Here is a 72089-nt window from a genome sequence, read left to right as displayed (position 1 = left end):
AAAATAGAGAATTGAGGTAAAGGCTTATTTATTATTCAGGCTGAGTACGAATCTTACATCCTCTCCCACTTGAAAAACGCGAGATATCCTCATCTTGCAAAGTGGGGGTAATCTTTTGCCAACTCTTCTTCTTTCTCCTAGAAGGCGTCTTCGAGAGGGAAGAACTTCCACTTTACTAAAAATTCTCTGAGCACTTTGCTCCTGAGAATGTTCTCCCAAACGTCAAGGATTTCTTCAGGTTGGAGTACCATCTGGCCTTGAGTTGGAGAGATTGATTGTTCAAGTACGTGACTCGGGCTGGGTACATATTTCTTAAGCAAACTGACATGGAATACATCATGTACCTTGAGATAGATAGGGAGGTAGAAGAAGTTTATAGGCTAGATCGCCCACTTTCTTTATGACAGCATATGGCCCACAGTATCTGGGAGAGAGCTTCTTGTACTTCCCTAAGGATAAGGAACTTCTTTTTGGTCGTACTCAAATGAAGACCATATCTAATTCTTCAAACTCTCTCTCTTATCTCTTTTTATCTGCATACTGCTTTTACCTATCTTGGGCTGCCTTTATATCTTTATGGATTGACTGCTTCTGCCTGCTGGTCCATGTCATCAAGCATTTGTCTGGACATTTTGACTCTGATCAATGGGTCAGACCAAGTCAACGGTGTAAGGCAATCTTGTCCATAATACAAAGCTTTGAAAGGACTCATCCCAATGCTTCGATGATAAGAAGCATTGTAAGCAAATTCGACCAGATACAAATGGCTTAACCACTTTTTGGGTTCCCTGCTGCTGCAGCATGATCGAAGGAATCTTCTATTACTTGGTTCACTCTCTAAGTCTGGCCATTTGTTTCGGGGTCATAGACTGTGCTGAGATCCAAGAAAGTTTCTACTGCTTCGAAGAATGCAGTCCAAAATTTTGATGTGAATTTGGGATCTCTGTCACTTACTATCCTGCTGGTGGGTAAGCTATGTAATCTAAAGATCTCTTTAAGGAAAACTCTGGCAACATCCACTACAGTGTATGTTTCTTTCACTAGAATCAGATGGGCAACTTTGGTTAGCCTATCACAACTACCACAAAAATGGAGTTGTAACGTGATTGCACTGAAGGTAATCTAGTGACAAAGTCCATACTGATACATTACCACTTCATTTGTGGAATGTCTAGAGGCTGTAGTTTCCCTGGCATCTTGCTTTGACTCTCTGACACATTAAGCATTTTTGCACATGATCAAGTACATCCTTTTTGAATCGTGGCCAGAAGAAGCTTTTCTTTATAGACCATACACTCTATGCATAAACCTTTATGCATAGGTTCTTATGCATACACTTTATGCGTAGAGCCAATGTGGAACTCCACCAAAAAATGCACAAGTGGTGGACAGCCACTTAATGTTACCATATTATAGTAGTGATGTGTGTGAACACACTTAGGACCGTCGGGGCACTTTTTCCCTCACTAGGAGGTTTTTTCCCCCGTGCATTGTATATACGCCCATTATCTTCTAGGGCTTGTTATCTTTCTTTTTTGGCACTCATAATACACTACTGTGTTGTGCTCAAGCTTCCTCATCTTCTTGAAGTTGTGTGTGCATTCCTGCAACCCTAATTCCAACAATTGGTATCAGAGCAGGCTTCCTCCTCCCGGGCAGCATCACCGGCACCTGCCGCTTCATCTCCTCCGATTGCGACGAGGTTTCACGAGCGTCTGCAGGTTAGTATATGCCGTGGGAGAGCCCGTAGGGCATGTTCGTTTCAGAATTTTGATCTGAAGTCATTTCGCCCTCCGTTTTTGCATTCCAAGTACTGCGCAGGCAAAATCGTCCTACTGTGCAGATTTTCTGTCAAGATTAAAATCTGCAGGACAGGTGCCCATTCGTCTGTTTTGGGCTGTGCTACATAGCACAGGTCGATTTTATACAGGTTTACCTCTTGCAGACAGCATTTACATCTAGTAGTACAGTCATTGGCCATGGCTGACAACAATGATGTATTCCGCATGTTGGCTGCTGAGGATAAGTTGGATGGCAACTATCCATTGTGGGCATATATGATGCGACATGTATTGGTAGCAAAGGGGTTATGGAACATTGTGCAGGGTATTGATGCACGTCCTATTGTGGCTGGGAATGCTGCAAACACATCAGAAACAGGTACTGTTGATGATGGTGCAGGCACAAGTGCTGTAGCAGCTGTTCGAGAACCACCACTTTCAGCAGAGCAGATTCGTTGGGATGGTAGAGATGCGCAGGCTCATGCCTTGATTGCGCTGTCTGTCAAACGTACCATTATCCCACATATTCGCTCCTGCAGGACTTCTAAGGATGCTTGGGATGTACTTGCCACATTGTATCAGGCAAGAAATGAGGCTCGTGTTGCTTATCTCCGAAAACAGTTGGAGAGTGAGCATATGAACGAAGGTGATTCTATGGATAGCTTTTTGACAAAGATCAAGGATTTCAAAGAGCAGCTCATTTCTGCAGATGAAATCCTGTCAGACAGTTCACTTATGCAGACTGTTTTGAATGGTCTACCAGATTCTTATCAGGGTTTTGCTTCCACTCTTCGCTTGATGATGAAAGGCAATCCCAATGCCTTATCATTTGAGGAGTTAGTTTCTGTTTTGCTGCAAGAAGACCAGTCAAGGCAAAACAGGAATATTATGCGTGTCGCAGATCAAGCTTTCGTTGCTAGTCAGAGAAGCGGGAAAGGTAAAGCTGGCTTTTCTTCTAGTAAGCAGAAATCTGCAAATGCTGCGCAACCAAAGAAGGAAGACAAAGATGAGAAGAAGGGTGACAAACAGAAGACATTTTGCAAGTACTGTAAGGGAAATGATCATGTCATCAAAGCGTGTCCTAAGCTGGCTGCGAAAGAGGCTAAGAAGAAAGAGGCTGGTATGGCTGTTGCAGATGCCTCTCCTTCTAACAATGAATCTGCTAATGTTGTGCTAGATACAGAATGGGCATTCAATGCGCAGTGCAGTTATGACCCATCTTTGCATGACACATGTATGTCTGCAGTAGATTCAGATGTATGGTACTTTGACAGTGGTGCCACTAAGCATATCACCTCGCAGCGTAGTTTATTCACTTTCCTTGAGTCTGCTCCCACAGGGAATACTGTCACTTGTGCCAATAACTCCTCTTATCCCGTTGAAGGAGTTGGACAGATTGTGCTGAATGTTGCAAATGGCAACACCTTTACACTTTTTGATGCATTGTATGTGCCAGGGATCAAAAAGAATCTGCTGTCAGTCTCCGCATTTGCCAAAACAGGTTTGGTTGTAAAATTTGTGGATGACAGATGTACTGTTCATGATCTCTCTTGTGGTGACATCATTGTAGCATCTGGTTCACTATGTCGAGGGCTGTATAAGCTCAATATGGATGGCAAATGTGTAGAGGATTCAGCATGTGCTATTATGGATACGCAGGCTATTTCAGATGCAAAACTGTGGCATGCACGTTTTGGTCATCTGAATTTTGCAAGTTTGCTGCGCCTGCAGAAATCTGAAATGGTGTCTTCCTTGCCTAAGCTTGAGGCACCTGTCAAGCATGTTTGTGAGGGCTGCATATTGGGTAAAATGCAGCGTGCTTCCTTTCCCAAAGATGGATCGGTGAGAGCTGAACGCAGATTGCAGCTTGTTCACAGTGATGTTTGTGGTCCCATGCAAACTCCATCATTTGGAAACTACCTTTACTTCGTGACTTTCATTGATGATTTTACCAGGCATGCATGGGTATATCCTTTGAAGGCAAAGTCCGAAGTGTTTTTGTGCTTCAAACAGTTTTTGGTTATGGCTGAAAATGTGTCAGAAAGTAAGATGGGCATCCTCCGTTCAGATTGAGGGGGGGAGTATATGTCTTCAGAATTTAATGCATTTCTGGCTGAGCGTGGGATAAAACACCAATGTACAGTGCCGTATACACCACAGCAAAATGGTGTGGCTGAGAGAAAAAACAGGTCTCTCATGGAAATGGCAAGATGTATGGTTAAGAGTCAAAGTCTACCACATGGTTTTTGGCTTGAGGTTGTCATGTGTGCCACTTATGTACTAAACAGGTGTCCCACCAAAGCATTACAGGTTGTCACTCCATATGAGGCTTGGCATAGCCGCAAGCCATCTGTTGGCCATTTACGTGTTTTTGGTTGCCTGGCATATGCATTAGTGCCTGTGCAACATCGCAGAAAATTGGATGACAAAGCTGTCAAATGTATTTTTGTTGGATATAGTGCTGAGAGCAAAGGCTATCGTTTGTATCATCCACAGACAAAGCGCATTTTGGTTAGCCGTGATGTTGTATTTGTGGAAGATGCAGTTCAGCCCTTGGTTTCATGTACTAAGGAGACAGATATCAGCTCACGTGATGTCTATGATACATTGTTGCCTCTTTTCAGTGGTGCACAGTCAAGTGCAATACCTCATGAGGCAGTTTTTCAGCCTATGCAGGTTTTAAATGATGGCACAGATCAGCCTATATCTGATGCAGATGTGCATGATGCACTTGAGGATGAGAGACAAGAGATTGAGGGCTCTAGGAACATGCCTAGATGGCTGGTGCAGACTTTGCGTGACAGCAAGTTGGATGCCCCTTTGTCTAGTCGCACTCGTTCTGGCTCTCACATGGTGCCTCTTATGCGTCAGATTGTTATGCATTGGCTGTTTCTAGTATGTGCGATGAAAGTGAGCCTGTTTCATTTGATGAGGCACAAAGTTCAGAAAATTGGATGGCTGCTATGCAAGCAGAATACGATGCTATTATGAAGAATAGTACATGGTCTTTATGTGACTTGCCCCCTGGCAAGAAGGCCATTGGCACTAAGTGGGTATACAAATTGAAGCGTAAGCCTGATGGCACAGTGGATCGCCATAAGGCTAGGCTTGTTGCAAAAGGTTATGCTCAAGAGAAGGGCATTGATTTTGATGAGACTTTTGCTCCCACATGTCGTATGACCACTGTTCGTAGCATCTGTGCATTAGCAGCTCATAATGGTTGGAATGTACATCAGCTGGACATAAAGACTGTGTTCTTAAATGGAGATTTGCATGAGGAGGTGTATGTATCGCAGCCTCGTGGTTTTGTTCAAAGAGGGCAGGAAAACAAAGTGTGCAGGTTAAAAAAGGCTTTATATGGTTTAAAGCAAGCTCCACGAGCTTGGTATGAAAAAATACATGCATATTTGACTGCACATGGGTTTCAGAATAGTCCAACAGAAAGCACTTTGTATGTTAAACGTGTGGATGGTGTACATCTAATCATTGCTCTCTATGTCGATGACATGCTGCTCACAGGACCAAATGAGAGTCATATTGCTGATTTTAAGGCTGATTTTAAGGCTGATTTGAATGCCTCTTTTGAGATGTCAGATTTGGGGCATTTGCATCATTATTTGGGGATACAATTTAAGCAGTGTGATGGAGGTATTGCTTTGTGTCAGACAAAGTATATTGAAACATTGTTGCGGAGATTTGGCCTTGAAGACTGCAAGCCTATTGCTACTCCAATGGAGACAGGTTTGAAGTTGAGTCTTCATGATGCTGGAGATCACTTTGATGTCACACTCTATCAGACAGCTGTTGGTTGCCTCATTTATGTATGCATTACGAGGCCAGACATTCAGTTTGCAGTCTCACAGGTGAGCAGATTTATGCATAGCCCAGGCATTAAGCATTGGCAGGCAGTGAAGCGTATCTTTCGCTATTTGAGTGGTACTCGGCATCTTGGGTTGTTTTATCCCAAGGGGGGATCATTGCCGCCAGATTTACATGTTTTTTCAGATTCTGACTGGGCTGGTTGTTATGACACACGCGTGTCCACGAGTGGTTTTTGCTTCATGCTTGGAAGCTCATGCATATCATGGTTGAGCAAGAAGCAGCCTACTGTGGCCACTTCTAGTTGTGAAGCTGAGTACAGGGCAGCTTTCACAGCTACGGTTGAGTGTGTGTGGCTCAGACGCCTTATGGCTGATTTGGGTGTTGGGCAGCCATCTGCCACCACCATCTTCACTGACAGTCAGAGCGCATTGGCAGTTGCGCGGAACCCAGTGTTCCATGCTCGTACGAAGCACATTGAGGTGCACTACCATTATGTCAGGGAGAGACTCTCTGCAGGAGAGATCAGTTTGGCTTATGTGCCAACACAGGATAACCTTGCAGACCTTTTCACAAAGGCTCTGCCTCGTGAGAAGTTCGAAGCTTTTCGCAAAGCTTTGGGCTTACTCCCTTTTGTGGATTCGTCCACATAGCTAGACACTTCCCTATACATGAGTGCTAGCTCTTGTTCACCGCATCACTCCAGGGGGGATTTGTTACCATATTATAGTAGTGATGTGTGTGAACACACTTAGGACCGTCGGGGCACTTTTTCCCTCACTAGGAGGTTTTTTCCCCCGTGCATTGTATATACGCCCATTATCTTCTAGGGCTTGTTATCTTTCTTTTTTGGCACTCATAATACACTACTGTGTTGTGCTCAAGCTTCCTCATCTTCTTGAAGTTGTGTGTGCATTCCTGCAACCCTAATTCCAACACTTAAATCCTCCAAGGTGGGGCAATTTGCAGAAAATGCAGATGGAAAGAGGAAAGTAGTAAGGCGTCAGAGAAATGTGAGGAGGAGGACCGGATCAGCAGCAGCAGGAAACCTGGGCAATGATACCATGATAAAGTTGCACAATGCGGAAGTAAAACATAGGAGAGAGGGAGAGATTGGAAATGAACATCTTTATTATAGCATGAGGCTTTACAATGGCAATACTAGCCAACAGATGGGTATAGAACAATGTTCCTGTGAATGGATTGGATGATTAACAAGTGAGGGGAGAAAGGACTTTATATAGGGAGGTCATGAAGCTAGTCGACTAGCAACATGAAGCTGCCCGATAGCAACCCACGATCCATAAATCCCATAAACTAGGCAAAAACATGAGAGAAAAATGTGTCCAATAAAAGACCATATCCCACGCTCAATGAGATGCACAAATTCTAACACAAAGACCCTCCCTTATGAGGCTAAACTTCAGCTTAGTCTACCAGGTGTGGAAACTTTCCTTATTGAAATTTTCAATGAACATGTGGGTAGCCATGATATGGTATGCATCTAGGAAGGTCTTAACAAAGGAAAGATTCCAATGTCAATTTCTAATCCCTAAGAGATAGTGCCCTGTAAAATTAGGGTTTCCAAACAAGGGGGTTTTGATCAATGATGTTTTAGCATGCTATAGGAATACTTCAATGCTAAATTTGTACCCTCAAGTTTGAAAAAATTACTCCCCATTTTAGATCAATAAAATGAGATATTTCATCTCTCTTCTCTCCTATTTCAAGTCTAGTTCCAAAAAGCAAGCTGAACTGACCCAAAAATGGTCACAAAACTTGACCAAACTGATCTAAAAAATTCTAGAATCAGTTTGCTTGGATTGAGGCTCACTTTTTCCTATAAATAGAAGCCTCCCCCTTTGTAAAAGCTTAATAGTGTTTATGCACTGTTACTCTACTCCTACCCAAAGCCAATTACATTGAGTTTTCTTGATAATTCAATTGTTTTTGACTTAATACTCTCCAAAGAAATTGGAGGTGGCCACTCTTGATCCAAACAAGAGTAGAACCCTCAATCCCTCAAGGAAATCTTAAAAACTTCATGTAAGCTAAAATTTCTACTTTTTAATTTCAAATCTATGGCCTTTTGATTTCCTTATTTTTTATAGTTGATTAAAGTGAATTCTGATGCTATGCCGCCTTGATGAAAAGGCTATCCCCTTCTCTTCTTTACAGTTTAGCCTTTCTTTATCCTAGAATGATTAACAAATAAATTAATTAAACTTTTCTTATTGTTTACTCTTTTGAAATTGAAAATTGTGTAGATTAGAGTCCTTTATATCTTATTGGGGTCAACTTAAATAGAAAATAGAATGTTAAAAATTGAGAAATGGTCAACCATACAAAGGAGGTTATGGCAAAATTTTCTTGAATTTTGTGGAAAAGAAAGTTTATTTTTATGCTATTCTAAAAGAGTAATTCCCACCGTTTATGCATTCTAAAAGAAATATTCTTATTTACTCCATGTACATATTCACCTATGAATATGCATGTGACTCCCTTGTTTTTGTGGATATGTACTCATGGAGTAGCTGCTATGTTAATATAGCCAAAAGAATAGTAAGAGATAAGCTTAACAAAATATAATGGCTACTGAAGATTTTTGGGAGTCGTTGGTGATTTTTATCACTTCTAAGTAGGCCATATGTGTGACTCCCTTGTTTTTGTGTTTTTTTAAAATTACTTTTTAATTTAAATTTTTTAACTACCACCTGGCGAGCAACAGGTTCTTGTGTGACTACTCTTCTTTTTGAGAGTATAGGTTCTTATGTTTGCCGCGTAGCTTCTCCACTTATGCTTCACATCCAAAGGGGTGAAAAGAGCATTGTGAGAATGCATCCAAAATCCTACAGCGACAATATCCACATATTTTTCCGGTAGGCTGTAATACTCATAGTTTGAATCTTGTATTAAAAGATTGGTATAAATCTGATGATACCAAATGGTTTGCCTCAATCGTCGACACTGCTCGCCAGCTTGTGAAATTCATGCTCAAGAGACAGAGAGTTTTAGATATGTTTCGACCTCGCATGTCAGTTATGTTAAAGCTTCCAGCGGAGACTAGGTTTTGCACTCACTTTTACACTTTTGAGTCTCTTCTTAGAAATAAAGATGCAGTTTGCGAAACATTTACATGCATGGCATTTCATGACTGGGAGAACACTCAACTTGAAAAAGTGAAAGAGAAAATCAAAGTCTTGAAGGGAGCGCTTACGAGAAGAAGTTGGTGGAACAGTGTGATGGATGCATACCATGTAACGATGCCTGTTATGTATGCTGTACGAAGTCTTGATCAAAGAGCGCCTAATCTCGGAAAAGCATGGATGCAATGGTGGACTGTCCAGCGGAGTTTGGAGTGTCCTGAGAAATTAGAGCATTCAGTGGTGGAAAAGCAATGGCGTGTACCATTCTCCAGTAGACAAAGAAAAGTTCTGTTGAAGTACTTTCATGCTAGATGGCTTGGAGCGCATTCACCACTGCACAGTGCTACTTACATGTTAGATCCTGAATATTGGAATATGGATTTGATGTCCAACGTTGAGGTGGTGCAAGATTTTTATAAAGTGGTAAACACTTTCTATAATAATGATGATGATCGTGTACAGTGCATAAAGGAGATGACCTCATTTCGGTTGAAAGAGGGTTTATTTTCCAACTCCCTTGTTCAACAAATGGCTAAAGAGCAACCTGCATGGAAGTGGTGGATGATGAATGGTGGTGAGCATTATGCTTTATTGCGCAACCTTGCGATGAAGGTTCTAAGTCAGTGCTCTTCAAACTCAGGCTCAGAAAGAAATTGGAGCATGTACAAATATATTCACAGTACTATTCGCAATCGACTTCTTGCAGATCGAGCAGATAAACTTGTTTACATGTACTGCAATGAAAAGATCTTGTGAGACATTGAAAGCGAAGAGTATGAAGAAGATATGCCCAGATGGATGTACAATTGTGATGATGTAGTAGACGAGAACTTTGATGTTGGACGCACGTTGTGCACCACCCTTGAGATAGAAGACAATTTAGACATTGACTTAGATGAGCTTAATTTAGCAGACGAGAGAGTAAACGGCGAAAGAATTTTGGAGCAAGATACTGACATAGAGGAAGAAGTCACTTCATTAATTTAATAAAAAGTACTTGTACAAATGATCATATTTGGAGAAATTATCAATACAAAAGTAGGATTTGTTTTTCTTAGCTCTCATCTTGAAATAAATTACGAATTGCACTAGGAGTTGCATCTAAAGGTCCTGGTGGTTTATATTCGCTAGCCATGCCGAACACTGTATAAATACCTTGATTTATTGGGACATTGCACAATGCACATGTGGAAGTATTTTGCATTTGCCTCACTAAACATATTAAGTGGTAGTAGTGTCCACATGGTAGTATATACTGGCCGCTCCACCCATCGAATACTTTGTAACATACAGGACATTGGGGGGTGGAGGAACTTGTAGCCTCAGCAGAAACTCCCACAAGATCAGGATGTATCAAAAAATGAGAGATGTGGTTTCCTTGGCGCACAGGAGCAATACGTGAAGAGATGCTCTGCACATCTTGGCTGATCTTTGTTAGCTGCTCTTGAATCCCTCTATTGGCCGGGGGAGGAGTTGACGCTTGAGTTAATCGGTCAGCTTCTTTCTCCTTCTCTGCTAGCTGTGCCCCTTTCTTTGACCTGGTTTAACTCCAATCCAGCGCTCTCCACCATGAGAGCAAGTTCTTCCCTTGTGAATGTCACTGTCTCTTCACGTATGTCGTGGGTGTTGACAGTGGCCTCTCTGGAGGCGAAGTCCACTGGAGTTTCTAGGATAAATTGAGCATATAGCATCTTAGCAAAATAGAGTGGAGCTTCGGCGTTATGGAGAGGACGACCGTACACCTCCAAGAAAATGCGCTCGGCATTAGTTTTGATATCATTGTGAGTGCAACGTGAAATCTTCCATCTTCCCTTCTTAATCTCGCCATCTGGACATGGCCATATTTCCTTTATCATCTCTGTGGTTATGCGTTTGTTTATGTCTTTCCATTGGGCATAAGTTGGATTTGTCCATTTCGACAACCTGCATGCTGTTCTTGTAGCTTCGCGGGCTATCAGGCCATGTGCAAGGGCCTTCATTCGCTCGTATGCCTTCTTGGCTAACTCCTGATGCTTGTTTGCTTGCGCCTCTGCCATATCTGCATGAACGTAAATGACTTTAGGATTTTAATGAACTGTAAAGATCAATGTAAGATAAATTGACCATTACTCTCAAAATCTTAAAGTTAAACACCACGAGAGGAGATATGTATTGCAAAGACTCGATGAGAAATATCCACTTGACTCCAAAAACACTTCAAACAATGCGCGCACATCAAATTTTGAAGAGAAAACATAAACTTAAACACCACAAGAGGAGAGAGATATTGCAAAGACTCAATGAGATAATTTTTGAAACATTGGACACATCAAATTTTGAAGAGAGAAACAAAATGCCATTCCTGAAACTTAATCTCTTGATACTGTATCATTACAAAGTTGGGGTGAATGACACCGATAGCTCTACAAGAGGACGTGCCCTCGTTGGGTCAGTATTTAGTGATCTAAAAAATTTAACTACTTGCAAAATTGATTTTCGCTATGAATCGCGATTAGGCAGAAACATCCAATTTTTGACTCTATGAATAATAGTATCCATGGTAACTTTGTCATGGGAACTATTATCCATCCACAACTCTTGCACTTTCTGCCAAAAGTCATATAAAGTTTGTAATAAATATCCCAAGGCAAAAACATCAGATGCAGGAGTGTATGCATCTGCCAAAAATGGATCATAAAGCTCTGGGGCTATCCACGGCCGTTTATTTCGCTCTCTGTCTGCGTCATAGGAGACTGCCTGTGCCACCTTCTCAGGGTTCTTGTCTGCTTCAAATACAAAATTGAGAGACACCCGTTTTTTGGGCGCTCTCAGCAGCAACCCCCAATCGATAATACCTATGCGTGGCTTTAGCTCTTTTGTAAAATCCAACACTACATTGAATGGATGTAGGTCAGTATGTACAATTCCTGCCATATGTGCTGCCGCTAGGCATTCCACCAGGGCATGCATAATATGTGGCATGCTTATTACTATTTGTTTTATTTTCGAAAGTTCTAGATGACTTAAAGGGATATTATCAGGCGGGGGTTGTCTCCATCCTTGATCCAAATGAAAAATTGCTCTGGTGAACTCACTGAATCTGAAGGGAACCTTCAGAAGAGTATCACCAAGAGCGCCGCCATTATAGTACGGGAAAATAGTGATCCAAGGAGCCTCTTTTGTAAAGGCAATGCACCGGACAATCGATGGATGTAGCACTTGCATACCCTGCTCTGCCTGGAAGCTCTCGAACTTGGCGCTGCCTTCTCCTTTGTAGTGCTTTCCGCAAAAAGTAATGTGCTCCGGTAAAAATGATATACCTTTAACTGTGTACTCTTTTACTGTGCCAAAAACACCGGAGCCTATTGTTCGCCCTTCGAACAGAGCCTCGTGCGGGATGCCAATAAGATGTGTGCACATAGAATTGTAGATGGTACGATTAATGACACATGTACCACTTGCATCTGCCTGGCTGGACGTTGCAGCGACGTCCTGGGCAATGCGCACTCTTTTGGGGAGGGACTCTGCATCCAACGCCTTCATGCGCTTGCTCTTGGCTCTTTGCTCGCTCCATACAACGTCCCATAACTGTAGACGTTGCATATTGGCTTCAGGCGGGGCAGCATCTCTAAGATCACTGCATGCTACACGCATGCTCCCCGAAATGGTTCGTGTTATGTGTTGATGGTTGAAATCTGCTATCTTCTGTCTATCAAGCAACTCAACGTTGCCTCCACTTCGAAGCCGACACTGTGCATTTTCCCATATTTGGTCTATTAGATCTCGCATGAGTATCTCAGACTCATTGATCTTTTTGACGACATCATCAGCACATTGTGACACTGTGATGACCGCTTCAATGCGAATTGCTCGCAGAACGATTTTACGCTCTTCGGGGGGGGGAAAGCATGTTGATCGTCTTCGTAAATCTAGCAAATATCACTAAACACAAAAAAACAGAATATCAAACATTACTGAAATCAACATCAAGCAAACGTGAGAGAACAGCAACAAGTATATCAATATCGTCAATGTTCAAACAAAAACGGAATATCAAATAATTTTAATGAACTCAACATCATCCAATACATCATCAAACGTGAGAGAACAGCAACAAGTGCATTATTACTTACGAAGTGTATACATTATCGAATGAGAGAGACAGAGAGGGGGGGAGGAAGAGAGAGAGGTGTGACAGATAGAGAGAGGAAAAATTAAATGACATTTTTTATAGTTTTGTGAGTTCCTAAAGAGAGAAAAATAATGTTTTGTAATCCTAAAGCACTCCTCATCTACACACCTATCGTGATAGAGAGAGAGAGATGTGAAGTGTATCATGAGAGAGAGAGAGAGAGAGAGAGAGAGAGAGAGAGAGAGAGAGAGAGAGAGAGAGAGTTGTGAAGTGTATCATTGAGAGAGAGAGAGAGAGAATTGTGAAGTGTATCATGAGAGAGAGAGAGAGAGAGAGGAGAGGAAGAGAGAGTTGTGACAGATAGAGAGAAGAAACATTAGATGACATTTTTAATGTTTTTGTAAGTTCCTAAAGAGGAAAATAATGTACTGTTTTAATTTTTAAGTAAATAGAGGGAGAAAAAAGAAATTATTAAGAATTATGTATATTTTAAGAGAAATAAAAAAAATCATTATCTACACATCTATCGTGTTGTGAAGTGAATCATGAGAGAGATAGAGAAAGAGTTGTGAAGTGTATCATGAGAGAGAGAGAGGGGGGTAAGAAGAGAGAGATATTCATATTTTTCGAGTTACGAATCACGATATTATAAAATAAAACGTTTAGACAATATGATGTAAACTTTGATCCATGAAATACTCATGCCGCGTTAGCAACCAAGTATCGCATGCATCAAACACAATAAAAACAATACAAGTCAAATCAAACAAATTTACGACATTTATTCGACCGCGTTAACGATCATATGCCGAAATATGCAAGCAAATTTACGACACTTTTTCGATCGCGTTAACGATCAAATGCCGCAGTATGCAAAAAACAATTTATGCACTAGCGGACGACACCAACTTGCCGCGTTAACGACAAAATGCCGCCCGATTCTATGGGAATACAAATAGGATACGAACATACACTGGCCGCGTTACCGACCATATGTCCGCATTTGACAAAGGGAAGGGAAGGGAAGGTGACATCGCCATAACGATACTATGCTTGCCGCGTTACCGACTAGTACCGCTACGGCGTGCCATACTTACCATAGAACACAGACTAGCCGCGTTACCGACTAAGTGCCCCAGGGTAAGCACCATTCCAAAGAATGGCCTTACACACACACCAGTCGTGTGGCGGGCCACCCACATCCTGCCGCGCATTGCGACAATGGGCGGCTGCCCGCACGAACTCACCCACACACACATCCCTCGTGTGGCGGACCACCCACATCCTGCCGCGCATTGCGACAGTGGGCGGCTGCCCGCACGAACACACCCACATACACACACACACACAAGTTTCATTACCTGTGTATGCTGTCAGCAATGAACTCCCAAAGGGCCCCCCGGGCCCATATATATAGGAAATTGTACCCCGCCGGGCTACATGACGACCCCGCAGGGACCCGCCGAGTTTTGCTTTATCCCGGCGGGCTCGCCGGGTATAGCAAAAGCCCGGCGGGATTTTATCCGGTTACCAGGTCGCTTGCCACCGGCTTTTTTGAGAACATGTTAATAACATGTTAACACATGTTATTAACAAAAAAAATTTTGTGATCACGTGAATATAAAATCAGAGCTCCCGGCCATAATCTGCGAATCCAGCTTTGCACTTTACTTCTCACCCGCAATCTTGTCACATGGCACTTTACTTTGCACTTTTCTTTCCACCCGCAATCTTTTCACTTCACGAAAATGTTTGAAGCCCCGAAAATGGGGGTTCCCAAGGAACCACCTAACGAGTATTTTGAACACTGAAATGTCACCATCTCATTGACAACACAAATGATAACAAATTGACAGCACGAATAGTCATAGTCATGAATTGACAGTACGAATAGTCATGGGAAGAACGTGCATCCCACTCCTATGATATTGGCTCGTCACACGGGCAAGACCATTTTTTTCTTTTTCTCTGGCTTCTTTAATCTTCTCGTTGGTTCTTTCCATTATATCTTGCGTTCTTTTCTTTGCCTTATCTCTCAATTCCTTGATTTGTTTTTTAGTTCGAGAGGACGCATCACCACTAAAATGACGAATTGAAGACAAGGAGAAGTCTGAGGAGAGAGAGACAAGGGGTACGTCAAAAGACCAATCCGAGGGTTCTTCGAGAAGTAATTGCGTTTCAACCCAATTTTTGGCTTGGCCCATATTTCTCAGAAAAATAACATTCAGTACGATCCGTGGTGCTCTGTGGTTTGATCGGTCCTAGTTCAAGCTCGTGATACCACTGGGAGTCACCACAGTAGCTGGGGTATCAGTTCTTTCTTCCTTTTCTTTTCCCGGTCGGTGCTCCCACCCCCAAAGAAGCATCGATCGGATGATCGCAAAGAAGGCCATTCTATTTACGAAATTTCCATCGACGTGGCAGAGGGGTATGGACGCCGTTTTCTCCCGACCAGAACCCCATTATGATGTTCAACATCATGGTATGCTCAATTCATTGGGGTAGCCAGTCAAGGCTATTGGAACGCCGAATACAGAAACTACCCGAGCTAATGATAAAGGCGGGAAGACTTTCCGTCCAAGTCTCATTGGTTAATCATAACAATGTCATAGAGATGCTGCGCGAACCCATATATATACGAACGGAAAGAAAATAACCTTTATACCAAACCAGATTGAGCCCGGGGTTCCCTGGAAACTAGGAAGATCTAAAATGGGTGGCCAACCGCCCAGGAAAGGCGATGTACATAGACTAGGAGAGTGAGGGCACGGTTCTGTGGCCCTTAGCCTGATAGGTGTATCCACACCCTTCTCAAAGAACCGTACGTGACACTCACGTCATACCGCTCTGTCCCGAGAATATTGATTTTCCTCCTCTTCAACCAATGCAACTCTCACTTTGTACAGTTTCCCATCTATTAGTTGATGTAACTTATACAATTGCCCTTCTTAATATAAGGTGTCTCACTTTATCCTTGTTTATGGGAGTCTTTCCTAGGGAAAAAACCCATTTGTTAGATAATGAACCATCTCTTTTTCCCATTCAAGAACGACACTGAGTTTGAATAATGGAGTGTCAATCATCATCTACTCCTTTGAGGTTCTCCATTTATAGTGTGTGATAAGTGATTGGCATGCACATGTTTTGAGACCTTTTACAAAGTCATTGTGTGAAGTTAAACTCTAGTAGGATCAAAAGCTAATAGGTGATCCTTCCCATAGCACAAGGCTTAATAAAACGGTTTGATGGTCTACAAAGAAAAAAAAACTTGTTCGTCAAAAGATAAGGGAGTACTTCTTTACTGCATAAACCATGAAAATTTCTTCCCTCTCTATGGTGGCATAGTTCTATTCTTCATTATTCAATTGGTAGCTATAAAAGCTAATAGGAAAATCCATGTTATATTCTCTAAGTTGGGCTAGCACACAACCAATCGTAAAGCTAGAAGCCTCAATGTGCACATGGAAGATGACATCCCAGTTGGAAGCTCGTAAAATTGGTACACTTGTCAACGCTTTCTTGGAACCTCATAAGCTTTCTGGCATTCCTTGGTCCACACTTAAAAACAATGGGTAGCCGATAACGGGGTCTAGCTATGTCAGCATATAAGATGATGAATCATCTATAATAGCTAGCATAGGTGACCTTTTACAATTATGGGGGCTAAGGTGGTGAGGCTTGTCAATTTAGCTTTGGTTTTAGAAGAGATGCTTGTTGGGGGTCTTCTCTTTGCTTGATAAAGACACCACGTAGTTGGCTTCTTGGTTCTTCAGTCTACATTCCTCTTCTTTGTCCCGAGTTTGTTGTTGTGTCCACATTTGGGCTCGTGTGTTTAAGTCTGCACTCGCTTTTGAACACTCGCTTTTGAAGTGTCCTTTCCTTCCGTAGTGGTAGCATGCTTTTGTGCCCTTGTTGGTGTAGAGTGCTTGTTCCCTTGTGGTACCTCATGTTCCATTCATTAGCTACTTCTCTTCTTCAAGTAGGGACAAAATACAACCCTCAAATATTGGTTCAAGTAAATTCTTTAGAGTGGTCACTAGTGCACCATATTCCTCAAGCATACTTTTTAGGAGTATGGAAAGCGAATCCTTTTCACCTATCTTTGCATCAATGCCATCTAACTGGGTCATGATGCTTTTCATTTTGCTCATGAAGTGTGCTAGTGACTCATGAAATTCCATCTCTAAATCATAAATTTCTATTTTCAAATGGCTTTCTTGATTTTTGGCCTTGGAAACCAAATATTAAATTTAACTCATCCCATGCTTTTTTTGCATGGTTTTAGAATCAATGTGATGAATGAGGTTCATTCCCAAGTGCAGTTCAGTTAATGACAGTGCTTGTTTATCTTTTTCAGTCCAATCCTCAATTGGATTAGCAAGTGTCGTCTCCTAATTAATTTCCATAGCTTTTTGTGCATAAGACGATACTTCATTTGTGTGGCCAAGTGTGAAATCCTTCCCCAAAGAACTTCTCAACATTTGTGATAGCGCCTAGTGGCATTACAAAGGTCTTATCAAAATTTGACTCTTAGTAGTGTGTAATTGCTTAACAAATTAGCAATGTAGTGGAATTTTAAGTGTAAACACATGTAATGATGTGCCTTAAATACATGTGAGTATTTGCAAGTGCCAAATACAGTCCCCTCTTATAAGTTACAACATCAATGTCTACCTAGAATAGCTAATTACCTTGATTATGTCTTAATTATAGTGATTAGCATAGCTAATTACCTTGATTATGTCTTAATTATAGTGATTAGCATAGCTAATTTTTGGAGGATTAAATTGATCTTAGAGAAAGAAATTTTGATGGGGCTTTTTGCATAGCCCTCTTTCCCTTTATGAGAGGAAGTGACACACTTAAGATCTCTAGCTCAAATTAGCACTAGGACCCCAGATTTACTCCAAAATTGACAATTGATTTTTTGATGAATATGACTCAATAGGTGGACCAAATGACTCAAGGTCTAAATTGTGAGTATCTCAACTTCTGCCTAAGCTTTCCCTAAGAGGGCTTAGGCTAATTGTGAAGCTACACGGAGAATGGAGCAAAAGTTTAGTCACCTGCAAAACAGTGATTTCTAGTTGTAGCGTGGGAATCTGACAAAACCCTCCAATGAAGTAAGGCACTTAGGTGTGGGAGATACCCTCCTAAAGTTTGAAAGCCAATGGTTTCTTGTGTAGTGAGAATTGAGCCTGACAAATTTGAGCCACAAAAGGGATGAGAGGATAAAATTAGGATTAATAGGTGATTAGTGACTTAAACACACTAATGAGCTAAGGTAAACTAAATATAGTACTTAGAAGAAGGTCAAAGGAGAAAGAGAGGCTCTAATGCCATGATGAAATTTATGAAACCCTTGAAGCTAACCCTAATCACGCTGATAAAGTTAATCTAATCCTATGGAGGATGAAGCCTAATTACAAACATAATAATGAACTAATTCAGCTTGACTCACGTTCAATTAGGCTATAAGATGAAAACTTATACTCATAGAAAGATTTAAGAGCAGCTTGTGTTTATTGCTTGAAAATGACCCCTTTTCTATGAGGGAGGTACACCTCTTATAGATGTGTTCATGTGGGATAATGTCCAAGTGTGATGTGCTTGCATGCTCTTGATCCTAGTCCTCTACTCATGCCTTGCCCTCAATGACCCCTTTTCTATGAGGGAGGTACACCTCTTATAGATGTGTTCATGTGGGATAATGTCCAAGTGTGATGTGCTTGCATGCTCTTGATCCTAGTCCTCTACTCATGCCTTGCCCTCAATGGCACCACAAATCTCAACATGATGAATCCAAACTATGCGAAGTGGATCAAGGAAGAAATAGATATGTTGTTAAAAGTTGGATTCATCTATCCTGAGAATGGGAATCTCAGAGTCTTCACTGACTAATAAAAACTCAATGTCGCTGCAATTGTTGTGATCTATTTTCTATTCCTTCTATGGATTCCTCCTTGCTCGATGTTTTGGTAGAATATGAGATATACTCAATTATAGCTGGATTCAGTGGTGGGTATAATCAAGTCTGAATGGCCATGGAAGAAAGTAAAAAACCTCCTCCTTTATGATAGAATGGATTGAAAAATGCACCAACCACATCTGAGCTTATGGTCTAGGAAATCTTCTACAAGTATCTAGCCACCTTCATGAGGATCTTTCTGGACAATTTCAATGTATTTGGAAAAAAGATAGACCACCTTCATCATCTCTAACACTATGCCTGTTGGACTAGCAGTGGATCCATCCAAGGTGGAAGTCATTGTGAAGCTGCAGGCACCATATTTTTGGCTAATGGGACTACAAGCGTACATCAGGAAGCATTCTGAAAGCTGAATAAAATGTTGGCTTCTATACCCATACTTCAACAACATAACTTGGACCTAATATTGCATGCCTTTGTAGATGCATCAAATGTGGCAATAGGAAGTGCTCTAATGTAGGAGGCACAAGAAAGATGGTGTACTATGCAAGTAGAAGGTTGTCTTAAAGAGGAAAGGAATTACTCTAATATGGAAAAAGAATCATTGGGAATGATTTACTCTATCAAAAAGTTCAGGCACTATCTGTTAGGACACTATTTATTGGGAATATTTTGGAGTTTCATGTGGATCTTAAGGAACTTCTGTATCTAGTAAATACGTTAGACCTTGTTAGCAAGGTGGATGTTATTGATTGCAAGAGTGTAACTTCACCATTAAGCATACCCCAGGTAGTAATAAGCATGCAGAGTGGATTTCCTATCCACACTAGAGTCCAGAGAAGCTTCAGTTAGGGTGGAAGATGACTTTCCAAATGCACAATTGTTTGTGGTGGATGGAAAAAAGCCGAACTAGTATGAAAAAATGCTACAATACCTAACTGACCTATCCTTTTGAAAATATATACTAAGGGACCAGAAGAAGAAGCTAACTTCAAAGTAATTCATTCATGGTGACAACTGGACAACTTCACGAGATGGGCATGAGATCTAATACAGAGAAGATGTGTCCCAAAGCATGAGCAGCAAGCTATGTTGGCAAAAGCACCAAGGAGTTAGTGAAGTACATTCTTTAGGAGAAATCAGTGGTAGGAAAGTATACCAGGTACGACTATGGTGGCCACAACAATTAAGGATGCTCACACCTTTGCAAACGAATGTGACATGTGCCAAATAATAGAACAACTAAATGCTTCACACAAAATGCTACACAATCTGGTACTACCTCTTAAGCTGTTTCAAAAATGGGAATTGGACTTTGTAGGTCCATTAAAATCAACAGTCCGAAGGACAAGCAAGTACATCTTCATGGCAATGGACTATCGCACTAAATGGGTGAAAGCAAAGAAACTAAAAGACTGCAAAGCATCATTTGTTACCAAATTCCTAACTGAAGTAATCATGACAAGATTTGGGTGTCCAATCAAACTTGTAAGTGACCAAGGGATTCATTTTTTGAATGAGGTGGTCAAAAACCTGACATAAAAGCACATGTCGATACACAAGAAGTCAACAATATATTACCCACAAGCCAATAGTCAAGTAGAGTCCACTAATCAAATCTTAAAGGAAGACCGTGAACAAGAACTAGATAGATTCGTTACATTCTACATTATGGGCATTCAAAGCTTACACCACAGGATTGGCACCCTTCAATATGGTGTATAGACTAGAGGTAGCAGTGTCTACGAAATTCCTAGTGTCAAGTCTCAAGATTGTTGTAGCAGAAAGACCGACTCCGAAAGAATTTGAGAAGCCTGGGATTAAACGTCTCCTAAAGCTGGATGAAAGGAGGTTGTCTAGTGCATTGATAACAAAAGTGGTTCAAAAGAGAAGGAAGCTTCAAGTGGAGAGAAACTCTTAAGTTCACAATCTTTGAAAAAGGTGATGTGGTGCTACTTTGCCTTTTCCAAGAGGGGTTCTAGCCACTCACACAAGTGATACAAAATGAGTATCACAAATGCATGGGCATGTACTTGATGAAGCTTAGATAACACAAGGATGTAGTGCTGAGGCAACACACTGAGAGACAAGCCCAACCCTGACAAGAGATCTCCTAGAGAACCATCACAAATTTCTTTGTGGTACACACATCCACATTAGAGTCCACCACGCATACCAGTGCCTTTGCTCCAACATGATCTTGGGCTTATGCATTATTATTTGGAAATTTAAACTTGGAAGAAGCCCGATAATATTTTCATCTCTAAGCAAAAAAAAAATGCACACCACCCATACCCATGCTCTGGCTTTGCACCCTAAAGGAGTTCTTAGCAAGAGACCTCAATCCATTACATGCGCCAAAGATGCTCATGACCCAGAGCATCAAGAACCTCTACCCCACAAAGAGAGATCCAACAAGTTCTCCACCAACATGACATGCTCCCATCACAAAGAGTAACTCTCTTTCTATAATGAGATTAGTACTAGTTGACAAGGGATTATAGGTTAATCATCTACTATCTAGATGTACACACATTGTTATTTTCTCATCTTTTTAAAAATTTGGCTCAATATATCATTCGGTATTGTTATATTACTCATGGTCTCAACACCCTTAGGTCTTCCATATACATAAATATAACTCTCTCCCTCTTTCTCTCTCTCTCTCTCTCCTTGCAAAGAGATCCATCGTTGCTACTAAATCCCTTGACATGAAGTTTACCACTAGGCTACACAACCACTTTGTTTACCTTTCCATATTACCAAAAAAGTATTTGGACTTTCACTTGGTATCTTTTAATAGCACATGCTTTGCTTTTTGGTTTTTTTTAATTCTGCAATGCTTCTACTTTGTGTTGCTTTTTTTCATGTTATTAGTAATACCAAAAAAAAAAACTTTATATACTAAAATTATTGGCTCACCCATAAACATAAACCAGGTTTTAGATTGTTTTGTACTTAAGTAATTCACCCCAATGTTGTCCATGCCAGAATCACTAGAATCTGTTGTCCATGCCAATGAATCACTAGAATCACTATATAGTAACATATTCTAAAGATAAAATCAGATTTTTAATCCATCACCTACATTGTATGTTTACCTGCAATGTCATGAGAGCCCTTTGAAGTAGGAAGAAACAACTTATGGTTTAGACGAAGCACTATGGTGTTGGGTGCACTTATCTTTAAACAAAAAAACCTCTCTCTGCAAAGCTTCTTTCACACTTATCAAAGATCTTTTCAGTATCCATTGGCGGTAGTCCATATCAATGTGCAATGTGCTAGTCCAATGTGCTCTAAAGTTGTTAAGCTTTTTAATTCTTTCAAAATAACATTGTAAATTTTAAAGCATTGTTGTACCTCGTAGCATGCATGCATATTTTGAACTCCTTTAGTATTGACTGCTAGGACCTGCATGATTGCATAGACATGATCATTTGCAGTAAGTGCGGTTGGCAACAACATTGCAAAGGACATGGCAATAATAAGACCAAAGTATTTACTTCTTAAAGCCTGAAGCTAAGTTATTGTGTCACCTACGAGTCGAGTCAACTCCACGTGCATATGGTTTATATCCCCCATACCACCAGCTTGTTGTCCAGGTCAGTAAGTGCAACATGGGATGCATGGAAGCACAATATCTTCATGTCTACATATCCTTGGCCACATATCAACATGTTTCCAGAAGGATATGCATTCCGTGTTCAGGTTGCAAAGTTAGCATAGCAATTGGGGAGTGCTTGTACCCAGGGGAAATACTGAACCGAAATCGTTGTAAGACCATGCAAAGGACAATCTTCGACTCCATCATAGCAAAGTTTTGGCCCACACAGTTCCGAGGGCCCGTTGAAAAAGGTAGATAAGCCATTGGATGTTTGCATGCCTTCAAAACACCATCTGCAAAGCGCTGAGGATTGAAATCATGGGCGTCTGGGCCCCAAAATGTGGGATCAACATGCAATGGAAGAATGGGAACCAAAAAGGTCATACCCCCTGGTATTAAAGTATCACCAAGTTTCATATCCTTTGATGCCTTTCTTATAATCGCTATGGCTGGGGGGTACAATCGCAATGATTCGTACCAAATCATCCCAACCTAGCATAGTTGTTTCAGGTGTTAGCATACACACACACCTGCATCCCCCCCCCCCCCCCCCCCAAAAAAAAAGCACATGCACATATACCCACTCCCACCCACCCACGCATACACGTACACATGCGCACACAATCTCTCTCTCGGGCAGGCACGCAAATAACAGTAAGGCTTGTTGAAACTCACAATTTTCAACTGGTTCAAAGCTTCTGCATCTGGATGGGAAGTGCCAAAAAGGTTGAGGACTTCTTCTCGAGCCCGGTCTTGCCATTCTGGATGAACGGCAAGAAGCATAACTGTCCACGTCAGCAATGAGGATGTCGTCTCATGACCAGCAAAGAAGAACGTTTTGCACTCATCAATGATTTCTTGCAAACTCATTTTGAGATTCTTCTGACTTCCTTGCAATTCCTCCCTGTAGGCAGACATCATCAGTCCCAATAAATCATTTCCATGCAGGTCATTGCTGCCCACTTTGGAAGAATCCAAACGCTTGCAGATTATCTCTTCTAGTGTTGTTTTGATCTGCTTAGTCAATCTCCAACGATGCCGATTGGTTGCCGTGGGTATAAACCTGCAAGAAATCCTTCTTTGTGAAGCAAGCTTAACAATACTATAGCCCAACTTGCCAACACCACCGTTTAAAACAAGCCTGCAAAGCATGGGTTGGTCAGTCAGGAAAGGCCACATCACATTTAACTTGGCCTTCGGAAAGTAATACCCCTGTTACAAATCATGTACCTTGGCATTTCCTATTTAGTAATAAAATGAGATTGTCTTGTTCACCTTTCTCCCTTTAAAATTTGCACATGTACTTTAATGTGGTTATGTAGGAGATTACAAACTTTGGGTAGTGAAAAAAGTGTATAGGCGTTAGGGGAATAAAATGCTTAGGGACATTAGAGTTTTAACATTTTATGTAGGCCTTCCTCGGGATCTGGCGGCACAATCCCTTTCTTTTAGATAGAGATGGCGAGCCCACTTGGCACTATAGAACACCTGTGTGGTTATTTCTCCCTCCCCCCATTGTATGAGATAGCCTTCTTCTCCTAGAGCAGCCAGCTAGAGGAGAAGTGCATCCTCCTCTTTTGTCCATCTTGACTCTCGTTTCCCATTTGGGAACAGATTTGTACTGGGAACATGCTCTAGTGGAGTAAGGGTTAGGTCTAACCTTGGGTTGAGATTAGGGTCAGGCAACCAAGGGTCACACATGAAAATGGAGAGTCAAGAGTCACTTGAAAGCCCTCCTATATAATAAGGGCATAGGACACTCTCAAAGAGATGTTCTCTTATGTAGAGCATTGTGTCTACTCTCTTGCCATTTCAAGCTAGAGCTAAGTGCCGTTAGAGTGAAGTTATATCTCTTGGTGGTATGGGACACTAAGGTAAGATATGTAATACTTCATTTTATTTATGTGTGCACCCTTGGGCTCAGGGGTGGTTGGGTGGATGAATATCTGCCTGGTTCATGCATGTTTATACATGGTTATTAGCTAGACAGATCTTTAGGGTTTTAACACTTATGGAGAAGGACAAAAGGATCAAGGGAGAGTCTTCTTTATCGCCTTCAGAGATGGCATATTTCCACAAGAACATGCAAAAGACAAAAGGAAAGTGTTGTCACTACTATGGAGAAGTGGGGACACTTTGTTAGAGATTGGTTGAAAAAAGAAAAATGAAACCAATCATGATGTCAATATAATTCAAGCAAGCATGGAAAAGGCATCTCTCTATGATGGAGAATCTGAGCATATGTTTAAGATGTGCATGAGTATGGATCCTCACTCTTACTTCTACCTATGGTGTAACGTTGTCTTGAGCCGATAAAAGTGATCAAGGTCGTGGACCCGAGACATAAGGGTGGTCCGTTCAAGCCATGAGTTCCGGACATAGGCCCTAGCATGCACTGACGAAAGGAAAACTCGTCACCAATGAGAAGTGTTGAAAAAGTGATGATGGTGGGTGGGGGAGCACAATTTTTTGGTGTTTTGCTCTTGTATGGTTCAATTGTGTCTAAGGTTATAACTTGTGAAAGTGGATGGGGGAGAGGTGAAGAACTCTCTATAAGAGTTGATGTGGACTCATTTGGGGCCACTCGGGGGTGGTACATGGTGTCACACAAGCTATAGATCTTGTACTTGGGAGCTCACATATAGTTGGTGGGTGTGGGGGTAATTCCAGAATGACCTTGATTTTACTCTCGTCAGTGGAAATCCTATTTTTGGACACTATATGCCCAAAGATAACTCTGTGTTTAACCCAGAATTGGCATTTGAAAGGATTCAATGAGATGCGATATAATCTACACCTTTCAAATATTTTTCGTAAACACATCAAGTGCTCATCCCAAGAGGAATGAACACAAAGATCATCTAAGAAAGCTTCACAGAAGTCCCTTAGATATTCCTTAAAGGCCGTGTTTATCAATCGTTAGAATGTTGCAGGTGCACTCGTCAATCCAAAGGCCATGACGCGAAAGGCAAACACTCCAAACTCCGTGATAAATGCTGTTTTAGCTTGGTCCTCGACTGCAATTGTGATCTGATTGTAACCCGAGTTGATTATGGTTTTAATCTTAGCATATGGTCCACCAAGATTTACTTGAAGCAAACGCATACACACTATTATTTAATTGAAGCAAACTCATATATGCTATGGTATACTTAATCGTGGCAAAGTTATACACAAAAAAACAGCAGAATAAAAAGGTCATCAGAAATGAAACAAACATGACCATATTCTTGGCAGGAATGTTGAGAAGAACCTGCTTCCTGGAATGTAAACCGAGCCCAAAAGCTTCTCAAACAGGATTTGTTGCTCGTATTGCAGCTCAAAAACTCGCTTCCCTTCCTCATAGCTGCTACCAAATGCAGTATGGGCAATGATGTCAGCTGTCAAGGTTTTAAACTCTTCATGTGCATTAAGCTCCTTGTAACCATCTGCCTCTTGAACCTGTAATTGCCATGTATCCAGCATGCCTCTTGCCAAGTTCACAATTGTTGGAGTCCTTGCCTGCCAATTAGTATTCTCATGTCAACCCTCTTGAGAGTATAAAATCAATAAATGTGTCTTCCTGTAGAATGAAAAATATCATAACATCATTCTGAGCCTAAAAGTAAGGGCACAAAAGCTCTGCATCACGACACCGGGTGATGTACCTTCAGCTTTTCGGAGAAAAAAGCAGGACTGACTATCCTCCGGTGTTGGGCCCACTTTTCGCCCTCCAAGGTCACAAGCCCGTTTGCAAACAAATCCTGCAAGTCAGGCCTGCCTTCAGGTTTTGGGTAGTGCCCAAACTTGTTAGATAGCACCTCTTTGCAATGCTCGGGGTCCGGGAGAGTGAGCTGGGGTTGATAACCCATCCAATACAGGAAGGGGCTGCCTGTTTACCAAATGCAGCAATGTTTCCATCTAAATATAAGAAAAAACCCACTGGAAAAAAAATGACTGTAAACAGAGGCAGTGATTTTTTCATCTAGGTATGCCAAAATTACTGGGAATTTTTTTAAATGTACCCAAAAACAATACTGCCTGTGGTACAAGCAGGAAGGGAGGAAGGAAATGCACATAATTTCCAAAAAAAAAAAAGGTTTAAAATATAATTGATTGGGGCTACACTTACCATACTGTACAGACCATGTGGTGTAGAAGGGCAGAACCCGGGGCAAGAGGTGGTGGGTGATGTGCGGCATGGGGGAGGCCCGGGCAGCCTTGATGAGGGCTGAGAACTCCGGCATGTTTCCCACTAGGACACTGTAAGGGGGCCCTCGGATGCCTTGGGCTCTCAGGGCTCTCTGAATACGCAGAGGCCTCCATAGAAGAACAGAGAGCACCTTGTGTAGCACCACCGCAATCGCCAAGAGGGCTGCCCACAAACAAAAGAAAGCTTGCAAAGATGTGGTTACTGATGCCATCGCCATGGCCACAGCACAGAAAAAAACTTCTCCTTCGTCTACTACTAGCTTCTTTCTTCTTCTTCTTCTTCTTCTTCTTCTTCTTCTTCTTCTTGATGCTGTGAGGCAGGCTCGTTGTGGTGCTCATGGTTGTATTCAACGAGGCCCTGCTTCACATGAGGTTGACAGGACCTAGCAAAAGCCTTCCAGGCACTGGCAAAGGTGGCCTTTCACTTGCTCTCACATCGATGTGAAACAGTGATCTACATTCTATGGCTGACATCGTCTCTACATTTCTTACTAGTGCGCACCCCTCGGGCAGTCCTTTTGAGACTTCCAAATTCAAATCCTATCCTAAACTTTCTTGAACCACCTCCATACAAATTATATAACTAGAATATTTGGGTACCCTTATCCTCTTGATTGCTTGCATTTGTGTGTTGTCAATTTCATGATGTGTGTGTGTGTGAGAGAGAGAGAGAGAGAGACAAACAGACAGACAGAGACACACAGAGAGTACCTGCTTGCGTTCATGCACCAAGACATCTTGTGCATGAGGTAGTTGTGTTTATTAGAGATGCTAAGATAATCAATCATCAGGGATGCTACGAGTGTATACTAAGCAGCTAACGCATGGCCAGTACGTTTGGTGTATGCTGGCCATGCGTTATACGCTCGTATTGTTCATCATCATTGTGCTTTGACGTGACCACAACCTTCTCGGCCATAAGATAAGCAGAGTAAAAGCCTACACCAAACTGCCCTATCATGCTCACATCGGCTCTGGCAGCTAGGGCTTCCATGAACTTCTTCGTCCTCGAGTGTGCAATCATTATGAGGTTATTAACCAGATCTAAAGAAGAGCTCACATTACACCTTGCCACCAACACAAAGCCAAGAGAGGGTCCAGCACCTCTGTCTCCCATCTGATCTAGGCGTCATGCTCAATGAACTCCCTCTTCTTCTTCTTATTCCCATCCAATTTCCTCTTCTTGTCTTTCTTGTGAACCAACACAGTTTTGTAGGTGACCAACCTCCTACTAGCCCGCTCCCAACACAACATCACGATGCCTTGCCCTCACCACTAAGGAAAAAATTGAATTCTCCCAAATGATTCTCCTATTCAGAGCTCCCAAATGACTCCACTAATGAGAGATTCGCTACTCCGGCTATGTGCCCAATGCTTGCTCGTTTTTGCTCTCATTGAGGTTGCATTCGGTGGCGAAGCAGGAAGTCGCCTCCCTCGCAATATGTCGTAAGTAGGTGGATACAACCGTCCTCACCCTCCAATGCCTTCTCTAGTGGAACGATACCCGGCTGGCCTCTCAACCTATCCAGCACCTCCGCCTCCCATCTGATCTAGGCGTCATGCTCAATGAACGCCCTCTTCTTCTTCTTCCCATCCAATTTCCTCTTCTTGTCTTTCTTGTGAACCAACACAGTTTTGTAGGTGACCAGCCTCCTACCAGCTCGCTCCTCCCAACATAGCATCACGATGCCTTGCCCTCACCACTAAAAAACTGAATTCTCCTAAATGATTCTCCTATTCAGAGCTCCCAAGTGACTCCACTAATGAGAGATTTGCTACTCCGGCTATGGTGCCCAATGCTTGCTCATTTCTACTCTCAGCAGAGATGTAGAGCTTACAGCAAGCCATAGCCCACGGTGTGGAGGAGGACTCCATTCTCCAACATGTCAGCGAGAGTTTCGACCGAAGGTACTAGTACTGCCGATGGTCGGATGTTCACCACCTGGTTGAGGAAGCGGATGGATTGCATGTGGCACACAAACGACACTATGAAGCACACTAGCATGGCCACGCACTTGATGGTGCTGCATCACCTCGACACCACATATGTTAAGCTGGTGGACTTGAGGTGGCCGCCGTCAGCAGTATCATGACCTACACTAGGCAGCTGCTTGAAGCTACCGCCGCTGGTGGCGGGCGAAAGTGAAGTAAGTGGCCAGTGCAGCCGTGAAGAGAGCGGTCATGGTGGTGACCATGAGGCTGGACTCCATGATGTTGTTCCAAAGCATCTGTACCACCAGCACGTTGTTCTTGTGGTTCTCCTATGTGAGCCCGAGCCACATGTTCCTAGTCTCCTCCAATGCAGTGCAGGCAGCAATCCGAGCCCCTTCGTTTCTTCTCCATCCCTCCCCCCTCTTCTAATTGGCTTCTTGGTGCGCTTGACAGCTGACCTTATTGTGCGCTCCCCCAGTACTTCAACGCTGTGCAGGAGAGAGAAATCAACCTTCAAGGTAAGCTTTTGCTTCAGAAATTAGTGTTAGGGTGCCGAAAACTGGTGGTGTCTTCCTCTCTCTCACCTTCCCCAATGAAACTCGAACCGATCTGAAAAAAGAGCGTCCAATTTTTTTAGCGTCCACATGGCCATCCATCCAGTTTTTTTAGAGTCCACGTGGCCTAACACACTTGCTTGCTTTTGTGCAAGGGCGTTAGGCTACCCAAGGTAAAGAAAGAGTTCCATAAAGCTGCCATTTGGCAAGAATTTGGAGATTTGGGAAGAGCAGGAAGAGGTTCGAGGAGGTTGGGGTAGAATTTGAATTTGGAGGTTTGAGGAGACATGCGAAGCACGTGTCGATACACTAGAATATATAAAAGACGAGTTTCATGGGCTGCTACGTGGCAGCATGGTAAGACTTTGGAGGTTCGAGGGGGGGGGTAGGCTCCTACTCGTCACAAAGACGGATAAGGTTACTCATCTTAATAAATTTATAAGTGGTGTGATTTTAATCCATTAATTTACCAGCGAGAATATTCTCTCAAATACTATATTAGCTTGGCGTAGCATACTCCAAAAATAGATTATGGCCTTTAAAACAAAAACTAACTTCAAAAATAGTATCGTCACTAATGTTAACTCACATTTGTTCTTAGGCTAGCATAGTGATAGTGAGAGCAAAAAAGCTTATATCTCCATCTCCACCTCTCCTGTCGTGCACATGACCCATGGAGTGAAAGTGTACTTGCCTCTCTCTCTCTCTCTCTCTCGCTCTCTCTCTCTCTCTCTCTCTCTCTCTCTCTCTCTCTCTCTCTCTCTCGTACTAGTAACAAAAAATTAGCTCCAATTAATTTTTTGTTATTTTTTAACAAGCTATTACAAGTTATTACAAGTTATTTGTTTACACCAGATAGGTTCTCTAAGTATTATGATTTTTTTAATAGTAAAAGGATCTATTATTAATTATAAATCCCATTAAAAATATATTTTTTACTAGTAACAAAAAAAAATCCCTCGTTATTAATGGATTAAACCATTAGACTCATTGTACCACCCATAAACCACCAAACTATCTTTATTAATGAATTAAAGCATTAGACACCTATAAACCACCAAACTATCTTTATAATGCATTAATTAATTGAAGATGCTAAGTTCAACCTGGGGTTTTCCAAAGATGAACCTCCAATCTTTTCTCAGCACATGCCCCCCCAATGCTCACACACCAAACACTCTCACTCCTACTATCCCCCACCCTATTTGGTCCTGCTATGCGGCAAATCCCCCTTGGAAAAGCCTACGGAATCTTCCCCGTATCTCATAGTAAGCCAAACAACTAAACAAATAATGGACCTCATCCTCTACATCTCCCATGTTGCATACACTATGCATATCCTCTTCTCCTATGGGATATTCTTTGCTTTGCCATGCTCTAGTCTGATACTCTGAGGTAATGGATACCTGAGCAATCCCGATACGCATAACATGTGAAATATGTATTATCAGCCTCAAGGGAAGCATTGGAAGGCAAGGACGTAAGTGTTGAAATACAACCCATAGTGACCCTTTCTTATATAGAGGATGAAGGCATCTTGCTTTGGCAATCACAAAGAACCCAATATTCCATGCTCGTAGAAAGGAAATTAAGACACAACATCATTTGTGCATGATAGGATCATGCACAATTGATGGATGGAGAAGTTATGATATGATCATGGATGGAGAAGTTATGACATGATCATGGATGGAGAAATTATGACATGATCATGGATGGAGAAGTTAAGCTATGAACAAACAAAGAATTGTGTGGTTATCTTCTCGTAGATTAGTACACTAAGTGGCTGGAAGCTCGTGCTCCTAGAAATAATAAATCTTGTTGCCAAATTTCTTAATGAAATGATAATGAGTATATTTGGGTGTCCCATTGAATTATTCAGGGACAAGGAGGTCATCTCCTTAATGAAGTGATGATCCATCATTTGGTCCATATGCTGGAGTAGAGATCAAGGTAGCAACAAACACATAGATGTAGCAACAAGGATAGAGAAATAGAATCAAAGTGGATTGATAAGAATGAGTAAAGTACAAATGAAGTGTATTGATGAGAACAAGTAAAGTACAAGTGAAGTGACATGATAAGGTCACTTACACATACTCGTAGTGTGTACATACACTGAGGGGGAAAAACCTCCTAAAGAGGAAAAAAGTCCCCTGAAAAGCCACTCTAGTGGCCAATCGCATGTCATAATATCGAAAGCATGTAGCTCAATATCACCCCCCTTCTTAACATAGAATAAGTCAAAGGAATAAGTGCCCTGTAAGTATACTCGCTTGGCAACCTGCCAATTCTTACTTCTGGGACTGTGCATAAAGTTGCTCAACTAGGAGACCCCAAGTTAAATGTCTAGCCTCGTATTACATAGATAAGGCATCTAACATCCTGCTGATAAAGTGATGTATCAAATGGTTCACGAGCATCCTCAAGACTAAGACTAGCACCTGCTCTACTAGTGTAGCAACTAGCTTATAGTCTTCAAGACCCAACCGTGTAAGTAGCCTCTATATGTACTTTGATTGTAACATCACAATACCATCATCACAGTACATAAACATAATAATGTAATAACTCCAAATCTGTCATCTCAAATGAAACATGTAATTTAACCTTGATCTATGGGGGGTTGAAATTTGAGCCGATTTTCAACCGATATGGGTTGATTTGCAACACCTTGTTGAGCATTCATTTGCTCCAAATATGGTAATTAAGGCATTGTACAAAGATAGGAGTGTATTAAAGATGTCTTGTGAGTATACATTTTGTTGTTTTTTTCATAAAAGCATGGGTTAAACCGAGTTCTCAACAAAGTTAACATCTCTACTCACCAAAATTAGCGGATGGTAGAGTCTATACCCTTTTCTTTTTGAGCTGTATCCCATAAAAATGTATCCCTTTGCTTTTTGAGTCTATACCCTTTGCTTTTTGAGTTGTAATCCCACAAAAATGTATCCCTTTGCTTTTTGAGTCTATTCCCTTTACTTTTTGAGCTATATCCCACAAAAATGCATTTTACCACCTTATCATGTGGCTTATTGTGTTGTTGCTCAAGCATAATAGTATAAGAAAGACAACCAAAGACATGAAAATGAGCCACAAAGGGCTTCTTGCCATTCCAAGGTTCACAAGGAATAACTGTTTCCAAGGCCTTGGTGGGACATCTATTTCACACATAAGTGGCACACATAACCACCTCCAACTAAATAACATAAGGCATATCCTGACCTTTAACTATGCAGCGTACCATCTCCATGAGAGATATGTGCCACACCACTTTTTAAGTGAAGTGTGTAAGGCATTGTGCATTGATGTTTTATGACTCTTTTAGCCATATATACATGAAATTCCTTTGACATATACTCCCCTCCTCAAACTTTACGAAGGGTGCCAAATTTATATTTAAACATATTTTAGCCATAGAAACAAAGTGTCTAAAGTAGGTAAAAACCTATGACTTTGCTTTCAACAAAAATACACACCCAAGTGTGCATAGAGTAGTCATCAATAAAAGTCACAAAGTAGAGATATCCCCCGATCAATAGTATCCTCATATGACCATATACATAACTATGTATAAGCTATAATTTTTGAAGATCCCTAATTAATCCATCTTTCAGGAATGATGCATGTTACATCTTGTTGCCATATATATAGGCAGTGATGTGTGTGAACACACTTAGGACCGCCGGGGCACTTTTTCCCTCTTTAGGAGGTTTTTTCCCCCGGCTTGTATATACGCCTATCCTTCTAGGGCTAACTTATCTTTTGTACATTGACACAATCTAATACATTGTGTGTTGTGTGCATTCTTGCTTCTTCTTCTTCAAGCTTTGTGTGCTTTCCTGCAACCCTAATTCCAACAATTGGTATCAGAGCAGGCATCGGCTCCTAGGACTACGCCGCCAGCACCCTCCGACTCACGTTCTCTGATTGAGGTGAGTTTTCACGAGCGCTTGTAGGTCCCTATACTTTGCAAACGAGCACTTGTAGGTCCCTATACTCTGCAAACGAGCCCATAGGGTTTTGTGTTCTCAGAATTTGCATCTGAGGTCGTTTCGGGCTCCGTTTTTGCATTTTAAGTTCTGCACAAGTGTTTTCGTCATTTTCTGCAGAAATTTCGACAGTGCAGTTTTCTGCAAAATAGGCATACGTGTTCTATTGTGGACCGTGCTACATAGCACAAGTTGTCTTCTGTTCAGTCTTTGCTTCATTACAGGTAGCTTTTGCATCAGTTTCAGTCAGTGGCCATGGTTGATAACAACAATGATGTATTTCGCATGTTGTCTGCTGAAGATAAACTGGATGGAGACAGCAACTACCCACTTTGGGCATACATGATGCAGCATGTTTTGGTTGCAAAAGGAATGTGGAACATTGTGCAGGGTATGGATGTACGTCCAGGTTCTGTGGATGTAGGATCTGTTGAGGATGTTGTAAGATCTAGCAGCTCTACTGTTACTGCTGTTTTACCCACTGCTGAACAAGCTCGTTGGGATGGTAAAGATGCGTAGGCTCATGCCTTGATTGCACTTTCTGTCAAACGTAACATCACCCCACATATTCGTTCAGCTAAAACAACAAAACAGGCTTGGGATATTCTAGCTGGTTTGTATGCAGGTCGTAACGAGGCAAAAATCTCTTACCTGCGTAAAGAGCTAGAATTGAAGATTATGCAGGAAGATGATGGCATGAATGTTTTTCTTGCTGAGATTAAAGATCTCAAAGAACAGTTGATTTTTGCAGGTGAGATTATTCCTGATCATTCTCTTGTGCGGACTGTTCTTGATGCTTTACCTGAGACATATCAGACTTTTGCTTCCACGTGGAGACTTCTTGCTGAGGACAGACCTGATGCTGTCAAGTATGATACTTTAGTCAACAAGCTCTTGCAAGAAGCGCAGTCCAGGCAAAACAGGGCCAGGCAGCGTGCAGTTGATCAAGCATTTATTGCTGCCCAGCAGCAGAGAAGAAGTGGTAAGGCAGCCCCTTCCACTGTTTCTTCTCCTATTAGTAGGCCTGCAACTTCTTCTCCTTCCACAGGTAACAACAATAAGTCTGAGAAGGCTCTTGATAAAGGCAAGAAAAAGACCAGGTGCAACTATTGTAAGGCAAATGATCATGTCATTAAGAATTACCCTAAGCTAAAGGCTAAAGAGGCAAAGAAGAAAGAGTCAAATGCAGCCACAATAGCGGATGCTTCTACAAATGCAGATTCTGCAAATGTTGTGCAGGATACAGAATGGGCATTTAGCGTGTATTGCCAGTATGACCCATCTGTACATGATGCATGTTTGGCAGTTTCTGTTGACTCTCATGTATGGTATTTTGACAGTGGTGCTACAAAGCACATTACCTCGCATCGTGATATGTTCACTTCTCTTGAGGCTGTCCCTAATGGGAATACTGTCACATGTGCCAATAATGCTTCTTACCCAGTGAAGGGCATTGGTAAAATTATGCTTACTGCTGCAAATGACAGCGCTTTCACACTTTCAGATGCTTTGTATGTGCCAGGGATAAAGAAGAATCTATTGTCTGTCTCTGCGCTTGCTAGACTTAGACTTGTAGTCAAATTTGTGGATGACAGATGTACTGTTCATGATTTGACTTCTGGTGATACGATTATTGTATCTGGCACCTTGTTTCGTGGGCTGTATAGGCTCAATTCTTATGACAAGTGTGTGGAAGATTCAGCAAATGCAGTTTCTGATGAAAAGGCAGTTTCAGATGCAAAACTATGGCATGCTCGTTTTGGTCATCTGAACTTTGCTAGTTTGCTGCGTTTGCAGAAATTTGATATGGTTGCTTCATTGCCCCCTCTTGAGGCACCATTGAAACATGTTTGTGAAGGCTGTATTTTGGGCAAAATGCAGCGTTTTGCGTTTCCAAAGGATGGTTCTGTGCGGGCCACTCGCAAATTGCAGCTTGTACATAGTGATGTATGTGGGCCTATGCAAACTCCGTCATTTAGTAAACACTTGTACTTTGTGACTTTCATTGATGATTACTCAAGGCATGCATGGGTATATCCACTGAAGGCAAAGTCCGAAGTGTTTTTGTGCTTCAAACAGTTTATGCTTATGGTTGAAAATGTATCCAGTTGTACTGTGGGCACCCTCCGTTCTGATCGAGGGGGGGAGTACATGTCTAAAGAGTTTGATGCATTTCTGGCTAGTCGTGGGATAAAACACCAATGTACAGTGCCGTATACCCCTCAGCAAAATGGTGTTGCTGAGAGGAAGAACAGGTCACTTATGGAGATGGCAACGATGTATGGTCAAGAGCCAAGCTTTGCCACATGCGTTTTGGCTTGAGGCTGTCATGTGTGCTGCATATGTACTCAACAGGTGTCCCACTAAGGCCTTGGAGTCTATTACTCCATACGAAGCTTGGCATGGCAGAAAGCCTTCTATTGGTCACTTGCGTGTCTTTGGTTGCTTGGCCTATGCTTTAGTGCCTGTGCAACAATGCAAAAAATTGGATGATAAGGCTGTCAAATGCATTTTTGTTGGTTACAGTGCTGAGAGCAAGGGTTACAAATTGTATCATCCACAGTCAAAGCGTATCTTGATTAGTCGAGATGTTGTTTTTGTGGAAGATGCTGTGCAGCCTTTGTTATCATGTACCAAAGAGACAGGTGTGAGCTCACGGGATGTATTTGATACATTGTTGCCTCTGTTTACAGGTGGGAATTCAAATGTAAGTCCTAATGAGGCAAATATTCAGCCTATGCAGATATCAAACGACATCATAGATTAGCCTATTTCTGATGCAGATTTACAGGATGTAATTTCTGAGGATAGGGCTGAAAATGAGCAGGCTAGAGGTATGCCTAAATGGCTGGTGCAAACCTTGCATGATAGTAAAATTGATGTACCTATATCTAGTCGTACTCGTTCAGGTTTTCAGTATGCCTCTTATGCATCAGATTGTTATGCTTTGGCTGTGTCTAGTATGTGTGAAGAGGAAGAACCTCTTTCATTTGATAAGGCACAAAAATCAGAAAATTGGTTGGCTGCAATGCAAAGTGAATATGATGCTATAATGAAGAATGGTACATGGTCTTTGTGTGATTTGCCTATTGGTAAAAAGGCCATTGGATGTAAGTGGGTTTTTAAATTGAAACGAAAGCCAGATGGCAGTGTTGATCGCTATAAGGCTAGACTTGTTGCAAAGGGTTATGCTCAAGAAAAGGGCATTGATTTTGATGAGACCTTTGCTCCCACTTGTCGTATGACTACCATTCGTAGCATTTGTGCATTGGTAGCTCATAATGGTTGGAATGTACATCATCTGGACATAAAGACTGCGTTCTTGAATGGAGATTTGCATGAGGAGGTGTATGTATCGCAGCCTCGTGGTTTTGTTCAAAGAGGGCAGGAAATCAAAGTGTGCAGGTTGAAAAAGGCTTTATATGGTTTAAAGCAAGCTCCACGAGCTTGGTATGAAAAGATACATGCATATTTGACTGCACATGGGTTTCAGAATAGTCCAACAGAAAGCACTTTGTATGTTAAACGTGTGGATGGTGTACATCTAATCATTGCTCTCTATGTCGATGACATGCTACTCACAGGACCAAATGAGAGTCATATTGCTGATTTTAAGACTGATTTGAATGCCTCTTTTGAGATGTCAGATTTGGGGCATTTGCATCATTATTTGGGGATACAATTTAAGCAGTGTGATGGAGGTATTGCTTTGTGTCAGACAAAGTATATTGAGACATTGTTGCGAAGATTTGGCCTTGAAGACTGCAAGCCTATTGCTACTCCAATGGAGACAGGTTTGAAGTTGAGTCTTCATGATGTTGGAGATCACTTTGATGTCACACTCTATCAGACAGCTGTTGGTTGCCTCATTTATGTATGCATTACGAGGCCGGACATTCAGTTTGCAGTCTCACAGGTGAGCAGGTTTATGCATAGCCCAGGGTCTCAGCACTGGAAGGCAGTTAAATGCATCTTTCGCTACTTGAGTCGCACCATACATCTTGGGTTGTTTTATCCCAAGGGGGGATCGTTGCGGCCAGATTTACATGCTTTTTCGGACTCAGATTGGGCTGGTTGCTCTATGACACAAGAGTGTCCACAAGTGGTTTTTGTTTCATGCTCAGTAGCTCATGCATATCTTGGTTGAGCAAGAAGCAACCTACTGTGGCCACTTCTAGTTGTGAAGCTGAGTACAGGGCAGATTTCACAGCTACGGTTGAGTGTGTGTGGCTCAGACGACTTATGGCTGACTTGGGTGTTGGACAGGAGTCTGCCACCTCTATCTTCACTGACAGTCAGAGCGCATTGGCAGTTGCGAGAAACTCAGTTTTTCATGCTCGCACAAAGCACATTGAGGTGCATTATCACTATGTCAGGGAGAGACTCTCAGCAAGAGAGATCAGCTTGACCTATGTGCCAACACAGGACAACCTCGCCGATCTTTTCACAAAGGCGCTTCCTCATGAGAAGTTCGAAGCTTTCCGCAAAGCTTTGGGCTTGCTCCCCTTTGTGGATTGATCTACTTCGGGCATGGCACTCCCCTATACATGAGTGCCAGCTCTCGTTCACACCATCACTCCCAGGGGGGATTTGTTGCCATATATATAGGCAGTGATGTGTGTGAACACACTTAGGACCGTCGGGGCACTTTTTCCCTCTTTAGGAGGTTTTTTCCCCCGGCTTGTATATACGCCCATCCTTCTAGGGCTAACTTATCTTTTGTACATTGACACAATCTAATACATTGTGTGTTGTGTGCATTCTTGCTTTTTCTTCTTCAAGCTTTGTGTGCTTTCCTGCAACCCTAATTCCAACACATCTTGCCCAAAATTCACCCCTCACATACATGTTTGATAGGGGGCTGAAGCTTTGGCAACTATGACACCATCTCTTGCCTTTTAAGGTGCAAAAAACTATGCATGGCATGTAGAGTTTGGAGAAGACGGATGCACGTTAGTCTATTCTACATGCTCGGCTGAAAAGTTTGAAGCTTCCATTACGGTGGGGCGATGCACACTAGGGATTCAGGGATCATCCTTCAGGCTAAAAAAAGAGGTGTGCATCTGTTTATCACTAATGCATGTTTTATTTTCATTCATGCTCTCCTTGTTTCAGCAACATGAGCCCTCATACACTACCAAGTTGTCATCTCGGAGAGGGTGATCACAAAAATGGCATCTAAAAGAGGCTCGTCTCATTGGGTACCTTCATTTGTTGAGCTTCCCATGCTAAGGCGATATTGTCACACAAAGCATGATTTTCGTATATTGAGCATGGGCTTAGCTTGGAGAAGGGGCCAACCCAAGGCAATTGATGGATGCAAATGTACTAGTACAGGAAAAACTGTGAAGTGCAGGGATTTAAAGCCTCACCTCTATACACAAATGATGACCTTGCATTAGAAGGTGTACCACCAATGAGCTTTCCATTACCTTCGCTCGCGGTTTTGTTTATGAGAATAGCACAACAGCCCTTACTACTACTGGGGCAAAGGAAAGTATAGGGTTGCATGGGCTAAGTTTGCAGAGTCTATTAATACAAATGTTAAAGCACATGGAAAGCTGGATAAAAAAATCCAATGGGTTGCTCATAACATTGACTCTAAACAACCCAGCACTGACAATAAGCCTACCCAAATCGCACAAGAGACTACTCAGTTTGTGTACACCTCAGAAGATCTGAGTAAGTTGTTGCCTTAGTTTAGCAAAGCAAGAGGAGGGTAGAGGATGTGAATGCAAACTTTGAACACATAGCTATTGAATTGGAACAAGCAAAGAACAGGCTTCATCGCAATGCGGGTGTCATGGAAGCTATCAAGAAGTTTAATTCTAAGTTGGCTACGTTGGAAAGCTGAATTGCAAACTACAAATGCTGGGTAGCCCTTTTTGTTTCTATGGCTTCAATCATCGGAGGACCGTTGAGAGTACACGGCATGTATGGAGCATGCACTGTACTACGACAAAGAGTCAATAGAGCGGTCATGGAGAAGATCATTGGGTACAATGAGATGGGCAAACAAAGACGAAGGGAATGAAATGCATAATGCTTTTTTTCGGATGCTTGTAGCATGAGCATGAGCATGAGGCTGGCCACCTCTTTGTCTTAGTTGTATGGCTAGTTGGAAATATGTACAATGGACTTGTTATTAGACCACTACTCAGTACACTGGGTTTGCTTTGGTGAATGATAACATATACTTTTTTGAATGCTTGTAGCATGAGCATGAGGCTGGTCACCTAAGCGAGATTGATCACCTCTAACTTGTCACATATTTTGAGCTTCTATTGTAAATGTCAGTGCAGATCAGTGGGGCAGGGTTAGTGTGCGGGATGTGCATGGATCCATTGGGCTTGCTTCGATAAAAATTTATTAATGCATGGCGCGTGGAGATTATTTATGATCGGCAATGGCAGTGATATTTTATGTGCACATTAGTGTGCAACATTTTGATATACATTAGTTCTATTTTATGAGTGAACCTTAGAGTGTTCATACTTTTGTATTTAGACTTATGCAAGCCCAAAGTGGAGATCCATATTTTTGGCTACATGTATTTTTGGCTCTTGCTTTTTGTACAAGGAAATATATTTAAATACACCATGAAGAGGACGTGAGCCACTCTCATGAAGAGGACATGAGCCACTCTCATGGTGGGGGAGATTTAACCCATTGTTGTGTAGCATGAATGAGTTTTTCATCTATTTTGAGCTTTGAGTATTCCTTTCAAGTTTATTTTTATGGAGGGCCAACCGTGAGCTTCCAATATTGGTATCAGAGCGAGAGCTAGGATTAAGGAGAACTGTTGTATTTATGCCGTCGTACCTTCTTATCAGAAAAAAAAAGGTTGTGAAGTGGGCACTTAGATGGCCCGGGATTATTGTCCTTTGCATGAAGGTGAGGAACGCTAGCATGAAACCTAGGGTGACAACAGTTGTCAGAGTGCCGCCCGAGTAGACAGGCATCTACAGTGGACACCGCAACGATGGACAGTGCACTGGCCACCGACAAGTGAACACACCGACCGCCATCTCACCGGCTAGCAAGCACACACATAACTGCCAGCGCACCAACAAGCAAGGACACCGACGCGAGCATAAGGGAGCACATCGTATAGCCAGCGCACCGATGGTAGCACGGATGGTAGATGGCATAGCCATGAGACTGGCACACCTCACCTCCCGCATAAGTCAAGCATGGATGTCTCCTAAGAGACAAGGGTAACATCTCTCTCTTCTCCCCTTTATATCTAGCGTGCAACGACTTCACAACACTATATGGGATTAAGGAAGCTTGCATGGCAGTCCCTGGTGAAGCTGTGAGAGAAGAAGAAAGAGAAAAGAAGAAGAAAAAAAGAGAAGAGAAGAAAAGAGAAGAGAAGAGAAGAGAAGAGGAAGAAGAGAGAAGAGGAAGAAGAGAGAAGAGAAGAAGGAAGAAGAAATAATAATAATAATAATATATATATATATATACATATATATCTTTCATCTTTTTGAAGGGTTTTTTTTTTAAAGATCTTTCCAGTCTTTGGTTCAATATCTCTGATTTCTTCAAAGCATCTACAGCCATGGATTTTGATGACATTCAATCACCACTAAAAACGATTTCGAATATGTCACCTCTTCTCGCTCTTACTTTACCACCAACGATTTTGAATATGTCACCTCTTCTCGCTGTTACTTTGGAGGAGCACATTCTTCTACTCGAGATGGAACTTAAAGAACAGCGCACACGCTAGTGTGTTCACAAAGAATCTCCTAATGTCATGCCTCCCAAAGATGATCGCTTGAGCAAGATTCTCAAATACGTTTTCGACTTGCAACAACAACGGACTCATAAGGACTCTAGGATCAGCTACCGTCGTGTATTCACGTTCTCCAAATTTGACGGTGAAAAAAGATGGTAGTTTAGTTTTTGCTTGGTTGACTCAATTTGATGATTATTTTGCTAGTGAACTCTTCTCTAAGGAAGATAAAAATAAAGTGTGCTACTAGTCAGTTGAGTGATCGAGCTTCATGGTGGTGGAACGCACTTCGCATGGATCCTACCAAGCCTCTCACATGGGATCAATTCCAAGACAAATTCAAGTCTACTTTTCTTCCTCTACAATTCCACCTTAACACTCATCGAGCATGGAATCTTCTCTGCATGACAGATCGTGATCTTGTTTCTCAATACACAGAGAGATTTTGGCAATCACTCCTTATGCTTCATATGCTCGAGGATGTTCTTGAAGAGTCACTCCAACAAAAGTATGACGATGGTCTTGAGACAACTCTTCAAGCGGATGTGCACATGTTCAAGCCAACTTCTCTTGATGACACAATCTCTCTTGCTCATAATTCCGAGAGCAAGAAAGGTTTGCCTCATCAATTACCTCGCAATGGTCAGTATGCTTCTCCACCCAATCGACAATCTTCTTTTGTGGGGTAATCAAGGTTTCAAATCCTCTTTTTGATGCCCTCAATTTCATCAATCTCATTCACAAACAACGACGTCCATGGAATGGTAATAATGGTAATTTTGGTAATGGGAGTAGCAATGCATGCACTGTTTCTAATTCAAATGTAAAGAAAAATTTTAATGCTACCACCCCAAGCAATGTATACCCCAAACCCAATTTTAGTCACAATAGTAATGCACCCACTCCTCGCCCTACCCAACCTCGTCAAGGCAGTAATGTGGCTACATGCTTCAAGTGTCATCGAGTGGGACATTGAGCTGACAAGTGTACTTTTTGTCCTACTCAAGTGGCACAACTTTACAATATTGAAGACGACACATAATATGATGGTGATGGTGATACGGCTCCGGATTGGACGGAACATCAACTCAATAACGAAGAAGTGGGTATGCAAATTGAATCGACAAGTACTTTAATCACTCCTCACTCTTTGCTTCATATAAAAGGATCTATTAATGGAAACGATATCACTATTTTACATAATGATAGTAGTACGCATGATTTTATTTTTGAAAAGGCAGTTCGTAGATTGCATTTGGAGACTCATCCTTAGTGTTATAAGGTTAAATCTGCATTTCAAGGCAACGATACATGGGAACTCATGAAGTTCGTGACCTTGAGATACAAATTGGACCTTATAAACAAAAATGAAACTCTCATTGCACCTTTGCATTCTATTGACATCATACTTAGTATGCCATTTAGACATGAATTCAATCCACATATTGATTATTCCATGCATACTATGGATTTCACACATGATGGTACTCTCATGCAATTACTTGGTGATTGTTCTCTTGAGATGTATCCATTATTATCCCATACCCAAGCTAAACGTGCACTTCGGAAGCAATCATGTGCGTATATGATTTTAGTTAATGAAGTGCAAGCATATGAAAATAATATCACTCCTTCTTAGCAAGCATTCATGGCTAGGTTTCAGGATTGTTTTATAGACGATTTACCTCCTACCTGACCTCTTTCATGTCCTAAAGACCATACTATAGAGATTATTCTGGGTAGCCAACCACCTCATAGAGCTCCTTATCATACAAATCCTCTTCAACAAAAAGAAATAGAACGCCAAATTAGAGAATTATTAGACAAGAAACTTATTTGACCTAGTAGTTCTCCTTTTGGTGCACCTGTTCTTCTTGTTGAAAAGAAAAATAAGACTTACCAAATGTGTATTAATTATAGAGCTCTAAATAAGGTCACAATTAAGAATAGATATCCCATCCCTCCTGTTGATGATTTGCTAGAGAAGCTTAAAGGTGCATCTGTCTTTAGTAAAATTGATTTGACATCTGGATATCATCAAGTTTGAATGACTAGTTCTGACATTTATAAAACCACTTTTTGTACACAAACTGGTCATTATGAATTTTTGGTTATGCCTTTCGGTCTAACCAATGCACCTGCTACTTTTGCACGCATGATGAATTGTATATTTCTTAACTATCAACATTGCATCATTGTTTTCTTGTCTTTATTAAGAATCATGTAGAACATGAAGAGCATCTTGCATTAGTGTTTAATCTTCTTAAAGAAAATCAACTTTATGCTAATCCAAACAAAAGTCTCTTTTTCCAAGATGAAATTGAGTACTTAGGCCACATTGTTTCAGGTGAAGGTATCAAAGTTGATTCAAAAAAGGATAAAAGTCATTGAGACTTGGCCTACTCTAACATGTGTTAAAGAAGTTAGATCTTTTCTTGGTTTGGCTGGTTTTTATAGAAAGTTTGTTCGTAATTTCTCATTGACAATATTGCTTAAAAAATATCTAGTTTTTTATAAAGTGAAAACCAACAAAAACCATTTGATAGACTAAAATATTTGTTCTCATTCCCCTATTCTCCAGACTGACATATTAAATGGGCACTTTTATTCAGAGTTTTGATCCTCTTATCCAATATCAACCTAGTAAAGAGAATGTAGTGGCGGATGCACTTAGTCGATGACCTTCTATTTCTAACATTTTAGTGCGACATTCATTCTTTGCATGATATGCGTGACTCATATGTTATAGATCCTGATTTTTCTAATGTTTGGCACAAGTTAGAAACTAATAATTGGTTGCCTCTTCATGATTATGCATATAATGATGATTTCCTTTTCTTTCAAAAGCGTTTATGCATTACACTTCCTTATAGATCTTTTATTCTTGAATAGATGCATCGTCCCCCATATGTTGGTCATCGTGGCATTCTCACTACTCTTCACACCACAGAAGAATATTTTTATCGGCCACAATTAAAACATGATGTTGCTGCTTTTGTATTAGAATATGTGACATGTCAACAAGTTAAAAGATGCCAAGGACAATAGTTTGGGCTACTCATGCCTTTACCTATTCCTGTGTGGCACCATGGAAAGAAATTACTATGGACTTTATAACTGGTTTACCTACCACATCTTCTCCTCGAAATGATACGATATGGACAGTTGTTGACATATTTAATAAGAAAGCTTATTTCATTGCATGTCATAAAACATTGAAAGCTTCACATGTTGCATAGTTGCTTATCAAAACTGTTTTCACAAATCATGGTTTACCTAAAATCATTATTTCAGATCGTGATTCTCATTTTTGTAATCATTTTGGATGGCATTGTTTTCAAACTTAGGCACTAAGATTGATTTATGTTCTGCATATCATCCAGAAAGTAATGGACAAAATGAGGCCACAAATAGCACTATTTTAGATCTTTTAAGGTCGTACACTATCTCATCTCCTACAAATTGGGATCAGTATTTGCATCTTTTACAATTTGTATATAATAACACACCTCATAAAACCATTGATAAAGCTCCTTTTGAGATTGTCTATGGTAAGAAACTTCCAACTCCAATTACTAGACTTTCTCATGAAGTTCTAGCGGGGCCGATGATTTTGCTGTGACTCATAACCGTATTTTGGCCAAAGCTCATGAGTCTATTCTTAAGGCTTAATAAGCTTACACTAGACAGGCTAACAAATATAGAAGACCAAAAACTTTTAGTTTGGCTTCACATAGAAAAGCACAGATTAAAGTCTGTTGAGAAACATCCAGCCATTAAATTATATCCACGATTTATGGGCCTTTTAGAATTACTGTCAAGATCAATGACAATGCTTATCGTTTGTCCCTTCTTGACCATTGGAATATTCATAATCCCTTTCACATTAGTCTACTTAGATCCTTTAAATGTACACCACCTTCTATCCCTGTTTATGATGACCCACCTCTCCTTGAGGATGATACATAAATTTTAGTTCCTGAAGCAATTCTTGATCACTCATGAGCAAACTACAACTCATAATGGCAATGTTTATGTTAGATATTTGGTTAAGTACAAGAATCATCCTGTAGAAGAATCTCAGTGGATTCCAGACCATGCCGTTGCTAACGCACTCTGCCCTAATCGACTCCTTTCATAGACAGTTGTAGTGAATTTTACACTTGGTATTGAGACTGGTGTAGCCGTGTAAAGGTCACCGATTTGAGGTATCACACATGGTTATTTTTTGTGCAAAGGTCACCGAATTAAGGTATTCATGAGGTTTTGATATTATGAAATCAGATTTTTGTGAGAAGGATATTTTGAACTTGATATTTTCTTTCATGCAAAGGTCACTGAATTGAGGTATTACACGTAGTTGTTTAAATATGCAAAGGTATCGACTTTGAGGTATTGCATGTTTAGCAATTGAGGATAGTTGCTTTTCACCAGGGAGGAATGTTGGAATTATTAGAATCATTTAGCATTTATGGATATATTTGATAGATATTTGATATACATTAGCTCTATTTCATGAGTGAGAGTGTTCACACTTTTGTATTTAGGCTTATGCAAGCCCAAAGTGGAGATCCATATTTTTGGCTACATGTATTTTTGGCTCTTGCTTTTTGTACAAGGAAATATATTTAAATACACCATGAAGAGGACGTGAGCCACTCTCATGGTGGGGGAGATTTAACCCATTGTTGTGTCGCGTGCATGAGTTTTTCATCTATTTTGAGCTTTAAGTATTCCTTTCAAGTTTATTTTTATGGACGGCCAACCATGAGCTTCCCATAGTCCTATCAACAATCAATCCATAACTAGTAGTTGTGTGAACAATAGGCATACTTGAGGGACTTCAAGTAAATGAATTGGGTGTTACTTAAATGACTTCCTCCCTATTCGTTTGTGGCACACATCCTTCTTGTTTGGTGACATGTGTGTGAGATGACCAAAAGGCAAACACCAACTTTCACCTCTTGGCTAATCGAGCTTACCCATTGTACAGCTTGCATGATGATAGCAGAAGAGGATCTTCATTGGCCATGTCACGCACCCTAGATTTTGCCAAATACAAGCTTCTCATAGACATATTCAAAAACCTCAATGTGGCAACCAAGTTTGGTTGAGAGGACTCCTTTTCTGTATCATTTACTAACATCATTAAACTAGACCATTTGAAAAACAATTGATATGTAGATTTTGGCCAATGCACCATAGCAAGGCTATTGCATACACCTCATAGTAGGAGAGCTGATTTAACACTTTTCTCTTCATTCCCATATATGCCTCTTAAGGAGGGATGGCCAAGAAATCTCTTGAAAATGTCTCTTTTGATTTCTTCATCCATTCCAAGAGTCTGTCTCTGAAAATATCTAGCCATATTACGAGAAATCATCTGTCTCTTTTTGTCATCAACATCACCCTATATTATGTAGCCTTCATATCTTGATATTGCTTTCGCACGTTGCTCTCTTTTCCTCTTTGCTTCATACTCCTTTATTAGCCCACGTTGTTCCATAGCACATTGTGTACAATCCATCAATGCAGCGATCTTACATTTGTAAGATTTTTATTGATGTAATTGTGTAATTGTGTTGGAATATAGGTAATATTCTCCATTGCACCTCAACAATAACAAATAAAACCTAAACAACATTCAATCAAAAATTACATTTCTCCATTGCACCTCAACCTAAACAAATAAAACCTAAATAACATTCAATCAAAAATTAAAATTGGGAGAAATCAAACCTTTCAATAGAATGTGGAGTTTGAGCAACGATAAACATTGGCCCAACTGTGTAGTATTGAGAGAGAGAGAGGGAGAGAGAGGTGCAAGTCAACTCTCCTCTGCACAGCCAAAACAAGAAGAGAACAACGAAGATAATCATACTTGAATCAGAGAATGTGTTCAGTTGTGCATTTTGAGAGAGAGAGAGAGAGAGAGAGAGAGAGAGAGAGAGAGAGAGAGAGGTAATAGAGTATTCAGTTATGTATTGAGAGAGGGAGGGAGAGAGGGATAGAGAGAGAGAGTATTCAGTTATGTATTGAGAGAGGGAGGGAGAGAGGGATAGAGAGAGAGAGAGAGAGAGAGTTGTAACTATGGGGATAGAGAGAGAGAGTTGCTGTAACTGAGAGAGAGAGAGAGAGACGATGGCTAAATGAAGCTTAATCTTGAAAACACAGGCTTTCTTTCAGTATGAGTAGCTGCAAAACAGAGTAAACGGGGGTAGTATGGGCTACGAAATAGTATAGCAAATAGGGTGGGAGAGAAGGAGAAGTGGTTGGAAAAGAGAGAGAGAGAGAGAGAGAGAGAGAGAGAGAGAGAGTGACATGGGGGAGATGGCCCAGTTTTTTTTTCACCTAAAACAAGGGTTTTTTTTCACCTAAAACAAAGGTTGTTTCAAATGCATAACTGCCCAAAGAGGAGTGGGGAAAGAAAATGCATATAATTTAAAAAAAGAAACATTTCATGTTGTTTTCTCCATCGCTAATAGCTTGTGTTGTTTAGTACTGTTCGGGACACCACTATTTGTGCACCTTAGCATGCATATACCTGCATATCTTATGCATACATAATGGACAAAAGGATCATAACACTTGGGCATATCTTGTGCATAGTTTGTTAACTCCTTCTTTTTAGCGCTTGGTGCATAACCATAGTTTGTTAACTCCTTCTTTTCAGCACTTGATTGGTGCATAACCATGCCTGAGTCTTTCTTCTTCTTCTGCATTCATTGATAGCCACCACTAGTTCAATTTTGTCGAGATCACTCTTCTTGGATGTAAGAGCACTACAACCAATGCATCAAATGTAAGCACATTGGGCCTACCCTTAATTAAGTGTCGATTCAAAACCCTGGTATGAATGCGATAAAGCTATGAGAATGGTAGACATCAATGAACTATCAGAATATGCCTCATTAATACATGCAATGAGCTGCCCAAATATGTCTCATTAATACATGCAAGCAGCTCCTTGATCTTTAATCCTTGTGAGAAACTCATCCATTAAATCATCCTCATTCATATTAATTTCTTGTGCAAGTTACACATCTGGTGGTGCAGTAAGTGCATCCAAAGCTTTGGCAGTTTTACATGAGTAAATATGAGGAATAATGCTCCTCTTTATAGAGAGTCCCACCAATGCATGGGCATGTGTATCCCTGCCATCCCACCTTGCTTGTTTTGTTGTGGAGGTATTGTTAAAACCCTAAGATCTCTCTAGATAATTGTTATGCATAAACATGCATAAATCAGGCATAAACTCATCCACCCGCCCAAGGGATGCACACATGAAATATAATGAAATACATCACACCTTTGCCTTGATGTCCCATACCATCAAGAGGTATAACTTTTATCCAATAGAATGTAGCTATAGTGTGAAATGGTAGGTGAGTAGATATGATCCTCTATACAAGAGACCATGGCCTAAGCCTCCAAGCCTCCCTTGAGTGTGCCCCATGCCCCTATTATATAGGAGGGCCCTCAAGTAACTCTTGACTCTCCATTTCCTATGTGTGACCCTTGGATGCCTGACCCTAACCTTAACCCTTAAGGTTAGTCCTAACCCATGCTCCGCTAGAGCTTGTTCCCATGCTCCCATGCTCACAAGCCTAATGTGGGTTAGCCTCCTAGTATATCCACACATAATGTGAATATAACATACTTCCCCTCTCTCAAAACATTGCACTCTTGCAATGAAAAGAAGGAGAATTACGCTGAACAATCTCAACCGACTCCCAAGTCGAATCCTCTATTTCCCTATCTTTCCACCTAATTTTAACCTCAGAGATTAGTCAACTACAAAGTTTCCTTTCCCTAAATTCAAGTGTCTTATCAGGTTCATGTGGAACATAGGATAATTCTTTGACTTCAACGAGTTCTTGAGGAGTAACTATGTTATCCCCACCTCCCAGTTTCCCTTTCAATCTATTAATATAAAAGACTGGATGAACTCTAACATGTGGAGATAGTTTAAATTCAAACGCAACCATGCCAATTTGATGTAAAAATCGAAATGGACCACAATATCTAGGAGATAAATTCGAGCATTTTCCTTTTGACAAAGTTTGAGAATCTTTAGGAACTTTTAAATAAACCAGCACTCCTGGTTCAAAAGACCAAGTTGTGCGTCCTCTATCAGCATAGAATTGTGCCCTATCCTGAGCACTCCTGATAGAAGAAAGTAGGAAAACATGGCATTATAACAGTAGAAACTAGGGATTCATCGGTGCCCCGACGTACCCACATCTGCACATGGAATAATCGACGTCCCGAGTTACCCATATCAATATAGAGAGTCATCACCGTCTCGATGAGTCACATATGTCCATCCGTAAACCATCAGGTTGACCATATAAATCACCTAAAGTATGGAACTAGAGAAAGAAATGCCAACAAAGAAAAAATCCAAATTTCCTTAATCCAAACACAACAAGATAAACTCGTTGAACTCTACACAAAGAGATTTCAACAAGTGAAAATGCCGACGAGATTACACTCATCAATACATGCAGGCTATAGATAAAATAAGTTTATCTAGAGAGAATGCCTACATTATAACTTCTAGTGAATTCAGAAAATGAGATTGTCTTTGAGTGTTGAGGTCAACATGCTAAGTGATGTAAGCAAAGCAACAATCTTGAGCCCAAATTATCCCATAAGAAAATATATGTGAGGGATCTCTAGCGTCCCATACCACCATGATAATTTGAAACTCCCTAGTATGCCATCTAGGAAATATGAATAAAATCCTATATAAAAGGAATAAAATAGCCTTATCCCAGACTTTCACATACTAAAACCTGTCTCTATATACTTGAGACCACATCAAGGAATAACTCTTTTCGAGTATATCATTAAAAAAGAATTTGAATTATTGGAACCTTTCTAATGATTACCCAAAACACAATAAAGTTAGGGTAGAAAAATAACGCACCTAGATACATAAGCAACTAGGTATCCAAGTTGGAATATGTACAAAAGTAAAAGGAACATAGTCCAAAATTACGTGCAAAAAATGAAGGTAAATGCTACCTTCAAAGCACATGATATTATCCAAAAGATCAAAAGATCTTTATAAAACCATGGATAAAAGCATAGAAGCTCCTCAAATCCATGAAAACCATAGTTGATCATAAAAATCAATGCATGCCATCTAATGGTCATTAATCATGCTAAAAGAAGCATTAAAATTGGTGGCCAACTCATCAATCCTCCAGAGTATATGAACGTGGTGTCGTTCAAGCAAAACTCCAAAGTAAGCAAGTTAAACACATGTATGTAACACTCATTAAAAAACCCCTATATACAAGTGATCTAGGTAGAACCTGATGAGTCCATATAAAACTTGAAAAACATCCAATAAAATCCACCAAAACAAACAGATCAACTAACCCATGATAGAATTTGTGTTAAGCTTAAGAAATTAAGCATAGACCACACTTAAATAAGTGTAAAATAAATTATCATGGAAAAGTGTCAAAGGTGAAACACACTTTGAATGCAAATTATAGCCATCAAAAGAAATTAAGGAACATGTCCAAAAAGAATGGCTAAACAATGGTAAAAAATCATTTTAGAATTTATCCAAACTGAAATAACTACTAATACGAGGTACAATCGTATTAATAATATGTGAATAACCCACATCAATCTAATGTCAATATGAGAAAACGTACTTCAATATTAAATAACTCTCGAAAATATTAAATTCTTGAGAAAAAGAATTATCATGATTTTTTCTAAATTTTTCCTAATTTTATAGGGTCTCAAAATACGATAATTTTGAATTTCACTAAACCTATCTTATGGCATTCCAAACCTATATTTTTCTAGAAATTTTTTAGCAATTTAGATTTGCCAAAATACCATTGATATTTTAAAAATATCAATTTTTAGGATTTCTAAAAATAATTTCTAAAAAATTCCTAATTTTTCCTGAGAATCCCATCGTTCACGAAATTTCCAATTCCGCCCGACAATTCTCAAATCCAATGAAAATTTACAATTTAAATGGATTTTTTAATTTTCTAGGTCAAAAAATATATTTTTAAAGGAATTTGAATGGTCACGGGTGCCCAAATGGACACACCACAAAAAAAGACAAAAAAAAATCGGAATGCGAAAGGTCAAAAGTTTTCGGAATACGGAAGGTCAAAAGATTTCCAAAATTCGGAAAACCAAAAGGTTTCCCGGGAATACGGAAAGCCAAAGGGTTTCAAGAGGAAATTTTTAGAGAATTTTTATCTCAAATTTCATATTTTATGGCTTTTTTCCAAGCTTTTTTGAAAAGCTTTTGAATTAAAAAAACCCCTTTTTGTGAAAAAAAATCAAAATATTTAATTAAAGCTCTTTTTTTGAGCTTTAAAGGTTAAGCTTATAAAAAGAAATTTAAGGGGGGGGGCGATTTTCGCCCGGCGAGCTGCAGCAGCACAGCCCCCGCCCCCATGTGCGCCTGTTGAAAATAAGGGAGAGGGAGTCCTCTCTCTCCTCTTCCCTCTCTCCTCTCCTTCTCCATTCAACTCTCTTCCCTCCCCCTCCTTCTCTGTTAACAGAGAGGAGGATTAATCTTTTGATTAAAGTTTTTAATAAACTTTTACTTAATCATAATTAAATATTAATTATGATTAATGTTTAATTAAAAAATCCCTATTAAAAGGAGTTCACATGAGCGGGAGGAAAATAGATGAGAAAAAATAGATTTGAGAGACAAAGAGGATCCCACGCACACGAGAGAGCATTTCATGCATCAATGTGCTGCCCTCTACTGCATTTCAGCAGAAAATTGGCAGAAATTTGATCGCATACCCTTGGAAAAACTCGCAAAAAAGTATTAAAAAATACATTTTCAACCATAAAAATGCTCAAAAAAATTCTAAAAAATTAGGAAAAAAATTCTAAAAATTCTAAAAATTTAGGGAATCCATTCTACCAAAAATATCCACAGTAAAATATGTGGTTATTTTGTAAAAATTTTCATTAATCCTTATTTTAAACTATAAAAAATAGAAAAAAAATAGCATTAAACTCACAAAATTTTCTCGCAATGTCGAATCGTCCATTGAATAGTAGTAACACGCGTTCCAATCACCATATCGACGAACCACATGCAAATCATCAACACAAATCAATAAAATAACATTTTTAGTTAGTAAATATTAAAAATTACTTCAAAAAATACCCAGGCTGGTCAAGGTTTTTGCCACGTGAGCCGTCCTTTGAACACTCCCCACCAACTACAACCGAACTTCCCTTAGAAAACACATATACCAAATTCTCCCTCTAGCATTCTGGCGTAAGACAGTCCTTTAAGAAAACAAGGTTTCTATACAAGTTTTCAGTTTTGAGTTTCTTTTGAATACAATGAGTATATCTTAATTCCGTATCCCAAGACTTCTAGATCACAGGTCTGGATTTCCAAGCAGAATTCCTCGAATTATGGATTCTTGATCCTCAGATCAAAATCAAGGTCTCAACTTAGTTTCAGATTCGGTGGGTGATTTGAGTGTAGATTACTGAACTGTTCACATCTTCTTTTCTTGAAAAACTGACGAAGGAGATTAAGTCATGGTCATAGTCTAATTCAGGGTTCGAGTCTGGAAAGGTTCTTCCTGAAGTATCTTTCTCGAAGGGTAATATTTGAATTACTACTTTACTAAATTTCATGCATTGAGTATTTTGCTTAACTGAATTTAAAACTAAACACGTATTCCTATGAGGAATAAATTAACCATTTATCTAAATTCCGACTTTCATAGATTTTCTGAATTTTATCATTACCATCCTAGAGAATATGAAACAGTAGAATTTTCCTTCACAGAGTATTTACTTATTCATTTTCCAATATTCATGGGATTTAAACGTACGATTAAAGAGAACTCTTATTTTGATATAAAAATTTTGTATGTATCTATTTATGCACGAAATCCAACTTCTATGGAAATAACACTTTTAGATAAAAGAAAATCCTTTTATGCACCTATTTATGCATAAAAAAATCAACTTTGATGAAAGTAACACTTTTATAATAAAAAAAGTTCTTTTTTTAATGCATCTATTTATGCATAAAGACAGGCACATTGTAGAAGTGGCACGTGCCTTGATTTTACTGAAAAGAATATTCCACATTACTTTTGGGTAGAAGTAGTAGCAACTGATGTGTACATTATGAACATGATACCCACTACAGTTGTTCATGGCATGACTCCTGAACAGAAGTTTACAGGCATAAGACTGGATGTGTCTCACTTGAAAGTGTTTGGGTGTATTTCATATGTACATGTTCTTGATGGAGTGAGAACAAAGTTGGATCCAAAAGTAGAGAAATGCATCTTCATTGGTTATGCTATGGAGCAAGAAGGTTATTGATGCTATAATCCTACTACTCGTGAGATGCGAGTAAGCAGAGATGTTGTCTTTGATTGCGAGTAAGCAGAGATGTTGTCTTCGATGCGATGAGTAGCTGGTATGTAGTGAAGGCAACAGAAGATGCAAATGTAAGAAGTGCTCATGTTGCAGTACATGTAGAGCAACAATCATAGGTGTGCTGAGTGGACCTGGGGAGTCCTCAAGCAGTGATCCAATGTTAGCTCATGGTCAGGCAGGTTGAGTAATGATGTAGGTACACATGTATCACGGAAAGGGAAGGAAAAGGTAGATCAACCTTTTGTGCCTGATCTGTAAGCATGTCACTCATATGTGGATGGTGACTCTAGTGGCTCTGAGTAGAGCCTTGATGAGGAGTTTGGCATTCCATATGTGGTTACTCCTAGTGTAAGGAGAACTAGGGTTATTTTGAGGACACCTGGCAGTGATCCAGGTGTACGCAGGTCTACGAGGGTTAGATACCCTGTTGACAAGTTAAGATATAATGGATATACAACCCATCATTATGCTTACATGATAAAAGCAATACAGGAGGTTGAGCCCACTTGCTTTGAGCATGCAATTGGAAATAAGAAATGGGAAGATGCCATGGATGAGGAGATGGAAGCATTGGATGCAAATGCAACATGGGAGTTAGTGCCTTTGGAAAAGAAGGCAATTGGATGTAAGTGGGTATATAAAGTCAAGGACAATGCTGATGGTTCAGTGAGTAGGTACGTAGACTTATGGCATACACTATGAGGAGGCATTCAACTCGGTTGCAAGAATGGCAACCGTGAGAGCTGTCATTGCTATGGCTGCACAGCGAAGGGTTAGTCTTTACATTAAATGGATGTAAACAATGCTTTCTTGCATGGTGATTTGCAAGAAGAAGTGTACATGATATAGCCACCAAGTTATGAGAATGATGCACATCCAGATTTTGTGTGCAGGTTACGCAAAGCCTTGTATGGCTGGAAGCAGGCACCCAGAGCATGGTCAAACAAGATCGGGGAGTATCTTGTTACCATTGGATTTCAGATATCCAATGCAGATTTTGCACTATATGTGAAAAAGATAGATAGAGGGATCATGCTATTAGTCATCTATGTGGATGACTTGATTGATTATTACTGGTGATAATAAAGTCACTGGTGACTTGATTATCACTGGTGATAGAGTGATGCAGACATACATGATGTTAGGATGCTTTTGAAGCATAAGTTTGAGATGAAGGCTTTGGGTGAGCTACGGTATTTCTTGGGCATAGAGGTGGTGAGATCACCTCATGGCATTTTGCTATTGCACAGGCAGTATGGCTTGGACATGTTTTCCAAGTATGGTATGACAGGCTATAAGCCTCAGTGCCATTGGAGTAGAACACAAAGTATGGTATGATAGGCTGTAAGCCTATTTCAGTGCCATTGGGGTAGAACACAAAGCTTTCTGCAGATACAGGTGAGCTTTTGGAGGACCCCACTACATAGAGGCGAATAGTGGGTAGTTTTATCTACATGACCATTATAAGGCTAGAGACTTGAGCTGTGCTGTTGGACTTGTGAGTCAGTTTATGCAGGCCCCTAGGAAGCCACACTTAGATGCGACTAGACGGATCCTCAGCAGGTACATAAAGTCCATAGTTGATTATGGACTTTTCTATGAGGCTGGTACAGAGATAGGGTTGCATGGGTACACAGATACTGATTGGGATGGTAGTATTGCAGACAATAGATCTACCAGTGGTTTTATGTTCGCATTTGGGAGTGCTGCTGCTGTGAGTTGGAGCAGTAAGAAGCAGCCAACAATTACCTTGTCAAGAACAGAGGCAGAGTATAGGGGTGCTGCTATGGCATCTTGTGAGATAGCTTGGTTTCAAAAGCTACTTGGTGACATAGGAGAGCCCATGGATAGGGCAGTTGTCATATATTGAGACAACATGAGCAGCATAAAGTTAGCTAATAACCCAGTATATCATGCTAGAACGAAGCACATTGAGGTGCATTATCACTTTGTGAGGGGGGAGAAAGTTCTAGCAGGAGATGTAGATCTGGTATATGTCAGCACATAGAGGATCAGGTGGTAGACATCTTCACGAAGACATTGAGCACAGAGAAGCTCCACAGGTTTAGGAGCTTACTTGGAGTGCAGTGTGTGGAGTTGAGCTCGAGGGGGAGTGTTGAGATATCGCTCTCAACTAGTGCTACAGCAGACATTGATTACCCACCTGGGTGATAGCTTCCACATCTCCACCACCACTGGCATGGTTGGTGAGATTATGGGTGATATGCGGCTAGTAGGATGACAGGCTGTGTGACAGCCATTTTGGAATACTAGAGACTGGCATAGTTATAACACCAGCTTATTTAGTCGGGTTCACATTATGGACCGACTCACATATGTTGTACTAGTTGAGTACTAACCCATATAGTGTGTACTCTTATCTTTATGTGATGTTGGTTGAGTAGGGAAGAAGAAGATCGAAGGAAATTCAACCATCCATCCCCCACATTATTTTTAGTGGTGCCGGTGGTACTAGTGGAATTGCCTGTTGTGGTGGAGGAACATCTCTCAAAAGTAGTTGAGATGGTCAACGTGCTAGGTACATACCTCCTTGAGGTCTTCTTGGATATGGGCAGTTATACATCCCATGCCCTGGTTAATTACAATTATAGCAAATGAGATCGTGTGCTTGCCTTCTTGGTCCTCTTCTAGCCTCTTATGGTGCTTGTGATGTAAGATTCCTCCCCAGCCTCTCAAGATGTCCAGCATGTTCCCCTGTAATCAATTCCCTCTTCACAAATATAAAAGATCTTGTTTCTACTTGTTTTGGCCTAGAGAGAGAAAATATTCTAGAGAGAGAATATTTAGATTTTGAATATTTTTGGATGGAAAAATATCTCTTCTTATTAAAATAAGTTCCCCCAAAATAGAAGTTCAAAAATATTTTCAGAAGGTGCATTAGAAATTAAGTATAATTTATTCAAGAGGCCTTATCCTAGGGGTCCAGATTTTTGAAAATTTTCAAATTAAGGTTTTGAAGGGCCAATCAAACTCATCCAAATGTATGAAGAAGATAAATAGAAGAAATAAAGAAAATCACTCCCAAAAATGAGTAAATACTCACATAAGATGAAGAGTGGACTAAGGACCAAAGGAAAAGCTAAAAAAATGGATTTTTGACACCTCACAATGGGGATTCCCCCTCATGAATGAGGCGCCTACTTCACATGTGCAATTGAGTTTTAAATCTTCAAAAATTGAGATATTTCATCTCTCCTCTCTCCTAATTCAAGTCTAGTTCCAGAAAATTAGCTCAACTGACCTAAAAATGGTCAAAAATTGACCAAACTGATTTGAAAAATTCTAGAATCAGTTTGTTTGGTTAGGAGCTCAAATTTTCCTATAAATAGAAGCCTCCCCCTTTGTTGAAAAATAATAGTGTTTATGCACTGTTACTCTACTCTCCCAAGCCAAGAACTATGAATTTATTAATAATTCACTAGTTTTTGACGTTTCCCTCTTCCAAAGATTGGTGGCCACTCTTGTTACAAACAAGAGTAGAACCCTCAAGCCATCAAGCCAAAGGAAAGCTCCCAGAAATTATGTAAGTAGAGATCTTGTAACTTTATTTATTGATGTTTATGCTTTTCTAATTTTTATGATTGTTTGAAGTGATAAATGGACGCTATGCCTTGATCGAAAGGCTTTTCCCCTCTCTCTTCTTTAATCAACCCTTCTTTATCTTAGTTAAGTGGAATTAAAAATTTTATAATGTTTTCTCTTTTATAAGTGAATTTTGATTAGTCTAGATCACTTTAAATCAAATAGAGTTAATTTTTAAAACAAATTAAGGAGGAAAATTTAAAAAATGGTCAGCCATACAAAGGAGGTTATGGTGAAATTTTTGGAAATAAGTATTATCTTTTATTATGCTAAAAGAGTAATCCCTATCATTTCTATACTCTAAAAGTGTCATTTTCATGCATAGAAGATGCATATTGATTATTATTTTTATATGCATAAAGGAATAAATTTTTTATTATGAAAGTGTTACTTTCATCAAAATGGATTTTTATGCATAAAAGAATAATTTTTTTAATTAGAAAGTGTTACTTTCATCAAAATAGATTTTTATGCATAAAAGAATATTTTTTTATGAAAGTGTTACTTTCATCGAAATGGATTTTTAAGCATAAAAGAATAATTTTTTATTATGAAAGTGTTACTTTCATCAAAATGGATTTTTATGCATAAAAGAATAATTTTTTTAATAAAAGTGTTACTTTCATCAAAATGGATTTTTATGCATAAAAGAATAATTTTTTTATTATGAAAGTGTTACTTTCATCAAAATGGATTTTTATGCATAAAAGAATAAATTTTTTTATTATGAAAGTGTTACTTTCATCAAAATGGATTTTTATGCATAAAAGAATAATTTTTTTAATTATGAAAGTACGCAAGCATCCAGGGGAAATGAAAGAATGAGTACTGCCTGAATCAATCAAAAGATTTAAAGGCTTACCCTAATACTCAGCTGGAGTATTGATGACGGAGAATTGACGATTTGGCCCTTGGTTTTCAATTGCAACATAAATCTGTCCTCTTTCCTCTTCCACTACTTCTGTAATTGTGACTGCTCTGGCTGCTGCTGCAGTCTGAGGCGGAACTCTTTCTCTTTGGTTGCCCTAGTTCTGGGAAGGAGTTCTGAGGCTACTCTGGACAGAGGCAGACAGCGGAGCTTGAGTTCTCTTGGGATTTCCCTGATTCTGGCATGGGGGACCCTGATTGGACTGATAAGAAGGAGTCTATCTCGGGACTCTGGGACCCTGGCTTCCTTGGCCCACAGAAGGAGAGGGGCAATCCTTGAGCTGGTGCCCAAGTCCTTGACATCCGAAGCATCTGCTCTCGCTTCAAAGATCTTTTCTTTGCATTTTGGAGAGAGTTGAAGTTCCGAAGAATGTACTTCGAGGGAAAGGTCTTCCTTCATTTCGAAAGCTTCCCGTTTCCACATTCTGGTTAGGACCTTGGTGTCTCTTTGGAGGCAGAAAGTTGGAAGAACTTCCCGGTGTCTGAAATCTCTTGAAGGATGAGGGAGCTGGCTTTGGCGGGACTTTTACAATGAAGGCTTTGGCAAAGTCCTTTCCCATTCTGACAGCTTCAGCCATGGACACTATCTTGTCATTTTTGACCAATGTGTCCAAGGGTTTGTTCATTCCCCGAATGAATCTGGCCATGAGTTGATCTTCATCTAGAGGTGGTGAATATTTGAGTAGAAGAGCAAAGGCCTGGTGATATTCCTTGATGCTTTTGCTCCCCTGTGTTAGCTCTAAGAATTCGTTCATTTTGGTTTCCAAAAATCCAGGGGGACAAAATCTCTTTCTTAAATCGGTTTTAAGGTCGGTCCAGGACTGAGAATTTCTGTCCAGACGGTTGGTGTCACAATGGTTCCTCCATGCTACCCTGGCTGTTTCCATTTTCAGCCTGGCAAGAGCCATTTTGCTCCACTCATTGTAGCCTATGACATCAAAATATTCTTTCATGGCTTCCACCCATTTCTCCACAGCCTTGCCTAGGTTCTCCCCTTCTCCTTTGTGAAGGGTCCTGGCTAAGTCCTATGAAGAGCCTTGCGAACATCAGGGCTCATCATCTTCAGAGAGAGGGTCTGGCTGACGGCCACAGTTTCCTCGTCTCATGATTCTGCCAAAAATTTATATATTATTAAATTTTTATTTTGATATCATCGATGAGATCCTAAGACTTAAGAGGTTCGGAGAACAATTCCTTAAACAAGACAATGATCTTATTGGAGATCTATGACATATGTCCGATAACAAATTTTTCTTTATTAGATCGTCCATAAACAATCACTTATATAACAGGGAATTTTTCTCCAAAAAACATTTCTTTATTTATATATAAGTTGCAATATGTACATAGAGTAGCTCGGCTCCAGAATTCAAAATCTCCTCGGGAGACGCATAAGACGACGGTACTAGGGCCATAGCCATGCCTTGATACAAACGTTCATAAACAATCACTTATACAACAGGGAATTCTTCTCCAAAAAACATTTCTTTATTTATATATAAGTTGCAATATGTACATAGAGCAGCTCGGCTCCAGAATTCAAAATCTCCTCGGGAGACGCATAAGACGACAATACTGGCATGCCCTGATACAAACGTTCACTTACTGACAAGGGAGCTATTATCTTCTCCTTAGGAATAAAACAACTAAGGAGTCTGTAGACTTGGCATGAAAGTCTGAAATTCCGAGGCGTCGAATGATATAGAATAACACTACGCACCATTTTTAGCTTTAACAGAATCATTGCCAATGAGAGGTTCTGCCACAGCATTGCACGCCGGTCGCAAGAGGCGTGGACATACAACCCTACAAACCACTTATGCTGTCGTCTCTCCGCTGGGTCAGGAAAATATAAATCCTCAAAATGGCTTGTGAGTCTTGCTCGGCTTGTTTGAGTCGAAGCGGAAGAGATGAGATGCTCAAAGGCGAACGCGGTCATGTCTTGTGAGACTGGGTGAGGTCGGGAATACCGGATAAGTATGGAACTTCCATCTATAATTTCCAATTCAATTTAGAAGTTTTTAATTTTTTTGAAGTTTATTCAACATAATAATAACAAGCGAAAACATTATTTCTTAAAATTTTAAGCAATTTCTGCTGCTGTTACGTAAATTTTACAACAGCTCTCTGATACCAACTGTGAGATCCCGCTGTCCCCTCTGCGCACCGGATTCCCGAATGGTGGCAGCGGAAGTAGATCTCTCTTGCGCTTCAGAAAAAGAAAGATGGAATGCTAAGACTCTGTGTGGACTACAGAGGTCTAAATCAGCTGACAGTTAAGAATAAGTATCCTATCCCCATAATTTGATGAGCTTCTCAATAGGCTAAGTGGAGCTTAGATCTTCACAAAGATAGATCTCAAATCAAGGTATTATCAGATCAGGATTAATGATGAGCAAGATATCCCAAAGACGGCCACCATCAATACTCGGTATGGGCATTATGAATTCACTGTCATGCCGTTTGGATATGTCTTATAATCGCAGGCTATGCATTCCCAATGATGAGGGGACTAAGGGTAAAATTTTGAATGAAGCTCATGATAGCCTTATTGCAGGACATCCAGGTTTTATCAACACCTACATGTCTGTAAAGAAAAGCTTTTTTTTGGCATGGTCTAAAAAAAAGATATACTTAATCATGTACGTCAATGTCTGTCATGTCAAAAAGTCAAAGCTAAGAGAGTAAAAATGCCTAGGAAGTTACATCCATTAGACATCCCCGAGATGAAGTGGGAATGTATCAGTATGGATTTTATTGTACAATCAGGTTACAACTCCATCTTCGTGGTAGTTGTTGATAGACTAACCAAAGTTTCCCATCTGTTCCAAGTAAAAGAAACCTACACCGTAGTGGATGTGGCCAGAGTGTTCCTCAAAGAAATCTTCAGATTGCATGGCCTACCCAGGAGAATAGTAAGTGATCGAGATCCCAAGTTTACTTCAAGATTCTGGACTGCATTTTTCAAAGCAGTAGGAACTTTCTTGGATCTCAACACAGCTTTTACTACCCCGAGACTGACGGTCAAACAGAAAGAGTAAACCAAGTAATCAAAGATATACTTCGGTCATGCTGTGGCATGGAACCCAAGAAGTGGCTAAGCTATCTGCACCTAGTCGAGTTCGCCTACAATGCTTCTTGTCAACAAAGTATCGGGATGAGCCCTTTCAAAGCTCTATATTATGGACAAGATTGCTTAACTCCATTAACTTGGTCCGACCCAATGATTAGGGTCGAGATGTCTAGACAGATGCTTGACGACATGGAGCAATAGATGCAGTCAATTCGCAAAGATATAAAAGCTGCCCATGATAAACAGAAGCAATATGCAGATAAGAAGAGGACAGATAGAAAATTCAATGAAGCAGATATGGTCTTCATTCGAGTATGCCCCAAAAGAAGTTCTCTATCTCTTGGGAAGTACAAGAAGTTATCCCCTAGGTATTGTGGGCCATATCTGATTACAAAGAAAGTAGGTGACTAGCCTACGAGCTCTTCTACCTCCTCATCTCAAAGTTCATGATGTATTTCATGTCAGCCTTCTTAAAAAGTATGTACCAAGCCCGAATCATGTGCTTGATGAGTGAAATCTTAACTTCTTCAACCCAAGGGGGGCAGATGGAACTCCAATATGAAGAAATCCTTGTTGTTCAAGAGAAGGTTCTCAGGAATAGAATTCTCAGAGAATTATTGGTCAAATGGAAGTTCTATCCTTTTGAAGATGCCACCTGAGGAGAAAGAAGTCGAACTGTTACGAGATTACCCAAATAGTTTCACCATTGCAAAGACTCACTCCGGAGACTCACTTACACGGGATAATGAGAGTGAGGAAGTATTTCATAAGGTAAAAATCATGCTTATTTCTTTACCAATCATCATGCCACCGCAATGGGATTTGGTTTTCTATGTTTGTCCAAGTGTTAGCTCTCACGGAATTGGTGCAGTACTAATACAAAAGGATCCAAATATAGCCTTTATGCATCCAATTTACTTTTCAAGAGTAAGGTGATGATAGAGGCTAGGAGAAGTTCACCAAATGCTGAGAAAATTATGTTGGCTCTCATGTTTGCAGTAAGGAAGTTTAGGTCTTACCTTTTGTCTAAACCCTTTGTTGTTTTAACAATTGAGAACACGGCCCCTTATGTGGTTCAACACATGAATATCTCACCAACTATGGATCTTAGAATTGCAAGAGTTTGAATACACCTATTTGGTGGAGGATGGTACCCGAGCAAGCTTAGCAAATGTGTTAACATACGGCTATCATAAGAAGGTGACCCCAAGAGCAAGAAAAAAGATAGAAGATCCAAAGGTAGAGGAAACTTTTACTAATGCATTCACATTGTATTTTGATGGAGCTTATAGGAGGAAGACCAATTCTGTAGGAGCAGGTTCATCATTCTAAGCCCCGAGCAAGAGGTGGTCCTTCAAGAGTCCTTCAGGAAGGTAAAATTCTATCTAATGTTCATTCAAACAATGAACAATGAAGCAGAGTATGCCACCATTAAGATGGGATTAGAAGCTTGTTTACGATAGAAAATTACGAGCTTGGTTGTGAAAGGAGATGCCATGCTGCTAGTAAGAATTCTAACCTCTTGAGTTGGTTGAGGAAAATCAAAGTCTACTAAAGGAATTTGAAATGATTAAAATTGAGCATGTGTCTAGAAGAAAAAATAGGGGTGCAAACGCATTGGCAAGTTAACAACTAGATGTCATGATTGGAGCAACACAATTCCAAATAACCAAAGTTTCAAGGCCGAGAAAACTTACACAAGAGGTGATCCACTTCTTTTTTATTAGGAAATCTCACTAAGGTGCAAAAACACAGGTTAGTTTGAAAAGCTTTGTCAGCTAATTAGGGAAGAATTGTATCACAAAGGGAAGGATTTAGTTCCATGACACTACCAGCCCAATCTACATCTATGAACCCATACATGCATAGCTCTCCACCTTTGTCATAACATAGGCCATAACTTATAGTTGCTTTCACATACCGCAGGATCCTTCTAACTGCATCAAGATGGCTCTTACACGACCTTTGCATAAACTGACTAATCACCCCTACTCCATAAATCAAATCGGGACATGTGATGGTTAGATAAATAAGACTACCCACCATCTTACGATACATCATGACATCTTGTATGCACCTCTCATCATCAAACATCTTCACATTTTGATCCAACGGTATATCCCCTGGCCAGTCATGCCATACTTCTCAAGCATATCCAAAGCATACTGCCTTTGTATCATCTAGATTCCTGCAAGAGTGTCTATGACCTCAATGCCTAAGAAGTACCGAAGTTCTCCTAGGTCTTTCATGTTAGATTCAGCAGACAACTTCTTCTTGATTGTTGAAATTTCAGCCACATGACTTCCAATAATAATCAAGTCATCCACATATATGACCACCACAACCATCTTTCCATTAACATGCTTCACATAAAATGAATAATCAGCCCTAGACTGGCTGAATTTCAAATGCAATAGATTCTTGCTAATGCGCTCACACCATGCACGAGGTGCCTGCTTCAACCCATACAAGGCTTAAATTTGTCAACTTGCATACGGATGTTTCAAGTGCACATACGCATCTGATTGCTGCATATAAACCTCTTCTTGAAGATCTCCATTCAAGAATGCATTCTTAACATCCATTTGCCATAGTTTTCAGCCATACATGGCTGCCAATGCATCACCATCCCGACCATAGTCATCTTTACAACTGGACTAAATGTCTCATCATAGTCTAGACCATATGTCTGTGCATACCCTTTTGCAACCAACCTTGCTTTATAGTGTTCTACTGACCCGTCTGACTTACATTTCACCTTGAAAACCCATTTACAACCAATGCCTTGCTTTCTTACCAGAAACTTCACAAGATCCCATGTCTTGTTTTGCAAATTAACGCATCCATTTCCTCATCCATTACTGCCTCCCACCCGGGCTTTCCAACTGCATCCTGAAAACACGTCTCTTTGTGTTGTACCCGAGACACCATATATACATAATGCATCCTCATGTAGCCATTGTATGTCAGCTTGTCCACTGGGTAATGGACTCTCTTTGATCTCCTCACTTGCGGTGCATTCTTCTCATCCTCTCTTGCATGAGGTGGCACATACTTCTCTACATGTCTTGTGCTTGGTGTCCTAACATGTGGCAAACCATGCTCTTCATCCATACTCTCCTCACCTGAGATCTCTTCCACACATCTACCTTCTTCTTTCCTTTGCCAACTGGTTGTCTATCATGTAATCTTCCCCTCCACGGGTTCACACTGCCTATGCTTTCATCACTCTCTAATGGACCTGACATAGTCCTGCTTGACAGCTCTGCATGACGTGCATCTACTCGTGTCTCATGTTGCTCCTCATATGCATCATCGATCATCACAAGCTTTGGTTTGTACCATGGCTCATGCTCACTGAACCTCACATCTCGACTCACACATACCTCTGTCTTGTGGTCGAATCATAACACTTATACCCTTTCTTTTCAATCGGGTATCCCAAGAGAATACATTCCACCGCTTTAGGCTCCATCTTCTTCCTTATTTCACCTCGCACATGCACATAACAAACATAGCCAAAGACTTTCATATATGCAACTTTTGGTTTGACTCCATAAAGCCTCTCATAAGGCGAAATCTCATGTATCACAGCCATTGGTGTCCTATTCATGATGTGTACTAGTATATGCATTGCTTCTGCCCAATATGACAATGGCATGTTAATCTCATTCATCATTGCTCTAGCAACTTCGGCAATCATCCAATTCTTTCTCTCTCAACAACAATTGGATTTTGTTGTGGGGTGTACGGACATGTAATATGTCTCCGTATGCCCTGCTCCCTGAGGTATGCATCAAATTCAATGCGAGAGGTACTCTCCCCCTCCATCTGTGCATAGGCATTTTATGTAGCAACCCAACTCCTTCTCAACCATTGCTTTATACTTGAGAAAAACCTCAAATGCTTCGCTCTTGGCTTTCAAAAAGTACAGCCATGTCATTCAACTAAAATCATCAGTGAATGTAATGTAGTAACGTGACCTTGACAGCGTCACATCCTCATATGGTCCCCAAATGTTTGAGTGCACAATTTCCAAAGGATAACGGCATACTCTCCCCTTCTTTGGAAATGGGAGTCTAGACTGCACAATTTCCAAAGGATAACGGCATACTCTCCCCATCTTTGGAAATGGGAGTCTAGACTGCTTACCAAACTGGCAAGCTGCACATACATGGTTAAAGTCTATGTGACCAAATTTGGGCAGCCGAATAATTTCCTTCGATTGCATAGCTTTTAGTTGCTAAAAACTTACATGTCCAATCTTTTTATGCCATGACTCAGCCCACTCATCTTGTGTAGATCCCGGTCCTTGCATACATTCGAGTGTGTAGACATGGATTTCCTGCATCCAAAGCAAATAGGCGACCCTTTTTCGGCCCCTTGCAAGTACTTATGCAATAGAATGCCTTTCAAGGCTCAAGATGCACCCAAACTTCTACATTTTCATTGATTTTCATCCAACAGGACCATCAAACCACTTGTGCATTGATCCGGTACCAACGAACGGCTTACATAGCCATTATGCATAGCATGGCATTTCAAAAAACTCGTGTCCATGGCTCTAAACCTACATTTTCTGCTTATAAAAGCTACACATTCAATCTTGGACCTTTCCCTTGCCTCCAATGTGCTCATACATGGGTCTCCTTGCACTCTTCAACCCTGCAACCTCCAAATACAACTGAAAACTTAGTCTCTGTTATTTGCATTTTTCTCTGTTTTTCATGCAAACTTCAACGACGAATTCTTCGACAATGTCATAGAGCTCAAAGTGAGATTTTCAGATCTTTTGTCCGTTTGCCATTTTTTCTATCGAAAGTTATGTCCAAAATAGTGCCGCACTGTCTAGCTGCTTACTTGACCACGACTTTTCGTGCATGAGCTGCAATCTATTTTACACACCTTTGAAAAGCTCACTTGAGTGAGCTTTAAGGCTTCCAAGTAAGCTCCAAGAACCACAAAAATACTTGATTTTATGAGATTCAAGTATCACATACCTTCCATAAGAGCCACGACTATGGTTTTCAAGAGTGCTTCTTCTTCTCCTTTTGGGTTTTTGCTTCCTCTTTTGGCTGCAAGCCCTCTTTTAGCTCTTGCTCTTGGTTAGACCTTGTTCACACCCTGTGTGTGTTTCTTCATTCTTCACTAACTGCTCTTTTTCTCCTTGTTGCTCTGATACCACACTCTTACTAGAGTGTAGAGTGTGGTGTATGTATTTAGTCACAAAACACAAGAATTTCCCAATCTTCATCTCCATTCCCCTTCATTTCTTCTTTACGTACTATACAGTATATTCTCACATACACACTCCTCTTTCTCACAAAACCCTATCACTTAACTTTACTCCTCTTTCTCACAAAACCCTATCACTTAACTTTAGGGTGTGTTCACACCACTGACACCCACACACACTTACATAATCACGGGGTTATATTTCAACAACATCTATGTATATATATGTACATCAAGTATTTTCATTTCTATGGTTGCGTGGTTTTATCTAGAGTAATAAGTTTCAACCTATTAAGGGAAAATATTTTCGTAACTCTTGACAAACCAAGTGTATGCTAAATGAAGTCAGGAATGGGTGGGAGACATACCTTACTTATTAATATGCATTATTATGTAGTGAGTGAATAAGTCAATATTTTTCAACATTATAATATTATTGGGAGGTGCATGTATGTCTAAAGATGGATACAAGGGAGTGTTGACATGCTCATATGGGGACTAATTTGTCCTTGCATTAAAGTGCTAAGTCCATACATCATGTATACTCACATGCGTTATTCTTTTATGGTGAGTGACTAAGGAAGCATCTTCCAAATAAAGAATGCAAAAGAGAAGGGGCCCTCTTGGACTTTTGTTTTGGGATAGGTAAATTGATTCGAAGTTTTGAGCATCTTTCGCTCAGAATTTGGCAATAAAAGTTCACGAACTACTTTATAGGTCGTGGAAAATTTTATGTAGAATTTGGAAAAAATTTTGTTAAAGAAAAGTCCTGTGTGCATTAATGTGTACAAATTAAATACACCTTAGTGATGGTTTAAGGTCATAGAATAGAGATTGGGAGGTTAAGATCAAGTCTAGAAAATGTAAGGGTTAGACATGTTTAGTTTAAAGAGACATGATTCTTAAGCTTATAGAAGACTTGTCGGGTTATCGACCAGAAGGAGTGAACCCAATCAAAAGAGAAATGTGGAGTTGGGATTGGTCTAGATATTTTTGAGAATTCTAAGAAGAAGAGGAAGACTCCTAACTATATACATTGCATAATTTTAACCAAATAATGATCATAAGACTCTTTAATTTTAACCATGAAGATAAAATCTAGACAAGAGAAATAGGTAGATGACCTTAGAAAGACCCTCATGGTATGCGAGGGAATCTACTCTTAAAGCTGAGATAAGTAACCTAGGAGTCATAATCTTTTAAGAGAATCTAGAGGTAACTACAAGGAATTAGAAAAGAAATATCTTGATAAAACATCACTTGGAAGGAAATAGAGAACTCTTTTATTCTGGCATACACCAAATCCACATTACTTGCTAGATGTTGAGATATCGATCTCAACTAGTTATATGACACCCTTGGATGACAGTTCTACAAACAGCTCCACACTTATGCAATTGGCATGGTTGGTGGGATTACAGGTGATATACTATCAATGGTTTACATGTTATATCTCTAGCCACTTTGGTGTACTAGAGTTATGACGTAGCTATAATACCAACTCATATAGTCGAGTGGCCTTGTGGGAACACCCCTTTATGAAGGAAAAAATGTGAATAGACAAATATGGGCCTAAGAAAATGTGGTCAATGAAGTATTTTTTTCCCACGTGGTATGCATGGAAGGCGACAAAGAACTCCTTTGTTCTGACATACACCAAATCCACATCACTTGTTGCTAGATAGTGTTGAGATATCGAGCTCAACTAATGACACCCCTGGATGACAGCTCCACAAACAACTCCACACTTATGCAATTGGCGTAGTTGGTGAGATTATGGGTGATACCCTACCAGTGGTTTACATATTTTATCTCTAGCCACTTTGGTGTACTAGAGTTACGGCATAGTTATAATACCAACTCATATAGTCGAGTTCACACTATGGGGAGACCTTTTTATGTTATAGTAGGAGAGTGCCTTCCCTTATAATATGTATTCTCATATTTATGTTATGATTGTACAAAAGAAAGAGAATAAAAGAAAATTCAGCCATCTATCTCTCTTGTTTGCTTGTCTACTCTTTAGTTATAATGCTAGTTCATGTAATCGGTTCACACTCTGGAGACGGACCTTTGTATGTTATAGTAGGAGAGTACCCATAAATGAAAGTTTTTGTTGAGAATTGTCTCCCATCTCTAGGAAAGATTTCGGTTTTACAAATTTTGTAGTAGCTTGAGGCTCACTGACATTACATTTCCTCTTGAACATTATGTCAATCCAAATAGCCTCTTCCAATTTCTCAAGGGGTGACTAGAATAGAGTGTGGTTAGTGAACATGAGTTATGTTGTCAATGACATGTAGAGAAAACTCTGTGAGCCTTAGGATAAGAATTTTGTAAAGGTTTTCAATGGCATGTAGAGAAAACTTTGTGAGCCTTGGGATAAGAATGTTGTAAAGGTTCTACACTACATTGCAAAAAGAACCACAATAATTTTCTTTCTTGTTTAATAAATGGAAAAGCACTGTACCAAAACATGCAAAGATGATTTCTGAGCCTTGGAATGAGAATTTTGTAAAGGTTCTATGATACGTTACAAAAAAATATAAGGTAATTTTCTTACTTGTTTGATAAATGGAAAAGCAGTGCACCAAAACATGCAAAGATGATTCAATACATGGTCTTAGACATACAACAAATACTCTTAACAAGTTTGTTGGTGTTAATGATAATTTAAGTTGAAAGATATTGAGTACGTAATAAACAAACATTTTCTAATATAAACACATGCTCTAATAAATACAAGTTTGTTCCAACATGGAAACCATTTTGGAGGGGTTAAAATAGATTCAAATCGAGACCACATTGGTCCAATAAAGTCTCACGATCCCAATGATCATAAGAAGAGAGGTAAGAGCTCCAATCTACTACAGTTCCTCTTGGAACACTAGCATCATCATTGTTATTGATAATGCTACAATCATCACCATTGTCTTCTTCTTTTTCATCTTCTACATGGGTGATGATTGGGTATAAATTATTGTGTTCAAAGTAACGTGACTGGCATATGCTAGTGTAGCTAGTGTCATCTCCACTACCCTCACTTGCAGTAGTTGATGGATCCTCCATGCCAACTTTAATGGGAAGGGCATTCTCTGCCTTTATAAGATCAAACATGTGTTGCAAATCCAATTCTATCATGACTGTATGATGATCATCAAACATACCATTATAATCTTGTAGAATTTGTTGCATTTGGAGCTCATATGTTACGATCTCATCACATGAATTGCTCATTCCTTCATGAAAGGAATCATAGTGTGATGGGTTTAGCCAAGATTTGTTTAGGGTAGGTAATTGAGGTGGTTTGATTAAGCACCCACTAGAGCCTGAGCTACCCACTAACCATGGAGTCTCATTAATTGCAGTCTTAGTGGAAGTGGGGTTGTTCATGCATGAGTATTGTGGCTTTTTTTGCAACTTTTTCACATCATGGGTATTCTCAAGAGAGAATGGAAAGGTGGCCCTTGAGTTCCCACACCCAATTAAGGAATTGCTAATCATTGCATCATCACTCATTTGCTGAAGTCTTAATTGTCTCTTGATTTGAGTGTTCCATAGGTTCTTCACATCATTGTCTGTTCTGCCCACCAAGTGTGTAGCAATTTCTGACCACCTGCTTAATCCAAGATCATCATCAAAAGTTGAAGACCCAATGTGTGGAAGCCAGAAAATCAATTGCATGCAATCCAGTGCACAACTCTTGACAATTTCCACAACACACTTTTGCGTCATTAGTCCATGTTAACCTATCTAAGTAGCTAAATGTTTGAAATAAAATGAGATAGGTAATCAACTCGAGCTTTGAAATAAAATGAAATAAATGATGAAGCTCCAACATTAAAATGAATCGAATTACACGAAACAATGGATACAAAATGAACTAAATGAACAAACTACAGCTCTGAATTATACATGCAAGTAAATTATTATTTTATAAGCATGAAAAGTATAGCATTAGATGTAGAAATGAAGCTCCTAGAACTCACTCAATGGGTAAGTGCATGAATCAAACTTTAAAATACAATAAGGTGCGTGAATCAAACGTTAAAATACAACAACTAATCAAGCTCTAATGGGTAAGGTGCATAAATCAAACTTTAAAAACAATCCTAAGGAAGAAATCCAGCTCTAGAACTCACTGAATGTGGGTAAGGTGCATAGATCAAGCTTTAAAATACAACAATTAACCTAGGGAAGTAGATGTTAATTAGGAAATAAGCAAGATTACTCACTTGTTTCCAAAGTTTTTGTGGAGCTTGATGACCGATGCAATCTCTTCTTGTGTGAATTTCCCACGTTTCAAGTCAGGCCTCAAGTGGTTGAGCCAACGCCTTCGGCAGCTCTTGCCACACCTTTGGAGCCCTATTTTGCAAGCAAAAATTAGTAACCCTAAATAAACGAATCAAACAAAAATTAGTAACCCTAAATATCGAATTAAGCAAAAAATAGTAACCCTAAATAACGAATTTACATTCTATGGAGCAGCTAAATGATTAACCTAATTATTATCACTGTATAATCAACTGTTTTTTTTCAATATGAATTGAATGAATTGCCTGCCAGGCGTTAACGACAGTGCATTCACGTTAATAAAATGCCGGCAATCAAAGCGTTCACGCCTAGAATTAAGTAGCTTCTGATTGAGTTGCATAAACCAGCTACAGATCAAGGGTTCGAATGTTTCGAATCTATAATCTGTCGAGTAATTATCCATGCGCAGCTATATAATTACCCAATAATTCTAGGTTATTCACCTAGCGCCAAAATAATTGTTCTTAATCACGTAAAACTACCTTGCATTAACTTTAATTGCCCGTAATTAACTGCTTTTCCTCTAATGATTTTCCAATTGTGAAAGTGCAGCACGAACGTAAACAAATTGCCGGCGATCTAAGTGTTTCATAAGCGACGGATAATTACACAGTTACGTAAACGCTAGGGTTACGCGTTGCATTAATTAATGTTTATACATCAAATTAATCAATCATTAAGCTTATAACCTGCTTTGCATGCGATGTCGCTCCAGCTACCGCTCATGTGTGTGGCAATGCAGTTCTTCAGCTTCTCGTCTTCGTCAGGGGACCAGAGGCCTTTCTTCATCCTTATCAATCTTTAATATTGGCCTAATTCATCAACTCTTATAATTCCAACACGATTACCTGCAGCACAACACAACAAGACTTTGATTAACTCACTAAACACTAATTACCGCCAATCAAAGCCCTAATACTCTACTTAGCTCCACTAATCAGTGCATAAACCTTCGATACTGTACAAGAGCATGATTCATTTCATAGTATTCTAATAGCTTCTACTCCATAAAAATCAAATCTCTGCAGCACTCGCGCACTTAACAATCTCACAGTAGTGTAAATCACTGTAATTAAACATAATTAAGCTGCTGCACAGCACACACTCTGACATCTCTAAACAGATTTTTAAAAGGCTAAATACACGAATGGACTGTCTATTATCTCCTGAAATTTTTGCTAGACATACTGTCAATCCACGAGAAATACTACTGCTGCAGTATAGTTGCAGAGAATATCACACTCATTAATGATCACATTAGGAAGATTCTAACCACTTGATCTCATCAAGAGGGTTAATATAATTATTGCCAGCACCTAATTAGGCTAGCTAGCACATGAATGTACATACCTCTCGGCTAATGTCTTACAGCTTCACAGTAGCTGCTACCAACGAGAAGCTGGCCAGTGGTTTGGATGCAAAACAGCCTGGGAAAGGGTATTTATATATAGAAATAATTAATTACTGTGTACCACATAAGCCCATAATCAGTAAATCTCCTAAAATACCAGGGGAGGAGAGCTGGTCAACCTGGGACTTGCAGTAGGCAGCTTTAATTGTAGCTCAGCAAAGTCCAACTTGTGGAGCTTATATTATTTCCCTTCAATAATTAACAATGATCATTTCAACTGTTTCAGACAAGACCCATTATATAAACTAATGCAACTAGGACAGTTTTGCATCAATCAACAGCACCTAGATTTAGGAGGAGTGATTA

General features: G+C 40.1%; 2 protein-coding genes across 6 annotated transcripts in view; both read right to left on the bottom strand.

Moving 5' to 3' along the window:
• Positions 1 to 21853: 21853 nt before the first annotated feature.
• On the bottom strand, positions 21854 to 27113 carry LOC147614614 (cytochrome P450 CYP72A616-like). Of its 3 annotated transcripts, XM_086779887.1 has the most exons (6): positions 26502 to 27113; positions 26038 to 26261; positions 25644 to 25891; positions 23066 to 23531; positions 22777 to 22882; positions 21854 to 22683 (listed from the first exon to the last, which is right to left on the bottom strand). In XM_086779887.1, the coding sequence occupies exons 1-6, from the start codon at positions 26797 to 26799 to the stop codon at positions 22457 to 22459; spliced, it is 1569 nt and encodes a 522-aa protein (XP_086636013.1). In that variant the 5' UTR covers positions 26800 to 27113; the 3' UTR covers positions 21854 to 22456. The 3 variants fall into 3 exon arrangements, with proteins under 3 accessions (XP_086636013.1, XP_086636011.1, XP_086636012.1); XM_086779885.1 differs by having other exon boundaries at positions 21854 to 22882; positions 26502 to 27111; XM_086779886.1 differs by having other exon boundaries at positions 21854 to 22882; positions 23066 to 23453; positions 26502 to 27109.
• A 41617-nt stretch (positions 27114 to 68730) lies between these two features.
• Positions 68731 to 72089, bottom strand: part of LOC147614613 (transcription factor MYB29-like) — a 4721-nt gene continuing 1362 nt past the window's right edge. The window contains exons 1-4 of one of the 3 annotated variants that reach the window (XM_086779884.1): positions 71561 to 72089; positions 71062 to 71220; positions 70294 to 70423; positions 68731 to 69674 (exon numbers count right to left, since the gene is read on the bottom strand). The exon at positions 71561 to 72089 is cut by the window's right edge and continues 1362 nt beyond it. In XM_086779884.1, coding sequence (XP_086636010.1) covers positions 68837 to 69674; positions 70294 to 70423; positions 71062 to 71161 — 1068 coding nt within the window. In that variant the 5' untranslated portion in view covers positions 71162 to 71220; positions 71561 to 72089 and the 3' untranslated portion in view covers positions 68731 to 68836. Of the gene's footprint in view, positions 69675 to 70293; positions 70424 to 71061; positions 71256 to 71560 lie in introns of those variants that run through there. The other 2 variants (XM_086779883.1, XM_086779882.1) reach the window with 2 other exon arrangements.

This window comes from Cibotium barometz, chromosome 41 (genome assembly GCF_041138505.1).
Source record: "Cibotium barometz isolate CiBa-2024 chromosome 41, ASM4113850v1, whole genome shotgun sequence".
NCBI lineage: Eukaryota > Viridiplantae > Streptophyta > Polypodiopsida > Cyatheales > Cibotiaceae > Cibotium > Cibotium barometz.
This window is presented reverse-complemented; position numbering and strand designations above follow the sequence as displayed.

Excerpts from the sequence above, each read along its gene's own strand:
- LOC147614614 (XM_086779885.1), bottom strand. The coding sequence starts at position 26,799 with ATGGCGATGGCATCAGTAACCACATCTTTGCAAGCTTTCTTTTGTTTG. Across the intron at positions 23,532-25,643 it reads GTTTACATTCCAGGAAGCAG|GCTTGTTTTAAACGGTGGTG; the intron begins GTTCTTCTCAAC and ends CATGCTTTGCAG. Across the intron at positions 22,883-23,065 it reads CTTTGAACCAGTTGAAAATT|GTTGGGATGATTTGGTACGA; the intron begins GTGAGTTTCAAC and ends CAACTATGCTAG.